The 68,144-nt window shown below is 47.0% G+C and overlaps 2 protein-coding genes across 7 annotated transcripts in view; one reads left to right on the top strand and one right to left on the bottom strand.

Annotated features, from left to right (window-relative positions):
• The window catches only part of MMP23B (matrix metallopeptidase 23B), a 22,596-nt gene extending 9,389 nt beyond the window's left edge, over positions 1 to 13,207 (top strand). The window contains exons 3-8 of the mRNA XM_063145534.1: positions 1 to 52; positions 2,265 to 2,432; positions 8,331 to 8,495; positions 10,043 to 10,153; positions 11,105 to 11,231; positions 12,155 to 13,207. The exon at positions 1 to 52 is cut by the window's left edge and continues 88 nt beyond it. Of these exons, the coding sequence (XP_063001604.1) occupies positions 1 to 52; positions 2,265 to 2,432; positions 8,331 to 8,495; positions 10,043 to 10,153; positions 11,105 to 11,231; positions 12,155 to 12,329 (798 nt within the window). The 3' untranslated portion in view covers positions 12,330 to 13,207. The remainder of the gene's footprint in view (positions 53 to 2,264; positions 2,433 to 8,330; positions 8,496 to 10,042; positions 10,154 to 11,104; positions 11,232 to 12,154) is intronic.
• A 6,499-nt stretch (positions 13,208 to 19,706) lies between these two features.
• On the bottom strand, positions 19,707 to 67,756 carry LOC134411538 (cyclin-dependent kinase 11B). Of its 6 annotated transcripts, none has more exons than XM_063145385.1 (20): positions 67,679 to 67,756; positions 64,099 to 64,226; positions 61,187 to 61,302; positions 59,970 to 60,094; positions 58,567 to 58,705; positions 55,660 to 55,796; positions 49,526 to 49,642; positions 48,180 to 48,275; positions 47,913 to 48,068; positions 45,085 to 45,150; positions 43,900 to 44,075; positions 41,658 to 41,748; positions 39,111 to 39,232; positions 35,189 to 35,294; positions 34,950 to 35,071; positions 32,107 to 32,214; positions 30,047 to 30,163; positions 25,873 to 26,021; positions 22,597 to 22,786; positions 19,708 to 20,181 (listed from the first exon to the last, which is right to left on the bottom strand). In XM_063145385.1, the coding sequence occupies exons 2-20, from the start codon at positions 64,207 to 64,209 to the stop codon at positions 20,089 to 20,091; spliced, it is 2,337 nt and encodes a 778-aa protein (XP_063001455.1). In that variant the 5' UTR covers positions 64,210 to 64,226; positions 67,679 to 67,756; the 3' UTR covers positions 19,708 to 20,088. The 6 variants fall into 6 exon arrangements, with proteins under 6 accessions (XP_063001459.1, XP_063001455.1, XP_063001458.1 ...); XM_063145387.1 differs by having other exon boundaries at positions 19,709 to 20,181; positions 43,900 to 44,069; XM_063145389.1 differs by lacking the exons at positions 58,567 to 58,705; positions 61,187 to 61,302 and having other exon boundaries at positions 19,707 to 20,181.
• Positions 67,757 to 68,144: the final 388 nt, after the last annotated feature.

Below are 68,144 nucleotides of genomic sequence, written 5' to 3'. Positions count from 1 at the left end.
CCCTTCAACTTTTGGGAGGTGCCACCGAGCGCACCCAGTGATCTGAAAATTGGTAGGGGTCCCTCTGGCACCAATTTCAGATGTTCATCATGTGGGGGGCCCCTACAGGGATTGGGAGAACTCCGAAACCTCCCAATGGGGGCTAAGTATGTTCAGTGGCAACAGAACATTCAGTGGTGAGGGGCAGGTTCAGGGATAAAACGGAATAGAGTATCCTGAAAGGGCATGGCTGGCTGGAACCTGGATGGGAGCACTCCATACTGCAACATTTTGTTGCAGGTCCCACTAAACATCTCTTTTAAGGGTCATACATTTCTCCGATGCATTCTGCCATTCCAGAAAGTTGAGTCTTTTTCCCTGCAGTTTTTTTTTAAAAAATTAAGAGAATTCTGCCCCAAATGTTATACTTGGTTTCCTCTCCCCTAAACCATATGCCTAACCACTCGCTGTAGCGAATATTGCAACCTCATTTGCAAGTTATGCAAAAGGGACAGTGTTGCAGTTAGTTAATGTATGGGAATTTAAAATCACAGTTAGCCTTAGGATCTCTATAGCTTACAGTGTGTTTTCCTGTGATTTGCTTCTCCCCTTCCTTCCCCCCCCCTCTCTGACCTCATTGTTGGGAGCAGTTGTGTTTGCTATCTTGCTCCTGCCGGTGTTACAGAATAAAGAAGTGGACTAAGCAAACTTTGTTTGAAACTATGTGCTGTACCTGCATTTTTATGCAAGAATTTTTTTACCTTTACTTCACTAAACAAAGGTTCATCGTCTTTTAACGTCTCCTCTTTTAACCTTGCGTGCATGGGGGACTGGTAAACGCTCGTTCCATTCTGTCTTTTGTTTTTTGCTTTCTCTGCTAATTGCCTTTCTAACAGGAGGCATAAATACTCAATAATTCCCATCAGCCATTCGGTCATCAACTGTACCCACAATCAACAGAGCAACGTTTTTTATGATTTCCCAACATTTCAGAGAGTTGCATTTGCTGGTTTTCTCTCTGGGGGAAAACGAAGAGGGATTAGTTTTCCATTGCTGTTACAATTCTTCTTCGAGCGAGGTTTCACCACATCTGGAGGACAGGGTTCATCCTTGACTCACTGTCTGGTGGTATTTACACATCCAGCCCGATCAACTCCGAGAAGCCGCTAATCCGTGACAGCCAAATTGCTTCACCTCTTCTTTGTTGGTGGATTGAAACCAGACTACAAAGGAGGAAAAATTGGTGAAACCTTTTGCGGGTGATGATGCAGAGATCGCAGCCCTGACGTGGTGGCCATTTTGGGTCTCCGGTCCGGCCATGTGGCGCTGACATTAGAAAGGCATTCTGGGTGCTCTAAGCACTGATTCTGAAAACCTTCCTGCTTCTTCCCATGTGGCGGAGCACCTCACAGTCAGCAGCGGGAAAGATTGGCGAATGAAAACTCCAACACCGCTCTTCTGCTTTCTCCTACCAAAACATTGAAACCGAAGTGAAGGTTTAAGGGAAGTGAAATGCTAAATCTGTTCCAAATGTGTGCTCTGTAATTTTCTCTGAGACGTTTGCCGGGGAACATAAGTGGGAGGGTACTGTCCTCCTTGCTGGTTTCCCACAGGCATCTGGTTGGCCTCTGTGGGAACAGAATACTAGACGAAATTGACCCCTGGACTGCTCCAGCATGGCTCTTCTTTCGTTCTTTCATTCTTGTGCTGTTCAATACACTGCTACCATCCAGGGGATAATTCTTAGACTCCGTGCTTGCATAATAGAACATAAGGAAAGGCAGAAAATGGAGGGGGGGAACCCGGGGGGAAACGCCCACATGTAATAGAGCCGCTTCCAATCCCGCAAAGAATCCGGAAGCAAGAAGCCTCGGTAAAGGTGCAAGTTAAAAGCCTCTTGTAGAAAACGGTGGTCTCCGTTGGTGCTGAAAACGGTGGGTTCAAAGATGTTTAGTGCGTCCCAAACTCAGCATTGTACTCAGTCTTTTGTGCAGGTTACTTGTGATTTTCCGCGACTCTCCTGGAAGCCATTTTGTGGTGGTGCCCAGGACAGTTTTTTCTAATTGCCATACCTGCCCATGGCCGAAAACGGTTGCCTTCCCCTGGGTTAAACAGTTGTGATTCAGAAAGTCTCATCTGTCTATTTCAGATTATCCAGAGAGATCTGCCTTTTTTGTACACACACAGAATATCAGTGTCTGCATCCCCGGTATATATATTTCCATATGTCCTTTCATGACCCCCCATTTCTCTCTTTCTCTCTTCTGCCTGAAATGTCTTCCTAGGCTTCTATCCCAGAAACCACACAGACTGCTTGGAGTCCCACATCCACCAGTGTTTCGATGGCACAACAGGAGAGCTAGCCCATGCCTTTTTCCCCCAGACCGGTGAAATCCACTTTGATGATGATGAATACTGGATTGTGGGCAACACTCGTTTCAGCTGGAAAAAGGGTAAGTGGTCTGGGTCAGAAGACCCTTGCGCAAAACATCCGGCGCAACTGACGTACCTTTCCTCACATTTCCCCAAGAAAGTCCACCATCAAGTTCCGTACACATGCAGTGATTCTGCAGGAATGCGAGAAAAAAGAGCAGAATGTAAAACCGAATTCCGTTTTCAGGGTTTCGTTTCTTAAACCACGTTTCTAGTCCTCATGGGTGCAAAAAAAATAATCATGCTCAAACGCGGTGAGTCATATCCGTTGCTGCATTAGAGATTCCTGATAGATCAGGCTGGTTGGTGTCTTTGCTCTTCCCTGTGACTAGCAAAACAATTTTTAAAAATATCTCACACTATTGCCCCGCTCGTGCTCTTCGCTCCTCTGATGCCATGTTTCTCGCCTGCCCAAGGGCCTCTACTTCCCTTGCTCGGCTCCGTCCATTTTCTTCTGCTGCCCCTTACGCCTGGAACGCTCTTCCAGAACATTTGAGAACTACAACTTCAATCGCAGCTTTTAAAGCTCAACTAAAAACTTTTCTTTTTCCTAAAGCTTTTAAAACTTGATGTTGTGCAGACTTTATACTGTTAGTTTTACCCTACCCTGTGCCTGTTTGCATTCTCTTCCCCTCCTTATTGTTTTACTATGATTTTATTAGATTGTAAGCCTATGCGGCAGAGTCTTGCTATTTACTGTTTTACTCTGTACAGCACCATGTACATTGATGGTGCTATATAAATAAATAAATAAATAAATAATAATAATAATAATAATAATAATAATAATAATAATTCTCGCGAATTTGCTTAACTTAGGGCGAAATTTTATTGGGATGGTTGGAAGCCTCCAAATTTGGAGGCTTAAGGCCATCCAATGCATAGTGGGGGGAGCAATGGGCTTTGCCTCTGTGCTCCTCTAGCTCTGCATTTTGGCTAGATGGGTTTTTTACCCATCTAGCTGGGGCTTTGAGGAGGCTGGAGTGAAGGAGGCTGGGGAGGACCATTGTAGTGCAAGACAATAAAGAGGTCAGCCAAGAAACCCACAAACTCCTGAAGAGAGTTTAAGCACTAGGAACTTTTCTCTAGGCTAAAACTTGGCTCATTAAGCGAGACAATTGTCCTTTCAACAAAAGGGAAGGTTTCCCCCCACCCCTAGTCCCTTAAATTCAGGGAGGATTCCTCTGAAGAAGCCTTTGGCAAGAAGCTAGCTGAGCTGATCGCCTCTCGCCTTCTTTTAGCTCCACCCGTTTGAATCTGCGACGGACTCTGGGATCTGTCAACTCTGAAGTCTCTTCCCTCTCTAAACATTGCTGAGTTCCCACAGACTCTGGGTTGTTCACATTTTCACTGATAAGGTCCTGTGAAGATTCATCCCTGGCTTGTGAAGAGTCTGAGAGAACCTCCTCCCCCGCTTCCTGTATAAGCTTGGACGTTTCTAGTCCTGTTGCTTCTGGTTCAGAATCTCATTCCGATTGATAGCCTGAAACTCCTTCCCCTACACTAAGGGGAACAGGCCTGCTTATGTCGGAGAATAGGAGGGGAGCTCAGATTCCTGGCTCCGAGGTCAGTGCACTGACTCCAACCTTAGATCCAGGAATCTGAACCTTCCTATGCCTCCCAACTCTGAACTTCTCTTCATGAGCAATTTAATGCACAGTCATGATTGGCCGCTCACGGAAGTTTGCAGGTCCTTTACATGATGTCGTCAACCTCCAGGACCTCTCCCACGCCTTCCCCCAGTAATCTCACTTTTAAAAAGATCAGAGATAATGCACTATTTAAATTTAGTGTGGGATACTGTAGGATATCCCCAACATGTAAAGCCGGTGTTGTGTTATAACACAGCCACTAGATGGCACTGTTTTATTGAACATTATGGAGCATTGCCGAGAGGGGAAGTTTTCAATTACAAATTGCGTGGTTGCCATTTAAAGGAGTCTGTAACAAACGCGGAAGGGCCCGAGAAAAAGAAAGCCTGGTATGGTTGCGCGGGTTTTCCTTAAGGTAGAGACGCCTAGGGGCCATAGGATCGCTCCCTCCAATATTACATGCAGATCACAGGATGCTTTCCTTTGCTTTGGTCGTTCTTTTCTTTTTGCACAAGAGTTCCATGATTTGTCAAGGCTGCAGATCCCAGTCATTTTTGTGTCCCTGTTAGTGGAAACCTGAGCGGCTCACGCTGGTTGTTTGGGGTGGAAAAACGTACAAATAACAAAAACAGCTTGGCATGGCTTCAGAGTTGTTAGCTTGCTTTAAACCAGCCCTCCCCGACCTGGTGCCCTCCTGACATGTTGGCCTGCAAGTCCCATGAGTCATTGTCTGTGCTGGCTGGGACTGATAGGCATTGTAGTCAAACATTAGACTGAAACAACTGGGCCTGTTTAGCCTGGAGAAGAGAAGATTGAGGGGAGACATGATAGCACTCTAGAAAGGTTGTCACACAGAGGAGGGCCAGGATCTCTTCTCGATCCCCCCAGAGTGCAGGACATGGAATCACGGGCTCAAGTTAAAGGATGCCAGATTCCAGCTGGACATCAGGAAAAACTTCCTGACTGTTAGAGCAGTGCGACAATGGAACCAGTTACCTAGGGAGGTTGTGGGCTCTCCCACACTAGAGGCCTTCAAGAGGCAGCTGGACAAGCATCTGTCGGGGATGCTTTAGGGTGGATTCCTGCATTGAGCAGGGGGTTGGACTGGATGGCCTTGTAGGCCCCTTCCAACTCTGCTATTCTATGATTCTACGATTAGAGAGTCAGGCACACCCGATCTCCATCCCTGAAGAGTTTCCCTCCGTTCCTTGGGGATGAATTAAATCCGCCAGCATTTTCGGTTCCCTCTTCTCTTCTGCCAGACGACGGGGTGGGGTGAGAATGCCTGCAACGTGAACTGCCGGCCGAGTTCTGTTCGTGGAATGTCCCAGATTCCGGGGTAACGTCCAGCACTGGTTTGGGAGGCCCTTCCCCAGCAGGGACGTGCAACGGCCTTGTATAACCCTCTGGCTTTGACCCAGTTGTGTTATCAGCAGGGGAGGCTGTGCTGGGTTGTTCACTCCAATTCTTCTTCTTCTTCCTCCTTTTTTAAAAGGCGGCTGTTTACATTCTTGCTACCTTCTGTCACCAGCTTGTCGGCAGACATGGCCATTTTGTGGGAAGCGTAGGGCGCCTGGCTTCTGGATGGGCTGGTTCTTTTCAAAGGCTCCTGTTACGTGATGTACTCTCATCTGACCCGTGTACAAACTTGCACACATTCTAATGAGACTTACACCCGCTTATAAGGAATCTTTTGACATTGTCGATAGAGCGTCTGCGGCTAAGTAAGGCGATTCTTACTCAAGAAACTTACAGCACTGAAGGGGATAACGCCACAATGGCACATTTATTGAGGTTGAAACAAATACAAAGGCAGCTGCCTCTTGAAAGCCTCGAGTGTGGGAGAGAGCCCACAACCTCCCTAGGTCACTGGTTCCATTGTCGTACTGCTCTAACAGTCAGGAAGTTTTTCCTGCTGTCCAGCCAGAATGTGGCTTCCTGTAACTTGAGCCCGTTGTTCCGTTTTCTGCGCTCTGGGAGGATCGAGAAGAGATCCTGGCCCTCCTCTGTGTGACAACCTTTCAAGTCCTTGACAAGTACTATCATGTCTCCCCTCAATCTTCTCTTCTCCAGGCTAAACATGCCCAGTTCTTTCAGTCTCTCCTCATAGGGCTTTGTTTCTGAACCCTTGATTTAGGGTGCAATCCTCTTCGTGTGTAGACAGAAAAATGTCCTACAGCTCCCAGCATTTCCCATGGCTGGGGGATGCCGGAAGTTACGGGATTTTGGGGGGATCAGACATGCATAGGATTACACCTTTTGCACACCTTTGCCTTTCCTTTACAGATCAATCTTTCCTCATCTGCTGTGACAAAATTGATTGCTAACCCAAATCTCCTTCTCAGAGTTCTTCACAGCGAAAGAGACAAGAGTCCCCCGTAAAATTACATTTCAAATCCCTGCTGCAGCTGACAGTTTCCTAGCATTAGATGAGAGGCATTTTTTTTAGCAGACATTGTCGCTAAAACACACAGCAGTGCAACTGCTGAAGGAGCGTGCTGTTTAACTGGCCGAGATTTTCAAGAGGACGTTGTGAAATGTGGTGGTGAATTTCTGTTTCCCTTCTCTGACTGTCGATCATCATTTTGGCCTGATAGCCAGGACTTTCCGTGTGTCCCGTATCTGACAGCTTCACAAATACAACAGCTATTTCCTATTAAGGAAGAGAGAGAAAAGAGTTTTGGGGGGTTTTTTTTATTGTCCAGGAACCACAGATTTCACAACATGTCTGCTGCAGGCCGAGAAAACAAGATAATTTTCAGGGTGTGCTTTTTAAATTAAAATAAAAACAAACTTTCGGGAGCTCCTTTAGAGCTCTGACTGAAACCCGGAGCAGATTCACTGCCCCGTTAGCATCGGGCCACCAGCCTCCACTGGCTGGAAGAGCCATATTGAGCAGTAGCAGAACAACTGCTTTATTTATTTATTTATTTATTTATTGCATTTATATACCGCCCCATAGCCGAAGCTCTCTGGGCGGTTTACGAAAGTTAAAAACAGTAACCATTAAAACAAATATACAACGTTTAAAAACATAAAAAGCATAAAAACACAGTTTCCTTATAAAAACAGCAATTCTGGGGTCCATTAAAAACAAACTCAGCATATGTTGTTAAATGCTGTTAAATGCCTGGCGCCAAAAAGATAACAATGTTGGCGCCAGGCGAGCCTCGTCGGGGAGATCATTCCATAATTGCGGGGCCACCACTGAGAAGGCCCTCTCCCTTGTTGCCACCCTCTGAGCTTCCCTCGGAGTAGGCACTCGGAGGAGGACCTTAGATGTAGAGCTTTATCACACCAGCGTTATACTGTGCAATCACTGCGAATTGCGTGCAAAGGACTCCGAAGTTTTCCAGCTTATAATCTGCTTTTATTGTGAAGTACTCCCATGCATCCTGCTTTAATTTTGCTTCTTAACCAAAGGAAAAAAGGAAAGGAACCTCTCCTGCAAAGCACTTGAGTCATTGCTGACTCCTAGAGGGACGCCTGCTTTCGTTGACGTTTTCTTGGCAGACTTTGTAGCGGGGTGGTTTGCCATGGCCTTCCCCAGTCGCAGTTACCTTTCCCCCAGCTAGCTGGGTGCTCATTTTGCCGACCTCGGAAGGATGGAAGGCTGAGTCGACCTGTGCCGGCTGCCTGAGAAACAGCTTCCGCTGGGATCGAACTCAGGCCGTGGGGAGAGTTTCGGCTGCAGTAACTGCCGCTTACCACTCTGCGGCACACTTCTTTAACCAAAAGAAGTGCAATATTTTGCTACTAGTTTTTGAGCGTATCATTTGTTGTTTTCCGAGCGGCCACTGGGGCACAGGAGCAGGATTTGAAGAAAAATTAAACCAATGCTTACATCTGCGTAAGCTTTAAAGAGAAAGACATCAAAATTGGCACAGTGATAGATATTGAGGAGAGCTTTAAGCATACCAAATTTGAATCGGATTGGGTCATCCGTTGATTTTTTTATGATTTTTTTTTTTTACATTTCCCCCCTTAAACCCACCTCCTGGTATGCAAAGGATCTAGCCGCCCAGTAGCAGCAACAACAATGGGGACAGCTTAGCGCTGTAGGGGATAATTTGAGAGAAACAGGTACGCAGGATGAATCTCGTAGAACGCATGTCCGGAGAGGCGTTCCGTCTCTGGTTGCTTTGCAACCAGGAAGTCCCAGGTTCTATCCCCAACATACCTATTTAAAATAAGATCAGGTATCTGGTGATGGGGAAAAACACAGTTGCGTATGGTAGATTGCCAGCTTCCTTTATCCCATGCTGTCCCAGCCTGTGAGTTGGCTAAATAGTGGGGCGCTGACGAAACGTTCCTCTCTTTCTTCAGTTGTCTGGCTCACAGACCTGGTCCACATTGCGGCCCACGAAATCGGCCACGCCCTGGGCCTCATGCACTCCCTGGATCCGAACGCCTTGATGCACCTCAACGCTACGCTGACTGGGAAAAACACCATTACGCGGGACGAGATGTGGGGCATCTTCAGGCTTTACGGTGGGTGAGACTGTTTGGCGGAGGAAAGACGTGAGCTCTTGAACCGCTGTTAAGCATGGCATTCTTCCCCCCCCTCCCAACTTCGTAGAAGGGGCGTTGGTTGCTAGACACATGCAAATAGGTCTGAGTTGAGGTTGGTGTTACGGCTGCTGATTTTGCAACGGTGCTGGTGGTTCCCTGTAGCATGGCAGGAGGAGGATAAAAACCCTTTTCCCTGTCCCTTGGTTCATGCAGGTGAAATAGAACGAGGGCGTACACGATAATAGGAGTGAGGGTTGAACTGGGGGACCAGAGAAGAACTCCATGAGTACCTCCTGCCTTAGCTTTACACTAGCTTCTCTGTAGAAAGGCTTCTAAAGGTGCAATCCTATGCATGACTAGACAAAAAAAGTCCTACAACTTCTCCCTCTACTCTAGGCATGGGGAACCTCCCACCCGCTGGTGAATACAGCCTATGGCAGTTCCCCATGTGGGCTGCAGGCTTCTTCTCCAGGCCCCACTCCCTCTCCTGGCAAAGAAAAGCTCTTATCTCCAAAGACCCAATTGGAGATAAGAGTGTTTCTCTGCTAGTGAGATGGCCTGGGGAGGAAGCTGCTGAGTGATTCATTCCTGTTTGCTTCTGAGGCTTGTCCTGTAATGAGTGGATTGCACTGATTCCTTCTGCTTAGACATGCAGAGATGTTGCCCTCCTTACTTCTAGATAGACCTGCATTTGGGAAGCTATTTGGAAGTGCTGCTGAGTGATGCCGCCCTCCTTACTGCCAAGTAGGCTTTCAATGGCTAAGAATCACCTTTTGACCATGCCGACTCTGTCTCTGGCCCCATTCGCAGATGGAGCGCAAACCCCGAGAGATTTCCGAAATTGGAATCCTGCCCCTATCTGTGCAGCCAAACCAAATGTCTTCTGTAAGGGCGTTTGTTTGGATGTTCAGTGGCTTGAACTCCCCCAGATTTTCTGATTTGGGCCTCCTAAAACGGTAGAGAAAATTAGAGGCTTTCAATCCATCACTGAAATTCTGTGAAAGGATGTGTTATTTACAGCTGTCTTTTTTTCTGGGGACCAGGGAGGGGAGACGGCATGAAGAAGGCACCATAAGGCCTGTGGGGTGAAGAGAGCCGAAATCAACCCTGCGTTTCTGGAGTTTATCTTTGAAAATATTTGAATTGGCATCCCGATGGAGTGATTGATTTTTCTGCCAAACCATCACTCTGCACCTTCCCAGGAAAGAGTGTGGGAGGACTTTAGGTGGGGCTGAACCTTTCTAAAGTGGGCCAACCAAAGTCGTGGATTGCTTTTTTCCCCTTCCCCTTAGAATCATAGAATCATAGAATAGCAGAGTTGGAAGGGGCCTACAAGGCCATCAAGTCCAACCCCCTGCTCAATGCAGGAATCCACCCTGAAGCATCCCTGACAGATGCTTGTCCAGCTGCCTCTTGAAGGCCTCTAGTGTGGGAGAGACCACAACCTCCCTAGGTAATTGGTTCCATTGTCGTACTGCTTTGTTGCTGTTGTTTTATTTTGTTTTACAACATGTCTCCTGTTTTAGGCTGTAAAGATAGAGTTTTCGTGTGTCCAACATGGACTCGGAAAGGTTTCTGCAGGACACGCCCTAAGTTCATGAAAAAGCATTGTCCGTACAGCTGTGATTTCTGCGTGGGTAAGGAATATCCCTTGCTTTATATGTGTGTGTGTGTGTGTGCATGTGAGTTATCTAGCACACCAGACTACCAGCTACTAGATGCGTGGTAATATATATATCCTAACTGATGCTTTTGTTAGGCTATGGCTTAGCACTGCAAAGGACAGGTGATGTTCTCCTGATAGCTGGGAATTTCTCTCTACAGCCACTTTGGGATGCAATGTTATTATTATTTACTTCATTTCTATACCACTCCATAGTCAACGTTCTCTGGGCGGTTTACAACAGCACATAACAACACAAAATGCAACTTTATAAAAATAGTCTAAAATGTTTAACACAGACAAATTGCAGCCATGTAAACCATAGAATCATAGAATAGTAGAGTTGGAAGGGGCCTATAAGGCCATCGAGTCCAACCCCCTGCTCAATGCAGGAATCCACCCTAAAGCATCCCTGACAGAGGGTTGTCCAGCTGCCTCTTGAAGGCCTCTAGTGTGGGAGAGCCCACAACCTCCCTAGGTAACTGATTCCACCGTCTCACTGCTCTAACAGTCAGGAAGTTTTTCCTGATGCCCAGCCGGAATCTGGCTTCCTTTAACTTGAGCCCGTTATTCCGTGTCCTGCACTCTGGGAGGATCAAGAAGAGATCCTGGCCCTCCTCTGTGTGACAACCTTTTAAGTATTTGAAGAGAGCTCTCATGTCTCCCCTCAATCTTCTCTTCTCCAGGCTAAACATGCCCAGTTCTTTCAGTCTCTCCTCATAGGGCTTTGTTTCTAGACCCCTGATCATCCTGGTTGCCCTCTTCTGAACATGCTCCAGCTTGTCCAGCCAGAATCTGGCTTCCTTTAACTTGAGCCTCGGATCTCAATTCTAGAACGAAATCGAAAGTGGATTAACCGCCTCATGCAGAAAAAGTTCAATATGCTTTTCGTTTTGGTTCATAACCTTCCTTGTTGTGATGGCAGATTTCCCTTTCCCAACGGTGGCCCCAACTCCTCCTCCCCCAAGGATGAAAACAAGAATCATCCCAGAAGGCAGGAACATCACCTTCCGATGTGGCCGGAAGATCATGCACCAAAAGGGCAAAGTTTAGTAAGTATCTTACTTCGGTCCCGAGCCAAACGCATTAAATTTTGGTGGAAAGAATGTGTCTGTATGTACATTTTCTGAACAGTTCCCCCCCCCCGGGGGGGGCAGGCGCTTACTTTTAGCCAGCATTGGCATGACTGGACACCTACTAAAGCCCATACTCTCCACCCAACCCCGCATCCATGCAGTGTTTTCCTTCAGAATGATGCTACGTACTGATGTCATGTCATTCCAGGAGCATTCTGAAAATTGGGCAAGGTTGGCAGATAATAACTAGGGCTGTGCTCCGCCTCGAACCGAGGCCCCGAATCTGAGCCGAGGTGGGCTGATTCCGAGGCGGTTCTGGCAAAGCCCGAAGCAGCCCAAAGCCGAAGCCAATTGATTCCGAAGCTTCGGGACACCTCGGCACTTTAGCCAGCCCTCGGTGGGTCCCTTACCTGCTGCTGTCCACTGTCCCCGCCTTGATTCTGGCGGCTTCCGGTGCCGCCACTAGTACCTCTATGGCCACCATAGTTTGTGGCCATGGAGGTACTAAAGAGAAGGGGCCACCACACTAAAGGCTCTTCTCCTGGTGGACTCGAATCGGGCCGAAGGTCTTTGTGGAACCACCAGCATGCCCTCCGATGACCTCAGTGACCAGGCAGGTTGGTAAGGGAGAAGGCACTCTCTCGCGTATCCTTGTCCCGTCCCATCTCTCTCCTTTCTCAAGTTGCCCAAAACCTGAACTTTTTTGAACTTTCAAATTTTTCCACACGTCCGCACTGCTCAAGCTTCCGTCTGGAACAAAAATGCGCAAAATCGGTCTGTTAGAGCTCAAGTAATAAGCCTTACCCTACCGTATTTGTATATAAAATAACTGTATACCTTGTCCTAGAGATCAAACCAACTGATTTCTCTCCCACCTTGCTTTTTTTTTTATCATTTAGCTGGTATAAAGACAAGGAGTTACTGGAATATTCCTATCCTGGCTACGTCTTTCTTGACAATGACCACATGAGCATCATTGCCAATGCAATTAACGAAGGGACCTACACTTGCATTGTGAAGAAAAAGTCGAAGGTCCTGACCACCTATTCCTGGAGAGTTAAACTGAAACATTAGCTGAGGCCCTTTGCAAAGACTACAGAAACCGGGATGGTTCTGCCCCATGTCGGACTTCTCCTCCTCTCTGCCGTCTGTATATCTTACTTTCAGCGACGCGTCTCAACCTACAAAAGCAACAATCCCACCACCCACTCTGGGCACTTGTGCAAGGACACTGGGACTTCCTCTACCAGAGATGATCACTTCCAGAGAAGACGAGTGCAAACCGTGTTAGAAGGTCTGTGTGCTCTATTTCAACAGCTCCGCCTTTCTCAACTGTGGTGCCCCGATGCCAGGGCCGGCCCGCCCTACCATTAAGAAGAGTGATGCCGTAGCCTCAGGCGGCACGTGCTGGGAGGTGGCAGCATGCTGTAGGAGGAGAGGGCTGGGTCTGCACCCCCTAAGTTAGCCTGCTGCCTCCCAGCAAGAAGGAGGGTTTGTTGCCAATGTCAAAGAAAATTCAACCATCAGCCCAGGTGTTTTTTGTACATACAATGGGAAGGCGTGCCATCTTGTCCTCAGTCTGCAAACTTTCTTGGGCCAGACCTGCCAGATGCTGTGAGTCTAGAATTCCCACCCTGCCTGCCCTTTGGGCACACTAGCTGGGGATGATAGGAACTGTGGTGCAACATAATCTCGGGACGTTAGCTTGGGAAAGGCTGCCTAAATCAGGGGTGGGTAGATTCATTGGTAGATCTCTGAGTGATTAATACTAGTAGATCAGCAATTCCCAATCATTGCACAAGTGCAACAACCAAAAAGCGTTTTTTTTCCTCCTGAATTAGGTTGCTGGAAAGGAATGATGAAGGGAAAACCAGGAGTGGAGTTTTGGGTGGAAGGGCTGAAGAGCCTGCTGCTGGTCCTAGTCACAAATATCTAGGCTAGGAGCCCAGAGAGGCATCCTGTTCCGTAAGCATCATTGATGGTGCTATATAAAATAATAATAATAATAATAATAATAATAATAATAATAATAATAATAATAATAGTAGTAGTAGTAGTAGTAGTAGTAGTAGTAGTAATTCTTAGTGCATGGCCGTCCATCTGAGCCACTCTGTTTCAGCTGGCTCCAGCTGGTGGAACTCAAGTCTCTGAGTAAAAAAGAAGTTAGATTCCCACAAGCCTGAATTGTACCCACCCAGGCAACGGAGACTGAGCTAGAAGAGCAGTAGATTATTTTTTTTTAACCATGCTACTGTTACTTAATGACCCTGTTCAGACGACATTCTAAGCCCCGGTGGTTAAGCGTTTTGAGCTAAACATTATGCCTTAGCGTGCCGTGTGACCCATTCCTAACCATGCTGGCTCCATAACCATGGTTTAAAGATGCTCACTAACCATTTGCTGCAAAAGGGATAGCGGCCTAACCATGGTTTAGCGTGTTGCGTGAACAGGCCCAATGATAAATTTGCAGCTACCCCTAAACTAAGCATGACTCCCTCCCACTTTCACACACAGAGACTGGATATGGGGTCTGCAGGAAGCTTCTATACACATACAATTGGATGTGAGTGCAATTAGGAACCAATCACACAAAAGCTCCTACTCACGTTCAAGGCCCCTGCAGCCGTCCCGTTCCACAGGAGCAGGGTGCAGTCTTAAGGTCAGCTCTGGCACACACACAACCCTATCCATCTTACACGTGTTGCTTTGACTGCATTCAACCGTGAGAGCTGAATAGGGCCCTGCACACATGACACTTGTGTGTATTTACTAGGGATGTATGTGGAATTCAGTTCGGTTCGTTTTCAATCAGGATTCGCCCAGTTCGCGCCTTCCGGAACCAACACGGATTCAGACAATCGCAGTCCGTACATTTTGGAGCTTGCGTTGCGATTCACGGACACACACACACACACACGCCAAATGTGTTCGACAGCAAGAGTACATTTGAAAGGCACGCATAAAAAAAGGCGAACTTTTGCAAAAGGTGCGCAAATCCACGTGAATCAGCAGGAGTGTGTACATTTCAAAGATGCGCGCAATGCATGTGTACATTTAACATGTGGCTTTTTGTGCAAAAAGAAAGAAAGCAAAACTAGAAATCCAATACGGAATTGAGTCGGAACAAACTTCATAGAATCATAGAATAGTAGAGTTGGAAGGGGCCTATAATGCCATCGAGTCCAACCCCCTGCTCAATGCAGGAATCCACCCTAAAGCATCCCTGACAGAGGGTTGTCCAGCTGCCTCTAGCGTGGGGGAGCCCACAACCCCCCTAGCTCATTGGTTCCATTGTCATGCCGCTCTAACAGTCAGGAAGTTTTTCCTGATGTCCAGCCAGAATCTGAGCTGTGAACTTTGACAAAGCTCACTTTTCGTTGATTTGCACATCCCTGGTATATACACATGTATGTGTATGTAGACATATCTAGAAATATGTATGCTACACCTTTAGATGTCTGGGTCTTGATGCTTCCAAGTCTGTGGGTGACAAAGATTTTGGAAGTGGGTCTGTTTAGGCATCATGCACTAACGAAGGGACTGAGCCGTAAGTGGCAGACACGCTACCATCTCAATTGCTGCAGCTCCAATAGCATTACAGAGAATACGGACTTTCCTTACAAGATGGTCAACAGAATAGATGTGAAACATTTTTTGGACGCTACATGGCTTTGAGGTTGTAGCGGCACCGTAAAGGTGTCATATTCCCAGAGACCCTGTTCAGACGACACGCTAAGCATTTTGAGCGAAACATGTTGTCTGTACCGTGACTTAGCATGTCGTGTGAACCATTCCTACCCATGATGGCGGCATAACCACAGTCTGAACGCGCTCATTTGCTGCAAAAGAGTGAGCCGCCTAACCATGGCTTAGCGTGTTGTCTGAACAGGCCCAGAGTAACCAGAGCCCAACAGGCGGCCTCTCTTTTGCTTTCCGCCATTCGTTTTTCTGTGACAACAGAGGCAACCCTAAAACGTCTGTTTCTACGTTAATTACTTCCTTGCATGTGCTAGGCACTTATTTATCATCCATCGTTGGAGAACTCTCCCAACCTTTGACTGTCTGTAGCTTCTGGAAAGAGACAGGACAGTTTATCCTCTCGGAATTTCACCCGTAAATTACTGCTTGTTCTTCTGTTTGAATAAAGTGCTTCCCACCCTTCTCTGCCCGGCCTCGTGCTAGAACGTCGTTGGTTTCGTTTTTCTTACTGAATGACATAGAATTATGGTATCCACAACGCCTTCTTAAAGGAAACCAGGCAGACCGAATAAAGGCCCACGGATGCAATTAGATTGAGGGCGTGATAAGACAGCTCCACGTTTGTGTTAACATCCCTCCGGACCTATAATTACCCCACCCTCTTGGTTCTTTGGAATCAGATCTGAGTATTGATCCGATTGGCAGTACACAAACACCAGTGGTAGCTGGAGAACATGTCTTGCATGAAGGAAGTTCTGGGTTCAAGCCCTGATAATCTTCCAGGAGAAGGGAACAGATGCTTTTGAAGACTTCAGCGTTGGCGCAGGGATTTTTTATTTCATTACATTTATATCCTTTTTTCTTCTTCCAAGGAATCCAAGGCGGTGTCCATAATCCTCCTCCTCTCCATTTTATCCTCACAACTCTGTGATGTAGGTTGGGGCTGTATGTGACTGGCTCAAAGTCACCCGGTGGGTTTCCATGGCTGAGTGGGGACTAGAACCCGGATCTCCCGACTCCCAGTCCAACACTTTGGCCGCTACGCCACATTGGGATGAAGCTGTGATCCTCGTGCTGTTGGAATCCAACTTGCACATCAGTCCTGGGCAGCCTTGCCAATGGTCAGGGAAGATGCAGTCCAATAATCATAGAATCATAGAATAGCAGAGTTGGAAGGGGCCTACAAGGCCATCGAGTCCAACTCCCTGCTCAATGCAGGAATCCACCTTAAAGCATCCCCGACAGATGCTTGTCCTACCTCTTGAAGGCCTCTAGTGTGGGAGAGCCCACAACCTCCCTAGGTAACTGATTCCATTGTCGTACTGCTCTAACAGTCAGGAAGTTTTTCCTGATGTCCAGCTGGAATCTGGCTTCCTTTAACTTGGTCTTGCAAAGGCTGGTGCACCTAACATTTCTATTCTAACATCTGGTGGGCTACAGAAAGAGACGATATCTACTCTGACCCGTCCAGAGTAGACACTAATGCACTAGATGATCAGGTAGAGGGCCACGTCTTGCGTTTCTTCCCTTGTAGTTCATAGAGACTTTCCCCAACTGGTTCCATGCCCTGACGCTTGCATTCATTAAGATTTTGAAGAAAAGCTTGCATATCGTTTTGTTAAAAACAAACAAACTATGAGATGAACAGCCACCAATTGCTTGATATTCTCTTCCTTCGAAGTGGCCGTTCCTTTTCTTTTTTTAAAAAAAAAAATGGGCGGAAACTCACATTGCTTTTGCCAAAAGCCAACTGTTCAGAGCCGAGCGTCAACAAATGACTAAAGAACCTGATGACAGTGAAGGAATAAGGAAAGCCACACTGTGTACAATTTAGGGCAAGTTAGGAGAAATAGGTTTTCATTTCAACCCAGTCCACAGTGAAAAGGTCCGCTATGTTTTGATATATAGCCTAGCTCTGTGTATCTACAAACGTTAACGCCCAACAGGTAGACACGTATAAAATCTCTATGCCGCCCCCAGCAGTATAGCAGAACATAGCATAACTGGGTTGCCACGTAGTTCTTCTGAAATTCACAACTGTGCAAAAAGACACAAGCTGGTTTCTCTCCAGCAAAGCACTTTGGAAGACGTTGAAGCCATCATCCTCACCCTCAAATAATAATAACTTGATAGGCGAGTTATAGGCGAACCCCTCCATACCAGCCCCCAAAGGAGAAATTTGAGGTTGGTTTACATTGTGTTTGAGCCTCGTGTGGCACAGAGCGGTAAAGCAGCAGTTTCTGCAGCTGAAACTCTCCCCACGGCCTGAGTTCGATCCCAGCGGAAGCTGGTTTCAGGCAGCCGGCTCGGGTCGACTCAGCCTTCCATCCTCCCGAGGTCGGTAAAATGAGTACCCAGCTAGCTGGGGGAAAGGGAATCACGGCCGGGGAAGGCAACGGCAAACCACCCCGCTCTAAGGCCTGCCAAGAAAACGTCAGCGAAAGCTGGCGTCCCTCCAAGAGTCAGTCATGACTCAGTGCTGGCACGAGAGGTTCCTTTCCTTTCCTTTTTACATTGTGGATGGGATTTTTCTGACACCTGAGAATGTATGCCTCTTTCCATTACATCCATTGCTAGGGAACGGAAGGGGGACTCATCTCTACCACCATAATCCCACCACTGTTGGCGTTCTCACCCCATACACACCGATTGACAATTGCAAACAAGAAGGCGTCATAGTTCCGGAGCAGAGTCCAAGGCTACGTGCTTCAAGCAGAGCCAGGGTTAAGAACAGAAGGAGCAACGTCACGCTCAGGAGTGCAAACAGAGGGCTGGAGTTGGTGGTTCGACTCCTACAACACAAAAGCACTTCTTTCAACCCACATTTCTCTGCTCGAGTAGCATCCCGTTCCGCCAAGGAAAGGCCAACTGAGATAAGCAACTTCAAAACCGTAAGAAGAGCCACGCTGGATCAGACCAATGGTCCATCTAGTCTAGCACGTTCTTCACACAGTGCCCAACCAGCTGTCAACCAGGAACCCACTAGCAGGCCACAGGCCATCAGAACTATTAGCGGTCGATAGCCTTCTCCTGCAGGAATTGATCCAACCCCCTTTTAAAGCCAACCAAATTGTTCGCCATGGCCAAGAACTCCAGAGTTTAACTGCGCACTTTGCAACGAAGTACTTCCTTTTGTGAGTGCAGAGCAGAAGGGTGGGGCGGTGGGTGCAGCATTTGTGGTCATGGTTAAATTAATATGATGAAGTCGGGTCAGTCCATCAGAAATCACCTGAGGTGCGAGAATGGGTGGGTAAGTCAGTGTAGATCAGTCTACTCTCTTTAAGGCAGGGGTGGGCAACTTGTGGCCCTCCAGATGTTTCAGCCTACAGTTCCTACCAACCATAGGCAGCCTAGTCAAAGGTGAGGATTGATCAGAGTTGTAGGCCAAACATCTGGAGTTGTAGGCCAAACATCTGCTTTCAAAGGTGGTATTTAAAACGGATCAAATCCAGTTCTCTTCAGAACTTGGAAGGCAATAGAATGTCTTAGAAACCAAACAGGTCTCAAACCGGGGGTGTGGTTAAGCGAAAATCACCGGCTTGGGCCAATCACACTTCCAAATAATGAGGCAACATAAATGAACGCTCAAACGATTACTGGAGAAAATTTGACAGAAACCAAAAACGACAGGCAACAGTAATTTGGGGGCAGGGACTCCTGGATCACAAGCTCGCTTTTCTCTGCTTAAACACCCACCGTGGGTGGGGGAAGCGGTGGGATAATTTCAACTAAGTTACGGCCCTTAATTCCTTGGTAGAATTACTAACATTCTTAGATTTAGAAACTGCAATGCTTAAAAGCATCGGTGATACATCAACACACTCCCCCACCCCCAAGCCGGGGTGGTTTAGCAACCAAAAAATGGCTGCACGGGCTGGTTGTTCCCCAAACACATTTTGGGGCAGGGTCAAGAAATATTGCTTTTCAAGAAAAATTAAGCTGTGGTTGTACTAATAGCTCAGGAAACCGTTCATGTTACAGCTCACAAAAACTACCAAGCTACACAGCTGTCTTTTTGTGTATCCCACACAAGGCTGTAGCTCAGCGGTTCTCAACCTGTGGGTCGGGACCCCTTTGGGGGTCGAATGACCCTTTCACAGGGGTCGCCTAAGACCATCGGAAAACACATATTTCCGATAGTCTTAGGAAACTGTATTGACTGAACTATGTCATGTATCATCTTTTGTATTATTAAAGCTATTGTTACGTATTATTTTCATTAGCAAACCATCCCATGACAATGGATTGTGTAGAGAAGAACGAAAATAATTTTATGGTTGGGGGTCACCACAACATGAGGAACTGTATTAAAGGGTCGCGGCATTAGGAAGGTTGAGAACCACTGCTGTAGCTGATCCCATCTTTTTTGGAGTTTAGAAAAACCCCTGGACTACACCCCCACACACCCCCACACACACACCCAGAAGTTCACCATCAATGAATGGATTCTACACATTTCCCCAAACACTCAATTTCATTTTCCCAAGAGATATTTTTTTTAAAAAAAAGTTTAGCCAGCTGAGTATTCCTTTTCTCTGTCGATAACATATTTCACCAAGGAAACCGAGGAAGACCACCACAGTGTGGAAAAAGCAGCAGCAAAAAAGCAGCTCTATGAAGAACGGGGCAGGAAGGGGAGACGTCTGGGTGTCTTCGCGCACGTAACTTTCCATTCCCAAGTCTGGTGCAAGTGAAGAAAAGAGAATCTCCTTTACACCTGGGTAAACAATTAAAAATCGTTTTCTTTTTTTATTCTACAAATGTACAAGCAAAAAAAAAAAACCAAAACCAACCCCGACCAGAAGAAAAGATTTAAATACAAACAAGAAGGGGAGAGGGGGAAAAAATAATAGACCGGTTCCAAAATTGTACTTCTGGTTTGCTGGGATTGATCTGTTTAGTTTTTGTATTTTTGCAGAGGAGTCCTTGGCTTTTCAGATTAATTCCAAATGGAATGCAAAAACGCCAGGCCCAGGAAGACTTTCTGCTGGAAAATTAAAGGAACAGCTTTAATTCCCGGGGCGAAAGACCACGACACGAGCAACCGACGACGGCCCGTCTGTAGAGCCAAGTGTTCGTTTCCTTTTTGCTTCCGCCCCGCCCCACCCTCTTCCTGCGCTGCTTTGCCTGACGTTTAAAACTTTAAACTGAAGCCGGGTCCGGCGGCTGACGCCCCTTGGTTTGTGGTAGTGAGGTGGAAGCCTGTGTCTTTCAGGTCGTCGTCACCCTAGAATGACAAGAACAAATAGGTCAACTTACAGTATTTATTTATCACATTTATATTCCCCGTAGTAACCTATGGCTGCGAGAGCTGGACCATAAGGAAGGCTGAGTGAAGGAAGATAGATGCTTTTGAACTGTGGTTTTGGAGGGAAATGCTGAGAGTGCCTTGGACTGCAAGAAGATCCAACCAGTCCATACTCCAGGAAATAAAGCCAGACTGCTCACTTGAAGGAATGGTATTAAAGGCAAAACTGGAGTACTTTGGCCACATAATGAGAAGACAGGATACCCTGGAGAAGAGGCTGATGCTAGGGAAAGTGGAAGGCAAAAGGAAGAGCGGTGTATAAACACCACCTGCGAATGGATACTTATTTGGTCTGCTTTTATTAAAGTTTATGTATAATTCTTAGAAAGCTGTATTTTCATCCTCCCAAAACACACACACACACACACACACACACTTATACGCGTGCATTGAAACTGATATATTTAAATTCATCTGGCTAGACCTTTTCTTTTACTCTTTTAGTTTAGCTTTTGATTGTTGAAATTTAATACTTGATTGATTGCCTTTCTATACCGCCGAATAGCCGAAGCTAATAAAAAAAGCAAAGTGCTTCCTGAGCCAGCACATCATTAACTTATGGAACTTGTTGTACGCTGCTTTGGGAGGGCTTCTGCCCTGAAGGGCAGCCAAGAAATGGTTTAAATAAATAAATAAATAAAATTAAATAAAGGTGTGACGACGGCCATTCGCGTACATGGCTTTTAAAGGAGACGAAACACATTCACAGAGAAGGAGAAGGTGTTTCCATGGCCGATATTCATTTTGGACGAAGCTGATGATACAGAATTCCGAGGTTCAGAGGCTACCAGATCCCAGTTGCTGGAGAAGAACAGCGGTGGTGAGCCGTTGCGCCTTTAAGTCCTGCTTGCGGACTTCCCAGAGGGATCCGGCTGGCCCCCGCTGGAAAGGAATCCCGCCCTGGACAGACCTTTGATCTGACCCAGCATGGCTCTTCTCCTAGCCTAAAAAACCTTCAACAAAGCAATTACACCACCTGCTGGCCGTTAAATCGGGTCCGCGCCCAACAAGGATGGCCCCACGTGGATTCAATATGCCTCTTGTTTTTGCTGTCTGCCTGGGAACATGGGTTTTTAAAAAAAGGGGGTTGTCACGCCCCTGGCGGGCCACAAGATGGTGCCTGGGGATCTGCATTCGTGGGCCGTGAATTGTGCTGGAGTATAGCAAATAAAGCCCTTGTGGATCTCTTCTTAGGGCACTGCGTTATAGCGAGACAGACCCTTCGTCCATCTAGCCCAGTACGGTCTACACGGACTGGCAGCAGCTTCCCTGGGTCTCCCCATCACCGGCTGTCTCTCTTTAACGGGAGAACCTGGGACCTCCCGCATGCACGTCACACTGAGCTACAGCCCTCTCCGTCCATCGCCGTTCTTGCGGAAAGGTCCAAGAAGCACTGAACGGCTGATGCCTGAGTCGGAGGAAGGAAGGAGAAGGATGCGGCGGCACCCTGCCAGGACCAAGCGCCCCCAAGGTGCGGCCTGCATCGTTCCGTAGAAAGGGAAGTGCCAGATAACGAGAGCGGGGGCAGCTGGTTCAAGGAGGGCCGGACGCGGGAGGAGCCTTACAAAACATTTTCCCCTCCACTTGGGGGGATGAAACGATACAGGGCGGAATTCCACAACCTCACACTGCTGTTCGCGCCCTTCCAGGTGAGACCAGAGATCCCAGGCAGGAGAGGCTGGGGCTTCCTTGGAACAACTTCCTCCACTTTTTAAAAAAGGGGAAAAAAAGTGGGCTCAGAGGCCCGGGCACGCCCAGCGCGTCCTCATCCCATCAGAATGAGGGCAGGACGGTTCCCTAATGGCCGTCTCCCTGTCCCCACCCGACCCTCTCACTCCACCACTGATGGTTTGGTGGTTCCCAGCTTCCGTACGGTTTCTCGCTCCGTTCTAGAAGGTTGAACCACCTCTGGCGTTTCGTTACCGGCAGCAAGAGCTTTAAGCGGAAGCAGGCTGGCGTTTCTGTGATCTTGACCCAAGACTCTTCGCCTCTGGCCCCGCCCACCAGAGGAAAGCACCACCCCTTCCCCCCCGCCCCCGAGAGCTTCTTCGAAACCTTTTTAGGCTGAAAACGTTCCTCCGCCCCCCGCGTTAAGAGGACGTCACTATCGCTCTGCCTCTATATGATGCACGGCTATTAACGGTTGTTAGAATCTTGTTGGTTTTTCTACTAAATCGTACCATCATCTGCCTTTAGGTTTTTCTCCCTCTTCTCATCAAATAGAGATAAAAAGAAATCCTCTTTCCCGTGTGACCGAAGTCTAGAAAATCTGGTTTCTCTTTTGAAACGGAAAGCAAGACAGTGAAATGGTTCTGCGACGGTGAGAGAACGTACCAGCTGGCTGTAGCCTAAGCCGCCCTCTGGAGGCCGCGGGCTCGTCCCACGTTTGACCCGTTGCTGTTCGCTTTTTGCCGGCCACGTAGGGAACATGGACGGGTCGATGGGCAGCGGAGTCTCTCGGAAATACTCGTGCTTTAAGCCGTCTTCGGCGGTGATCCGTCGGCCCGGATAGTACGTCAGGAATCTGGAAAACAGAGTAAGAGCTTAAGGGCTAAGGAAAGGAAAGGAACCTCTCGTGCAAGCACTGAGTCATTACTGACTCTTGGAGGGACGCCAGCTTTCGCTGACCTTTTCTTGGCAGGCCTTATAGCGGGGTGGTTTGCCGTTGCCTTCCCCGGCCGTGATTACCTTCCCCCCAGCTAACTGGGCACTCATTTTACCGACCTCGGGAGGATGGAAGGCTGAGTCGACCCGAGCCGGCTGCCTGAAACCAGCTTCCGCTGGGATCGAACTCAGGCCGTGGGGAGAGTTTCGGCTGCAGAAACTGCGGCTTTACCGCTCTGCAGCACACGAGGCTCTTAATGTATTTATTATTTATTTATTTATTACATTTCTATACCGCCCAATAGCTGGAGCTCTCTGGGCGGTTCACAAAAATTAAAACCATTCAAAGTATAAAACAACAGTATAAAACCATAATATATAAAATACAGAATAATAGCTCAACCAGATAAAAACAGCAGCAATGCAAAATTAAGGGATAAACGGGGGCCAAAAAGCACCTTAAAAGATTTGAATTGGGGGTGAAACAGCCTCCTCTGCTCCCAGTTTCTCTCTCTCATAGAATCATAGAATAGTAGAGTTGGAAGGGGCCTACAAGGCCATCTAGTCCAACCCCCTGCTTAAGGCAGGAATCCACCCTAAAGCATCCCTGACAGAGGGTTGCCCAGCTGCCTCTTGAATGGATTAATAGAATGAGAGGACAATCCTACAGTCATAGAATCATAGAATCGCAGAGTTGGAAGGGGCCTACAAGGCCATCTAGTCCAACCCCCTGCTCAATGCAGGAATCCACCCTAAAGCATCCCTGACAGAGGGTTGCCCAGCTGCCTCTTGAATGGATTAATAGAATGAGAGGACAATCCTACAGTCATAGAATCATAGAATCGCAGAGTTGGAAGGGGCCTACAAGGCCATCTAGTCCAACCCCCTGCTCAATGCAGGAATCCACCCTAAAGCATCCCTGACAGAGGGTTGCCCAGCTGCCTCTTGAATGGATTAATAGAATGAGAGGACAATCCTACAGTCATAGAATCATAGAATCGCAGAGTTGGAAGGGGCCTACAAGGCCATCTAGTCCAACCCCCTGCTCAATGCAGGAATCCACCCTAAAGCATCCCTGACAGAGGGTTGCCCAGCTGCCTCTTGAATGGATTAATAGAATGAGAGGACAATCCTACAGTCATAGAATCATAGAATCGCAGAGTTGGAAGGGGCCTACAAGGCCATCTAGTCCAACCCCCTGCTCAATGCAGGAATCCACCCTAAAGCATCCCTGACAGACGGTTGTCCAGCTGCCTCCGTAAACGCCATCTCTCCGTTTACTAACTGCCCCAGGAAGGAAGCCTTCCCAAAATGACTTTTCTTTTTTTTTACTAGGGCTCTAAACGATGCCCTTTTTGTCTGCAAATTCTCCTGTTTGAAGATTTGTCTGCTGTACTGGAAAAAAGCAGCAAGGCCGCTCGGGGGGAAGGGGGTAGAAAAGGCCGGGCGAGCGTGAAGTGAGATGCCGCCTAAGAAGATTTGCAAAACGTTCGCTTAGCATGATTTCATAGGCCGCTTCACAGCCTGGCGGAACAGTTCCTCTCGCAAGCGGGGTGAAGCGATTGCCAAGCGATTAAACCGGGGCGGAAAAGCCCTCCTGGGTCTGACAAGGGGTGTCTCTCCCCCACCAGCACAATTATTCTCAAGAGCAGCCCCAACGACACCAATGATGCTACTCACAAAGGTGTAATAATGACTATAGAGAATCACGAATGGCACCACGTCTGTTGCCAGATGCAAACTCCCTGGGGGCTAAGTGTAACCAGGGCTGTGCATCCGATACATTTTAGAATTCTGCACCACTCAGCCTGAATTCCGAGCCCTTTATATTTTTATTTATTTACTGTCCACATTTATATACTGATCCACATTTAGAAAGATGTGGATCTTTCTTTAGGAGGAGGGCCTTCTCCGCTGTGGCACCCCGGTTGTGGAATGAGCTCCCCAGAGAGGTCCGCCTGGCGCCTACACTGTACTCCTTTCGTCGCCAGCTGAAGACGTTTTTATTCTCTCAGTATTTTAACACTTAATTTTAACTTAAATTTAAATTTTACTGTTTTAACTCTGTATTTTAATTTTATATCAATTTTGCTGCTTGGTTTTTATCCTGGTTGTGCTTTTTATACTGTATTTTGTATTTGTGCTTTTAACCTCTTGGTTGTTTTATTATGGTTTTAATTTTTGTGAACCGCCCAGAGAGCTTCGGCTATTGGGCGTTATAAAAATGTAATAAATAAATAAATAAAACAGTATGAAAACATGATATAAAATACAATACATTATTGCCAAAACCACGTGCTCTACCATCCTACTGAGATGGTTACATTTCATGAGAAATTTGATAGCCTGTGTCTTTTCTGTTCTAGTTTCTGAGCCTGAACGGGCATTCACAGGAGCCTGCAGTCATGAGATCTAGCAGCTTACTTTTAGTGAAAAGCTAAAACGAAATAAATGTAATTATATTACCCAGGTACAGTCATCATTGCATTATCTACTATCCAAAAATAAATCAAACCATCACATTAAATCTTTACAAGGAAAAATAATCTTAGACTACAATGGGTTCCCCAACTTTTAGATGCGTGGGACTACAAAACCTCCCAGCCAGCATGGTCAACAGCCATACTAGGTAGGAATGATGGGACTGGTAGTCCAACGCATCCAGAGGGCGCCAGGTTGGGGGCAGACTGAAACACGGGTTTCAGGTAATTCTTTAAAGGTAAAAGCCTACCTGTGGCTGGCTTTAAGAGCTGACACATCAGATGGAGAGGCTGTGCACCTAACGCAGGCGTGGGCAACATCTGTGGCCCTCCAGATGTTGGATTCAAACACCCATCTGCCCCAGCCAGCATGATAATGCGAACTCCAGGAAAATCATGCCACTTAGGTAAGGATCTGGCCCTAACCCATCCAATTCCCATCATTGGCCCTGATGACTGGGGTTGAGAAGATGTCTAGAAAGCCATGCATTCCTTGCCATGTTGACTGCATTTGCCCGCCACTCACTTATTCATGAGATCGAACCCCTGGTCTGAAAGGAGCGCCCCAAACCGCTTGCGGAGATTGTTGTAAGGGTATTCTGTGAACGTCATCTTCTTGACTGCCGGCAGCTCGTTGTAACCGGGCCAGATTTTTTCGCTGGGGGTTCCCAGGTCCTTCGGAAAAGAAAAGAACACGGTAAGGAGGTTGGCTTAAAAAGGGGTCATGTGTTCCATCACCCCACCTCCCGCCCTTCAGGAACTTACTAAGATTATTAATAATTGGGGGGGGGAGGAGGAGAGAGAACTGAAAGAGTTTGGGATAAAGAAAGACGCAGACAAGCTGGAGCGTGTTCAGAGGAGGGCCACCAGGATGATCAGGGGTCTGGAAACAAAGCCCTATGAAGAGAGACTGAAAGAACCGGGCCTGTTTAGCCTGGAGAAGAGAAGATTGAGGGGAGACATGATAGCACTCTTCAAAGACTTGAAAGGTTGTCACACAGAGGAGGGCCAGGATCTCTTCTCGATCCTCCCAGAGTTCAGGACATGGAATAACGGGCTCAAGTTAAAGGAAGCCAGATTCCAGCTGGACATCAGGAAAAACGTCCTGACTGTTAGAGCAGTACGACAATGGAATCAGTTGCTTGGTGAGGTCATGGGCTCTCCCCCACTAGAGGCCTTCAAGAGGCAGCTGGACAACCCTCTGTCAGGGATGCTTTAGGGTGGATTCCTGCATTGAGCAGGGGGTTGGACTCGATGGCCTTGTAGGCCCCTTCCAACTCTACTATTCTATGATTCTATGAAAACAGAGACATTGTTCCCTTTTGGTGATTAAAAAAATAAACTGAGAACCGAAGACGCTTCTAATAAAGACGTCCCTGTGGTCGCAAGGCTTGTGCTTATGGGAAACTACTGAAAACCCACTCTGGTTTTCGGTTAAATAAATAGAAAGGGAAGGAAGCAAACATGGGGGGTGGGGGTGGGATGGGAGGATGAGCTTGGACGTGGCAGCTGGGCAAAGAACTAGTTCATCAGACCAAGTCTGATTTGGGTCAAACTCTTTTTAAATCAAAGCACTCCAGAAAGGCATCTCATACGCTGTTAAATTTGTGTGAGGCCTTCCTTGCTTACCGGCACTCACGATGCCAATTCTGGGAGTTTTGCTACCCAAGAGGAGGGCAATCCGTGGCTCTCCAGGTGTTGTTGGAGTTCAACTCCCACTTTTCCTGACTCTTGGCCATGCTGGCTGGAGCTGATGGGATCTGGAGTCCATCAACATCTGGAGGGCCAGAAGCTGTCCACCCCTGCACTATCCAGGCATCAATATCAGATGGGCAGTGAAATTCCCAGTGTCTTATTGACTGATGAACCCCATTGGATCTAAGGTGGATGCTGTGTTCAGGACCCACTGTGCTGGAATGTAACCAAGTACCAGGTGATCAAAGGAGAATTCGCACCCCGTGCTTAGCGTGGCGTTGATGATTCGTTTCATTACCGCAAGTCATACATTTCTCGAGGAAGGATGCGGCGGCACTGGCTGTTAAGTTTAAGAAAGTAAAAGGCTTGCGTAGTCATTAAAATTGTGTGTGTGGCTATCTCAAGGCTAAACAGAGGAAGACTATCTGTGAGCAATGACCTTGAGATAGAAGCTGTACTGGGAACCTTGCCAGGATTCTCTAAGATATCATGGTGTTAATGATATGAATATACCAAAGATCCTTGAGGCTGGGTTAGCCTAATCACAGCTGTATGTAATATAGATAAGAACTGTGTATATATGTATATGTGTATAGCTTTTGTCACTCTGCACAATGACACGGAACTGTAAAGAAGTCTGAAGCTAATAAACTTACTCTGCTAAGTAAGACCTGCATTGTGAGCTGTGTTTCTGAGCACAAACAGAATTACCTTGTTTCCCCGAAAGTAAGACATCCCCCGAAAATAAGACCTACTTCCAGTTTTGCCTCTCGCCGTAATATAAGGCATCCCCCCGAAAATAAGACCTTTTTTTTTGTTCAACAATAAATGTGTACCGTATTCTTCTTCATGGAAAAATAAGACATCCCCTGAAAATAAGACCTAGCGCATCTTTGGGAGCAAAAATTAATATAAGACACTGTCTTATTTTCGGGGAAACAGGGTACCAAGGAAAAGTTCTGGGCCCAACACCGGCCTCACACCGAAGGCCTTGCCTGGCACACCTTTCTCAAGCCAAGCGCCACCTCTTGAAAAGCCTGAGGAAAGGGTGAAACCAACCCAACCTTTCCCCTATATGTGAGGGAATAGGTTCTGTTGTTGAGGTATTGAAGTGCAGGTGTATCGGTAGATGTTTTTCACACTGTGTAATATAGCAGGTAATAAATCCGACCTGACGCGTGGTTTGTGGTAACAGAACACCAAGTAAAGTTTATCGAAATTTAACCGATCTTTGGTATTTCAATTTGGATCAAACCTGCTTATTTTTATACCCAAAACAACCATCCCAAGTCCCTTAAAATCCCATCTCTTCTCACTCCTCACACACCAAACGCTCTCACGAAGCACAAGCCAGACTAAAACTCCCAGACTAAAACCAAACCTCAAACTAACCCTCACAATCCCCTCAGCCAACCTATTTATGGCTCCTCCCTCCCGCTCTCTCGCCGCATCACTAGCCACACCCACTCAGTCAAACATTCCGCACTCGCTCGAATATACAAACCCGGACATACCTAAGGGACAGAAAGGCAGGTATCGCCACAAGGGCCTTCAAGGCCCTACGTCCACACGATGGGGGGAGAGGAGCCCCCACCCCACAGCACCACGTGGAAACGAACAGTGAGTAGAAAAAGAATGAAAGAGAAGAGGAGGCAACTCAGCTATCATTCTAACAAGTCAGAGAGGGAACGTGCCTTCACAACATTGCCGTTGCAGCGGCTGAAGAGCACCTGGGTGGGAGACACGCCCCTTGCGCATGCACGGGAAGGGAAGGGAATACAGGTCCCAGGGCCTGGTCTGAAGGCGTCTTGCTGAAGCTAAGCAGGTCTGGGGCTGGTCAGTGCTTGGAGGGGAGACCACCTGGGAACCGCATATAGCTACCTTGAGTTCCACGATGGAAGAAAGGGGTGGGGGATATAAATGTCATAGAATCATAGAATGGCAGAGTTGGAAGGGGCCTACAAGGCCATCGAGTCCCAACCCCCTGCTCAATGCAGGAATCCACCCTAAAGCATCCCTGACAGAGGGTTGTCCAGCTGCCTCTTGAAGGCCTCTAGTGTGGGAGAGACCACAACCTCCCTAGGTAACTGGTTCCATTGTCGTACTGCTCTAACAGTCAGGAAGTTTTTCCTTATGTCCAGCTGGAATCTGGCTTCCTTTAACTTGAACCCGTTATTCCATGTCCTGCACTCTGGGAGGATCGAGAAAAGATCCTGGCCCTCCTCTGTGTGACAACCTTTCAAGTATTTGAAGAGGGCTCTCATGTCTCCCCTCCATCTTCTCTTCTCCAGGCTAAACATGCCCAGTCATCTGCACACACATTATCATAGAATCATAGAACAGCAGAGTTGGAAGGGGCCTACAAGGCCATCGAGTCCAACCCCCTGCTCAATGCAGGAATCCGCCCTAAAGCATCCCCGACAGATGCTTGTCCAGCTGCCTCTTGAAGGCCTCTAGTGTGGGAGAGGCTACAACCTCACCAGGCAACTGATTCCATTGTCGCACTGCTCTAACAGTCAAGAAGTTTTTCCTGATGTCCAGCTGGAATCTGGCTTCCTTTAATTTGAGCCCTTATAAATAATAAGGAGCGGTCTCCCTTCGAAAGCTCAGCTGTCGAACGTTGAGATGGGGGCTCTATGCATTGGGCAGAACTCGTATGTGTGAGTCTCACAGGGTCTACGAAAAACCACCTACACGGTACCTTACGGGGCCAAAGCCCGTGTGTAGGTGTAGCTTCTACGTCTGATACTTCCCAAAAAGCAGAGCTGTCAAAATAATGCAGATTGACCCGCAGGGAAGGGAACCCAAAGAACTCACAGAAACTTTCTTTGCTGTAGCAGTCCAAGCTTGCATGGAGGAAAATGGCTCTCCCCCGCACGCCCGGTTAACCTTGTGATTGTAAGTTCTTCGGGGCTGGGACTGTCCTTTTCTTTGCTTACGTTGCAAAGTGCCACAGACGCTGCATGAACGAACAACGATTGTAGGGGCAGCCCGGAACGGCTTACCTTGAAAACTTTGTTGATTTGGTCGATTTCCGACTTCCCCGGAAACAGGGGCTTCTGGGTTAACAGCTCCCCGAATATACAACCCACAGACCACATGTCGATGGCCGTGGAATATTCCTGGAAGGGAAAAGAAGAGGGGCGGGAAGTTCACTTCGCTACTGTTTGTGGACCAACAGCCCCGAGCCCAATTCAAGGTGCTGGTTTTGACCTATAAAGCCTTACACGGCTTGGGACCACAACACCTGATGGAACGTCTCTCCTGACGTGAATATACCCGGTCACTACGTTCAACACCTCCTCCGGGTGCCTACTCCAAGAGAGGCTCGGAGTGTGGCAACGAGGGACAGGGCCTTTTCGGTGGTGGCCCCCAGACTGTGGAATGATCTCCCTGACCAGGTTAAGACTTTCCTCTTTGCCCAGGCATATGGCGGCACATCCTAATTACCCACATGTTTAGTTTTTAATCAGTTTTTAATGCTCTTTGTGTGTATGTTCTGTGTTTTAGAGTTTTAAATTTTGTATACTTGTTTTTACCTCAATTTTAGAATTTCTGTAAACCGCCCAGAGAGCCCTGGCTATGGGAGCGGTATATAAGTGTAATAAATAAATAAATATAAATATAGATCAGGCCTTGCAGGGCAGGTCAAACTGTGTGAAAACTGTGTGAAAACAAGGGATAGGGCCTTTTTGGTGGTGGCCTCCAGACTGTGGAATGATCTCCCTGACGAGGCTCGCCTGGCGCCAACGCTGCTATCTTTCTGGCGCCAGGTTAAGACTTTCCTCTTTGCCCGGGCATATGGCGGCACATCCTAATTACCCACATGTTTAGTTTTTAATTGGTTTTTTAATGCTTTATGTGTGTACGTTCTGTGTTTTAGAGTTTTAAATTTTGTATACTTGTTTTTACCTCAATTTTAGAATTTCTGTAAACCGCCCAGAGAGCCCTGGCTATGGGAGCGGTATATCCATCCCTGCTGGACTGGGGTGAGGAAAAAGCCTCCAGGGAATCCTAGACGGCGTGCCGCGAGAGGGGGTGGAAAAAAGTTGTGCCACCGTGTGGGATGGCAGCCACTACTATGCTAGAGCAGCACTGATTTTTGGCCCCCTCTGGCCCTATACATATGAGGCAGGGATGCCATTCGGGAGGATGCAGCTGCAGTCCATGCTACAGCTGACATACACGAGGGTACCCACACGCAGTTCTGGGGAATCCCAAAGGGCCAGATTGAGGGGCTTGAGGTTTTACATGCCTGTGCCAAAATCAGCAGGTGAGCGTTTACGGCCAAGTAGGACCTTGGTTTTGGGTCTGTCAACGGTCCCTCATTCTTATTAGAAGGAGGAATAACGGGCTCAAGTTACAGGAAGTCATAGAATCATAGAATAGCAGAGTTGGAAGGGGCCTACAAGGCCACTGAGTCCAACCCCCTGCTCAATGCAGGAATCCACCTTAAAGCATCCCTGACAGATGCTTGTCCAGCTGCCTCTTGAAGGCCTCTAGTAACTGATTCCACCGTCGCACTGCTCTAACAGTCAGGAAGTTTTTCCTGATGTCCAGCCGGAATCTGGCTTCCTTTAACTTGAGCCCGTTATTCCGTGTCCTGCACTCTGGGAGGATCGAGAAGAGATCCTGGCCCTCCTCTGTGTGACAACCTTTTAAGTATTTGAAGAGTGCTGTCATGTCTCCCCTCAGTCTTCTCTTCCCCAGGCTAAACCTGCCCAGTTCTTTCAGTCTCTCTTCACAGGGCTTTGTCTCCAGACCCCTGACCATCCCCGTTGCCCTCCTCTGATTCCATCCACAGCTTCTGAAAGCTGAAATTGAACATTTCATAGAATCATAGAATAGCAGAGTTGGAAGGGGCCTACAAGGCCATCTAGTCCAACCCCCTGCTCAATGCAGGAATCCACCCTAAAGCATCCCTGCCTCTTGAAGGCCTCTAGTGTGGGAGAGCCCACCACCTCCCTAGGTAACTAGGGAGGTTGTAGCCCAGTAATGGCAAAATAAGAATAATTATAATGGAAAATAATGGCCTTTTTAAACTACACGACTAGGAGTCACCTACCTTGGCTCCGAGTAACAGCTCAGGTGCCCTGTACCACAAAGTCACGACGACAGGCGTGTACGGCTTCAGAGGCGATCCGTATTCCCGAGCCAGTCCGAAGTCTCCAACCTGAAGCAAGAGGAACGCAAAAACAGGGTCTTTTCTGTGGTGGCCCCCCAGATGTAGAATGAGTATCCCAGAGGTTTGCCTGGCGCCCACATTGTGCACGTTTCAGCGCCTGGTTTTCATTCTCCCAGGCATTTCAGTTTGTGTTTTATCTAGCGCTAGATTTTAAATTTCTTGCTGCTAGCTTCTGTTTGATTATTTCATTTTTAGACTGTCGTTTTAAACTTTTATGTTGTATTTGTGGCGCAGAGCAGTAAAGCAGCAGTTTCTGCAGCCGAAACTCTCCCCACGGCCTGAGTTCGATCCCAGCGGAAGCTGGTTTCAGGCAGCCAGCTCGGGTCGACTCAGCCTTCCATCCTCCCGAGGTCGGTAAATGAGTACCCAGCTAGCTGGGGGAAAGGTAATAACGGCCGGGGAAGGCAACAGCAAACCACCCCGCTCTAAGGCCTGCCAAGAAAACGTCAGCGAAAGCTGGCGTCCCTCCAAGAGTCAGTAATGACTCATTGCTTGCACGAGAGGTTCCTTTCCTTTCCTTCCTTTATCTATATTGGATTGTTTCGTATTTTAGAGTTTTAATTGCTGTGAACCGTCCAGAGAGCTTCAGCTATCGGGCGATATAAAAACGTAATAAATAAACAGAGAAGAATGTAAGGTCAGCAGAGTTGGATCAGACCAAAGGGCCCAGCTAGTCCGGTGTCTTGCTTCCAACCGCTGCTGGCGTGATGCCCCTGGAAGGAGGTGGCACGAACATTTTGCACCAACTTCACTGAGTGCTGCCGGAGTCTCCAGACATAATTTAAAGCGTTGGTTCGGACTGCTGGAGATCCAAATCAGCCTCTCTCGACCTGAACGGCATTCACAGCCTGGACGCCAGATATAAAGACAAATGTGATGGAAGGGAAGCATGATGATCAGTGCCTTCTACCAACTCCGGCTGGTGGCCCAGCTACGCCCCTTATCTAGACAGGGATAACCTGGCTTCAGTTGTCCATGCTCTGGTAACCTCTAAGTTAGATTACTGCAATGCGCTCTACATAGGGCTGCCTTTGAAGACGGTTCGGAAGCTGCAGCTCGTGCAAAATGCAGCGGCCAGATTGATTTCGGGAACCAGAAGGTTCGACCATATAACACCTGCTCTGGTCCGCTTGCACTGGCTGCCTGTATGTTTCTGAGCCCAATTCAAGGTGCTGGTTTTGACCTATAAAGCCTTACACGGCTTGGGACCACAATACCTGACGGAACGCCTCTCCCGACGTGAATATACCCGGTCACTACGTTCAACATCTAAGGTCCTCCTCCGGGTGCCTACTCCGAGAGAGGCTCGGAGTGCGGCAACGAGGGACAGGGCCTTTTCGGTGGTGGCCCCCAGACTGTGGAATTATTATTATTATTATTTATTTATATAGCACCATCAATGTACATGGTGCTGTACAGAGTAAATGATCTCCCTGACGAGGCTCGCCTGGCGCCAACGCTGCTATCTTTCCGGCGCCAGGTTAAGACTTTCCTCTTTGCCCAGGCGTATGGCGGCACATCTCAATCACCCACATGTTTAGCTTTTTAACGGTTTTTAATGCTTTATGTGTGTATGTTCTGTGTTTTAGAGTTTTAAATTTTGTATACTCGTTTTTATCTCAAATTTTAGAATTTCTGTAAACCGCCCAGAGAGCCCTGGCTATGGGAGCGGTATATAAGTGCAATAAATAAATAAATAAATCAGCCATATCGAAGGATGAAGGCAGACTCCTCAGGATAGGACACTGGCGTTGGTGGGGTTCTCTCGCAGCACTGGATAGCTGCCTTGAATAATTTACAGAAAAACGGGGCTCTTATGATGGTAAACAAAAAAGTTCTGGTGCGAGTTGTACGTCAAGGACAAAACTGACCACACAGAGCAGAGCTGACACCAGGGCTGGTTCACGCAACGCACTAACCCACACTCAGTGGTTGAGCGTGGGGTGATGTTGAATCAGGGGTTGTTGGTGAACAGCGGGTTATCGTGGTGTCTGAACGCAGCGGACTCTCTGCAGGGTGGCTTGTTAGCCGCTCTAAACAATCCAAGAACAAACCACATGGGTTCTCAAGGCAGCCTGTTGAAGAAAAACAGGTACTGCGTTCAGACAACACGATAACCCCTGGTTCAACAAGAACTCTGTTTCCGGGCACAATTCAAAGTGCTGGTTATGACCTATAAAGCTCTAAATGGTTCGGGTCCAGGTTATTTGAAAGAACCTATTCTCCCTTATGAGCCTGCCCGTGCTTTAAGATCTTCTGGAGAAGCCCTTCTTTCAGTCCCGCCATCTTCACAGGCGCGCTTGGTGGGAACATGGGACAGGGCCTTCTCGGTGGCTGCTCCGGTGCTTTGGAACTCTCTTCCCAGGGAAGCTGGGCTGGCTCCCTCCGTGATGGGCTTTCGGAAGCAGGCTAAAACTAGTTTGTTTCCAGCAGGCCTTTGGAGAATAATCCGGCCCTCCATCTATGTTAATGTCTTATAATTTTTTTTAATTGTTTATGGTTTTGTTTCCCTCCCCCCCCATGTATATTTTAAACTTTGTAAGGCCGCCTTGAGGCCCAGCATTGGGCAAAAGGCGGGATAATAATAATAATAATAATAATAATAATAATAATAATAATAATAATAATAATAATAATAATAGCGGGTAGTGCAAACCCAGCCCATGAAACAATTCCCTGCGCGCACCCTCGGCCTACCTCCGGAAAGCTGATGGAGCACTTACTTTTAAAATGCCAGCATGGCTTAACAGCAGGTTAGAGGTTTTCAAGTCCCGGTGAAGGATCCAGTTATCATGAAGGTGCTTGACCCCTCGCAACAGCTGAATCATCAACGTCTTCACTTCGCCTGGAATAAAAAGCAGCAACGCTGTCATGAGGGTGGGAAGGAATCGAGGCCCACCTGCCTCTTCCCAGTCCCGTAGGCGAAAATTTTCACACGTCTGGAATTTGAGAGAGCCCGTACCCGGCAAGAACGGCTGCTTCATCGTTTCCATAAGGCTCTTGAGGTCATGTTCGACGTAATTCATTACGATGTAGATCTTGTCCATGTTGCTGCCAACCACGATCTCCTGGGAACAAAAGCAAGAGATGGCAGCGATTGTGAAGATGCCCCAGCGACGGACCGATCCCATTTGTTGCATCACAGAGAGGAAATCAAGGGGGCCTTCCGGACCGGACCGCCCATGTGCCATGCACCATCAGCACGTCAGAGGTACGTGCTCAGTGGCAACAGGGCAGCCCGTTTATTAACAGGGACTGGCCGGCGAGATCACATCACGCCAGTCCTTTTACAACTTCACTGGCTGCCAGTCCAGGTCCGGGCCCGATTCAAAGTGCTGGTATTGACATTCAAAGCCCTAAACGGTTTGGGGCCAGGTTATTTGAAGGAACGCCTCCTCCCATATGTACCTACCCGGATCTTAAGATCATCTACAGGGGCCCTTCTCCGTGAGCCCCTGCCAAAGGAAGTGAGGCAGGTGGCTACTAGAAGGAGGGCCTTCTCTGCTGTGGCACCCCGGCTGTGGAATGAGCTCCCCAGAGAGGTCCGCCTGGCGCCTACACTGTACTGCTTTCATCGCCAGCTGAAGACCTTTTGATTCTCTCAGTATTTTAACACTTAATTTTAACTTAAATTTAAATTTATTGTTTTAACTCTGTATTTTAATCTTATATCCATTTTCCTGCGTGGTTTTTATCCTGGTTGTGCTTTTTATACTGTATTTTGTATTTGTGCTTTTAACCTCTTGGTTGTCTTATTATGGTTTTAATTTTTGTGAACCGCTATTGGGCGGTATAAAAACGTAATAAAGAAACAAACAAATAAACTGTGGGGCTCCCCACAGCGAGAGGCACCGTCAAGCCTTAAGAGGGCCCTGCTTCCCCGGAACAACTGCAAAAAGCTATCCTCTGCAGGCAGGTCGAGATCAAAGAGCTCTGGGCTAACTTTCAACGGGGTGTTTTGGGGTTACCTTCAACTCAGAGCCATCTGCGAATGAATGGGTACGTGGGGAGAAAGACCAGACAGGAACTGACCTATCTACGGTGGCTGTGAGCAGGGATGCCACGGCTGCTGTGTGGCCAATCAGCAATGGCTTGCAGGAGTGAATGCGTTGACAGGAAGCATAAGCCCCACACTGGCTTTTACACCTCACACAACTACTATCGTGGGGGGGTGGGCGGGGAAAGAGTGGGGATAGCATAAGCCCCACACTGGCTTTTACACCTCACACAACTACCATCGTGGGGGGGGGGGGCGGGGAAAGAGTGGGGATAGTTCTTGCTGGCCACCGGCCCACGCAACCACGTTCTTGGAAGGTGGAAAGCCTCCTCTACGACTGAAAGCTTCCCACGGGATTAAGGGCCAAAGCAAACATTGCTTTAAAGACGTAGCCATTTTTTACTCTAGAGCAGGGGTGTTGAACCTGAAGGCCATATCTGGCCCTCCGGGGCTGTCCATGCCCCCCCCCCCCCGATTTCCATCCCTTGCTCCCCCCCCCTCCCACCGCCTCCCAGGTGGTGCCCCGGCTTCTGCTTCAAAAACAATTGAAATGCCTCCTCCTAAGGTTCAGATAACGGCCGTAAAAGTGCTAGGCTAAAACAGGCTGGCTATTTTTGCTTTGCCTTTTGGCCTTCGCCTCCTTTTTGCTTTCAGTTCCTCCCACCATTGAAATGTGCCCCCACCCCCGGGAGCTTTGCTGAAATTGAATTTGGACACCCCCCAGGCTGAAAAGACATTCCATGGCCCTGCTCGGAAGTCTGGATTCGAACTCGGGGTGTGTGTGTGTTAAGGGGCGTTAACCCATCCCCTTGCTGTGGTCTTGATCTGGACCAGTTCCATCCTCCCCGAACACACCTGCGGGTTATATCAGAAAGGAGTCACTAGGATCTAGCTGATCTACACACGAGAACTACAAGATAGTCTTAAAATCTCTTCACTGGCTGCCAATTAGTTTCCGGGCGAAGTATAAAGTTTTGGTTATCACCTTTAAAGCCCTACATGGTTTGGGTCCAGGTTACTTGTGGGATCGCCTTCTCCCGTACAATCCGCCCCGCACGCTCTGGTCCTCTGGGAAGAATCTACTCCAGCCCACAAAAACAAGGCTGATAACTAGTACCCAGAGGACCTTTTCCTCTGCGGCTCCCAGTTTATGGAATGGCTTGCCGGGAGAGATTCGTCAACTCAACAGTCTTCCAGAATTTAAGAAAGCCATAAAGACTGATCTCTTCCGGCAGGCCTCCCCAGTGGAATTTTAAGATGCCTTTTTTAATGGTGTGCTGCTTTTAAGGATGCACTGGCTTTAAACGTTTGAATTAGTTTTATGTATTTTATGTTGTTTTTATTTGTGTTGTACTCCGCCTCGATCCAGAGGGAGAGGTGGGTAACAAATAAATAAAATTATTATTATTATTATTGTGTCGTTGGGAGGGCTTCACCCCAAACATACAGCCACGTCTCCTTCCATGAATAAGTGTCCAGCTGATGAAGTTATTTCGAAACAGGCACTGTACCGGACACCTGTCTACTTTTTACTTAAACGCTTAGAACACTGAATTTGTCGGGTGGTACAATATTGTACTTTAAAAATAAATAAATCACATGCTGTTCTGCGAAACGCTGTTATTGTTATTTCATTGCTGATACATTGTATATTACTCTTGTTTGAACTTTTTTTATTATTTACTTACACATTGGAGGCTTCGGCCCTGTTGGATTTATTTTTATGTGTAAAAGGTTGGGTAGCGACAAGACGAGCGTGTCTTTTCGTATGCCTGATTATGAACATTATATACCGTATTTTTTCGATTGTAAGACGCCATCGATTGTAAGACGCACACTAATTTCAGTACCACCAACAGAAAAAAAAACCTAAGACACACCCGCGATTCTAAGACGCACCCCGTTTTTAGAGATGTTTAGATGGGGGAAAAAGTGTGTCTCAGAATTGAAGAAATAGGGTAATAGTATTCTCAGACAGCATATGTAGGATTGATGTAAATATGACTCACTCACAGTAGAAATATATAAAAACTAGCTGTACTCGGCGTAACATACGTTGTAGCATATCTTAAAGTTTATTAATTAAATATCATCGTGGGGGCACGGGGTGGTTGGAGGCTGTCGATACAGCGCTGTCTGGCAGACCTGGGGGGGGGGGGGCAGGGAGGTCGGGGGGAGGGGGAGCAGGTGTCCCCCTCTCCCCGGGGTTCTTGTCAGCCTTGGGCCGCCCGCCCAGCTCGCATGAGATTAGGCCGGGGCCTGGGCTCAAACCCGGCGAGCGGCCTCCCACCCAGCCACCAAGGGCCCCGGCCGTGCCTCGCTCATGCTCCGGACCGTGGCGCTGCCCCCTTCGCTGGGGGTGGGGAGCGAGGAGGCAGAAAGGGAGGTAGGATTACCTTGGAAAGCCCGGAGGAGTCGGGTGAGGGGCTTAGCAACCTGTATCAGCTGACGTTACACGTTACTGTTGCTTAGCAACCTGTATCAGCTGAAACCTTTACGGAAACATACCTAAGCGTTTTATATATATATATATATATATATATATATATATATATATAGTCCGTTTATCTTTCACTTCAAATGTGAGTTTTTGTGGTTGAGTGCTAAGCACCCCAATTGTGTTCAGCTACCTCTTTGAAGCCATGTCTGCTTTGGGTCTTAGAACCTTGAGCGATCAGGGGTTCTAGATCACGCGGGAGCCTAGACAGGTAGGTAGAAGAGGCTCCTTGCTTCAGCAAGACTGAGCAAATGAGGACTGTGATCAGCAAGCAGGGTTCTGCTCCCCCCCACTCCATGCGATTGTAATCACGGCGGTGGGGAAAGAGAACGCCCAGGCAGGGCTCTCGCTGGACACAAAACCAGAAGATCAAGTGTTGGGAGGCCTTACCCTCACAGTAACGATGTTCGGGTGCTGAGCTTTCAAAATGGTGTTGATTTCCCGTAACGAAGTAATGGGGAAGCCTTCTTTCTCTTTCTCCATTTTCAACCGCTTGAGCGCCACGATCTCATCTGGAAAAAATCCGCAGTGTTATTTCCGACGACATACATCCTGGGGGTGGTCCTCTCGACGTGGATCGCTACTTCTCCCCTTTTACAGATGGGTCTCGGACAGAGTTATGTCTCACAAGGCTGGCCTAGAAGTCCCACGGCTAATGATGTTAACAAGATCTCTTCTCGATCCTCCCAGAGTGCAGGACACGGAATAACGTTAAAGGAAGCCAGTTTCCAGCTGGACATCAGGAAAAACTTCCTGACTGTTAGAGCAGTATGACAATGGAATCAGTTCCCTAGGGAGGTTGTGGGCTCTCCCACACTAGAGGCCTTCAAGAGGCAGCTGGACAACCCTCTGTCAGGGATGCTTTAGGGTGGATTCCTGCATTGAGAAGGGGGCTGGACTCAATGGCCTTGTAGGCCCCTTCCAGCTCTGCTATTCTATGATTCTATGATAAGAAGCAACATACGGAGACCCAAAGCTGGGAACAGCCGACTGATAGCGGGTTCAAAGAACAACACACGTACATCAATCTGTCTTTTTAAGTGGGAGTTCCATGGACTGAGCCTGGGACCTTCTGCTTGCAAAGCAAGTGGGTTTACTAAACTATGGAGCAAGTGGACCTCAAAATAATTAAAGACATGTGGGCACCACACTTTAAGAGGGACGCAGACAAGCTGGAGGGGGTTCAGAGGAGGGCAGCGCAGATGATCAGGGGTCTGGAAACAAAGCCCTATGAGGAGCGGCTGAAAGAACTGGGCATGTTTAGCCTGGAGAAGAGAAGATTGAGGGGAGACATGAGAGCACTCTTCAAATACTTGAAAGGTTGTCACACAGAGGAGGGCCAGGATCTCTTCTCAGTCGTCCCAGAGCACAGTTGCTCAAGTTACAGGAAGCCAATTCCGGCTGAACAGCAGGAAAAACTTCCTGACTGTTAGAGCAGTATGACAATGGAACCAGTTACCTAGGGAGGTGGTGGGCTCTCCCACACTCGAGGCCTTCAAGAGGCAGCTGGACAGCAGTCTGTCAGGGATGCTTTAAGGTGGATTCCTGCATTGAACAGGTGTTTGGACTTGATGGCCTCATAGGCCCCTTCCAACTCTACTATTTTATGATTCTATGAAAGTGCAGAGATAGAAACGCAAGATCTTCAAAGCTCGCCATAGACAAAAAACAGCAGGACAGGGTGGGGCGGACGGGCGGACGACGACAATAGGCAGTGTGCAAAGGAAATGGAAGTTCTCAACTTTTTTCCAGGAGGAAAATAGGGAGGAAACTAAGCAGCCACCCACAAGGAAGTATTGGGGCTGCAACAAAAAAGGCCCTGTTCTTTGGGGAGGCCACCCTGAACTCCGCAGAAGATGGGACTTTAAGCCAGGGAAAATGTCCTATGGGGAGAGACACTCCATAAGATGAAGGCGACTCAGGCCGTGCAAATGCCAGAGGACATTCATTGCCTGCTACTTTCAACAGGAAGCAGATGATGGGAAAGAAACTTCTCTGCCTTGGACCTTGAAGAGCGGCTGCCAATCAAAGCAGGGAATCTTGGCCTGGTCTGACCTTGTAAAAAGCAACCTCCTATGCTCCCCAAATCCTAACAGGGCACTGCTGTAGAAGGAAGAGGAGGCTATCAACGGCTCTATGGTGCCTCCTACTAGGCCTGATGGCTCTATGCTACCTCCAGCACCCGAGGCAGTACCGTATTTCTTCGATTCTAAGACGCACTTTTCCTCCTAAATAAACAGCTCTAAAAATGGAGTGCGTCTTCGAATCGATGGCGAATTGAAGCAATACGGTAAGCAATACTCCTGCAGCAGGCGCGAGCCATGCGAGCGAGGAGGAGCTGGGAGGGTAAGCGCCTGGTTTTTTGTTAGTCACATTTATTCGTAAGTCCCATCGATTTCCATGGGACTTACTCGCGTGTCGCACAGACAAGTAAAGAGCGGGACTGAAGAGTTAAGCGTTTTAGCTCCTTAATTGCATCTTCTCCTCTCTCTCCCCGCCCGAAAATATTGTTTACTCTTTGTTTCAACACACACACACCCTTTCTTCCTGCGCAAACGGCGGTTTCTTCTCTCACAGAGGGAAAAAAGAAAAGGACATAACCATTAGAAGAAAACGCGGTGAGGGGGGGGGGGAGGTTGGCTGGGCATTGAGGGAAGTATTTCTTCGATTCTAAGACGCCCTTTTCCCCCAAATAAACATCTCTAAAAATGGGGTGCGTCTTAGAATCGATGGCGTCTTAGAATCGAAGAAATACGGTATGTCTATGTACATCAGTTGCTGGGGAACATGGGCTGAAGGGTGCTGCTGCATTCATGTCCTGCTTGTGGGTTTTCTCATGGGCAGCTGGTCGGCCAATGTGCGAACAGAAGGCTGGAGTAAGTAGACCCTGGGTCTGATCTAGTATCAGGGCTCTTCTGATGTCCTTAAAATACCAACCTGTTTTTTTGTCTTTGGCTCTGTACACCACTCCGTACGTTCCCTCCTCGATCCGGTTCAGACACTGAAATTCCTCCACGCTACGACAGCCCTAGAGATGGAGACAGCATAAACGTACACGTTTTCTCCGAGTCCGCATTAATTTATCCTGCTTCTAGGAGCCCTGCGGAAGGGCACGGAGTTCCACGCGGCAATTCAAGCGGCCCTTTCTCACTCCCAGGAATGAACCACACAGCTGCCATTGTATTTTTCACTGCCACAGGGACTAGAAGCTTGATTTGTTAAGTTATTTATTTTAAAAGGGAGCCAGGGTGCTTTATTCCAGGCACACGTAAGAGCCACTGGGCTAAGAGGAGGTGAGGCAGAGGAATACCCAGTTGAATTTTAAGATGCCTTTTAATAATGTGCTGTTTTTAAAGAATGTATTCGTTTTATATGTTTTAATCAATTATATGTGTTTTATGGTGTTTTGCATTTGTGTTGTACCCCGTCTCAATCCAGAGGGAGAGACAGGTAACAAATAAATATTATTATTATTATTATTATTAATTATCATCATCTCTTTCTCGCTCATGGTGGTTTTTCTAGACGGACATGATGGGCTGAGCCAAGTCATGCTGTGTTTTACAGATTCAGGAATTTCCTGACAATTGAGCATATTTTAACTATGACTGCTTTCTGGTTGTTGTGGATGTATTTGGGTAGGCCCAGTTTCTAAAGGCTTTCTGTATAGTTTTTTGATGTGATGCCAGTGACTCATGTGAGTAATGGAATAATTGTGACCTTTTCCTGTTGCCATAGTTCTTTGACTTCCATGGCCAGTGGTGTATATGTCTCTCTCGTTTCCTCTTCCTTTTCAACAACAATTTTGTCACTCGGTATTGCTATGTCGATGAGGTATGTGTGTTTTTCTTTTTTGTCTACGGCCGTTACGTCTGGTCGGTTGCAAGGTATTGTTTTGTCAGTATGAATTGTTCTGTCCCAGTATATTTTATGATCTGCATTTTCCAAGGTTGTTTCGGGTGAGTATGCATTGTATGGTGTAGCTCGTTTGATGAGGTTGAATTTGATGGCCAGTTCTTGGTGAATTATTTTTGCAGCTGTATTGTGCCTGACCGTATAGTTCATTCCTGCCAGAATTTTACACCCTCCCGTTACATGGTTTATTGTTTCTTGGAATCGATGGCATTTCCTGCATAGCTCTGTTGTTAACATTGTTATCTTTTATGATGTATTTTTGGTAGTTCTTGGTTGCTATAACTTGATTCTGAAAGAAAACCCAATCACATACACTCCTGTTATTCCTCATGGTTTGAGGAATGGAAATGGATGGCTTAGCCTAAGCATCCTGGCTGGAGAGGTCCTGCCCCACAGGTCTAGGAAGGCGACTGTCCCCCATCCACCACCCAGGAGCGTAACACATTTATCTGATCCAGCCTCCCAGCTAGAGGAGGGAGGAGAAAACCCAGTGCCCTCCAGACAGGGCCAGCCTTATGGGTGGTGAGCTGGGCGGGGGCAGCAGCCAAGCTGAACTGAGGGGGGCACCAAGCTGAGCCCAATGGCTGTGAGCTCGGATGGCAAAAAGCAAGTGTCGGCAATCTTTCTTTCAAAGTTCTACAGGTTGCCTGGGTAATAACTAAAATCCCCCACTTCAGTTAGCTGCAAAATGTGTTTCTTTTTCAGTTTCCGCTTCGATGCCGTTTGAGCTAGATAAAAATCAGAAGAACACCGCTTTACTTCGAGGCAACTTTACCAAATACGTGCAACAATCCGCGCACGAGGTCCCCAGCTTTGTGCACCTATGCCTGAGTCCTTATAGGGGGCAGTCGCAGGGCCCCCCAACATCACACGGGGCCCATAATTCCTCTGCAAAGCTGGCCATGGAGGGGGGGGAGGGCACCAAAGGTACCCCTCGCCCAGGGTGGGATTTATCCTAAGGCCGGCCCTGCCTCCAGACACTTTGGACGACAACTCCCATACATGCCGCCCAGCACGGTCAACGGTCAGGGAACATGGGAGCTGTGGTCCGAAACACCTGGAAGGCACCTGCGTAGCAGCTCATTCCCACCACGGCAGCCGTTTTCTGAATGGGCAAGCCCCTCTGCTGAACGCGCCCGCTGACCTCAAAGGGTGGAGAGCCCTGATGTACACAGAGCCCCAGCCTTTTGGGAGAAGAGCACGCGGCACCGCGGGCAAGGTCAAGGGGCGGGCGTTTAAATTGGCTCTACGGCCTTTTCCTCACCTGAAGGGCAGGCAGGTACTTCGGCAGCTCTTGCTTCAGCTCCACCGGCGGCGACACGGGCGAGTCGGGGAGGTAATCTCCCTCCGTCATGGCGTTGGACTGTGGGCTGGCCTCCCCGGCCTCCTCTTCCTCGCCTTCGCTTCCTGCGGAATCCCGGTCAAACCTCGACTCTGTAACTTTAAACGTCAGAATCAAATCGCGGAAGCAAGCGGCCGTTTCGGGCTGCTCTCCCGAAGCTCAAACGCAAGGCATGAGGACCGTTCGGAGGTAGACTGCCTCTGACCGTGGAGGCTCTATTGGAATGACGTGGTTATTAGTTCCTCTAACTCCCGCGAATCTGTCCAATCCGGGTTTTTTTTTTAAAAGCCACCTATGCCAGTGACCGCTGCCACATCTTGTGACAGTGAATTCTGAAAGTTAAATACAGCTTGGGTTGAAGCAGCATTTCTCCTTTTGCCGCTCCAGTACATAATGCCAATCAGAGCAATATCTGTGCTCATCAGCTGCTAATATTTTTATTTGGGGAGCAGGGAGAAAGCCCTTCCTGAGAGGTTCTTGCTCAATAATAACAATAATTCACAATGCTAAACAATAATTCACAATTCAATTTTAAAAATATTTTTGACTGTTTTTATGTTTTAACTGTTTATATGTTTTTCACTGTTGTTCCCCTCACCCCACCCCCAATGGGCATGGCGGTCCTGAGGAGTAACGTACCCGGTCCCCGGCTCCTCGCGGTTACTCATGAGAAGCCGAGACGAAACTGGGATGGCGGCCCACACCTCCCACGGAGACTGCAGGGAAAACCGGGATAGAAGTGTAGGGCTATATCCCGGGGAGGGGTCATCCCTGCCTGCTCCTGGGACCCCCTGCGCGTCATGTGGATACACAGGGATGATCCTGGGGCGACCCCCGGGAGAGTGCCCCATCTAGCCACGCCCTAGCACTGTGGGCTTTACTCTTCTGTAATCGCTTGCAGGCCCGCACCACTGCCAAACTTTCTCCTGCTCACATATCTCTGGATCCAACCCGTGAACGTGAGAATCAGTTGGAAAAAATGTGGGAAAATCTGGATTGTTCACACCCACACCCCCTTCACAAAAGCAACCGTTTGAGGATTAATATGGTCACGGAAAATGAGGGAGGAGGGTTATACAAAGCCAAGTTGAGCACTTGTTATCTTACCAACAGGAATGTGGTCTCCGTTTTCCCTTTCCTCCTCTTCACTCATTTCGTCTTCGCTCACCTCTTCTGTAATACACCGGGGGGGGGGGGGGGAGATGGAAAGAATGAGCATCAAAAAATCCATCTTAGAAATAAAACTAAAAGCTATTCTACCTCCAACACAGACAGAAATAATGAAATTCTGAACTATACCACTGCAGACGGTGATGTTTTTGAATGCTCATATTTAAAAAAAAAAACTCACTAAACCTTCCTGTATGTAGTAATCTAGCTTAGCAGGGGGAGGGATGTGCTAGTTTTCAACATGCAGGGACTGCACTAATTTTCTACATTTACATAGTTCCAAATACAGGGAACGTATCTGAAGTCGTACTTTGCCAAGAATTCTACCACTTTACGTTGCGCTCCTATGTTTACTTACCCGGGATTAACCCGTGCTGAATATAATGGGATTTACTTCTGAGTAAGCATGCCTAGGGTTGCAGGTTTTGTGTGACGTGTATGAATACCTCTAAAGAATAAGAGACGTTCTTTTGCGGAAGTAGCGGAGATTCTTTTTTAAAAAAAACTTCGCCCAGTTTCTTCCTCTACTGTCCTTGCCTCTGCTGTATCCCCCCCCACGTCCGTCTTAAATGATATCGTAAACTCCACAGAGCAAAAGCGTGCTCATTTGGCACAGAATGTTGACTTTGGGGCAGCGAGGGAGGGGTTAGAAAACTGGGGCAGGGACGATGGGAAGGGAGTGTTTAGAATCCTGAACAGGGCACCGTCCACACTGGAATATTTTGTTACTGGTTCCACCTGTCGTAATACGACAGGTGGGACCCTAATAAAAGCAATGAGTGAGGGAGGAAGCAGCAGCCAGGCACCTCTCCAACGTGCCTGGGTCCAGCTCCAGCTGAGAGCCCCCTCCCTCCTGCTGTCAACTGTAACTGCTGAACTTTGCAACTAAGATTGTAGTGCCTGAATTTGCTTTCCTTTCCCCCCTCCTCCTCCTCCTCCTCCCAATCCCCTTTCCTTTTGTGTCATGTCTTTTAGATTGTAAGCCTGTGGGCAGGGACTGTCAAGAAATACTTTTGTAAGCCGCCGTGAGAGCCTTTTTTGGCTGAATGGCGGCATAAAAATCCTTAAATAAATTAAATAAATAAATAAATGTTTTAGTATTGCTTTTATTATGCTTGCTACAACCGTTGGTTGAAACAATAAAGCTTTACTACTACTACAGCTCAGGTCCTGGTTATCTGAAAGACCGTCTTCTCCAAAAGGAGCCTGCCTGTGCTCTGAGGTCTTCTGGGGAATCCCTTCTTTCAGTCCCACTGCCATCCCAGGCGCACCTGATGGGTACACACAGGAGAGGGCCTTCTCGGTGGCTGCTCCAAGGCTCTGCAACTCCCTTCCCAGGGAGGCTAGGCTGGCTCCCTCTGTGCTAAAGTTTCAGAGGCAGGCAGAAACTCTGCAGAGGCCACTAGTGAGGGAGGAAGCAGCAGCCAGGCACCTCTCCACCGTGCCTGGGTCCAGCTCCAGCTGAGAGCCCCCTCCCTCCTGCTAGCAACTGTCAACTGTCACTGCTGAACTTTCCAACTAAGATTGTAGTGCCTGAATTTGCTTTCCTTTCCCCCCTCCTCCTCCTCCCTCCCAATCCCCTTTCCTTTTGTGTCATGTCTTTTAGATTGTAAGCCTGTGGGCAGGGACCGTCCAGAAATACTTTTGTAAGCCGCCGTGAGAACCTTTTATTGGCTGAATGGCGGGATAAAAAAAAATGCTTAAGTAAATAAATAAATAAAAAACGTCACCAGGCTTTTGGAACTATACTGGACCTGTGTTAATGCATTGGATCCCCCCTCCCCGCTTTTTAACCTGTTGCAGTTTTTTTAAAATTTTTAACATGTTTTTAATTTTACTGCAGGGACTGTCAAGAAATACTTTTGTAAGCCGCCGTGAGGGCCTTTTATTGGCTGAACGGCGGCATAAAAATCCTTAAATAAATAAATAAAATAAATAAATTCTATTTTAACTTTTGTAATTTATATTTACATGTTTTAATCGTACATGTTTTAATCTTGTAAACCTGTATAAAGCACCAAAAAGGCACACAACTACTCCAAACACCAATAAAAGGTGATAATGATCAAATAACCCATTTATTTACAATTTATAAGGATATATAAAACCAACTGATGTGTCTCAAAGTGGTTAACAATCACAATGTTGGGTACTATAATAACCAATAATATATATCATACATGCAAGAATACAAATCTAATACAGTCCAACAATATTACAGACTTTTAAAAGCATGTATGATTTTGTATCTACTGTTGTTTTTATACTGTTTTTATGTTTTTAAATAATTTTTGTATACTTTTAATGTTTACTATTTTTAATTGTTGTAAACCGCCCAGAGAGCTTCGGCTGTGGGGCGGTATATAAATGCAATAAAATAAATAAATAAATAAATAAATAAATGATATATATTATCGGTTATTATAGTATCCAACATTGTGATTGTTAACCACTTTGAGACACATCAGTTGGTTTTATACATCCTTATAAATTGTAAATAAATGGGTTATTTGATAATTACCACCTTTTATTGGTGTTTGGAGTAGTTGTGTGCCTTTGGGGCACTTTATATAGTACTAGTTAATAACTACTGCCTTCCATTACTTGTGTTAATCTTGTAAACCGCATTGAGTCCCAGTACTGGAAAAAGGGCAGGATATAAATAATAATAATAGTTATAATAATAATTATTATAATAATAATGGCAATGCTAGAGTACATAGTAGAAACATGCGATTTGGGAAGAGTTACTTTCTGCCACTTACCAGCAGACTGCTCGGACACTTCTTCAGAGTTGCTTCCCGTTTCCTCTTCCTCCTCCTCCTCTTCTTCCTCCTCCTCCTCCGATTCCTCACTACTGGACTCCTCCTCCTCCTCCTCTTCCTCCTCCTCCTCCTCTTCTGAACCAGATCCCGATTCCCCTACAGAAAACACCAGACATAGAAAGCAGCCCCAAACACCCAAGCTGATAAAACAGAGCTGACGCTAGCTCAGGAACCCGGCCAATTCCTGACTTCCCAGGGGCGGGCTACCTGACGACGTTTCTGCTGAGCTGGTTTTTCTTTCGCTGTCGCTAATATCCTGTAGATCTGAAAGAGGGTCCCTCTCCTCCGGCTTTTCCTCTTTCACTGTAAAAAAAAATAATAAATAGGGAGGGGGAGAGAAATCCCACTTCTCAAATGTACCAAGGAATGACAGCTTTATTGCTGACTGCCTAATATTGTTGCACGGTAATTGCTAAATTAAAAATCTAAAGGGCATAAGGCTAACCTGTGCTCCAGAGTGAGGTCAACCAACACGGGATGATTAAGGGATGCACAGCAATCCCCCCACCCCACCCGCATTCAAATATTTTAGCATCCTTTTAAAAGTTGGCTGCATTCAGACAACGCAATAGTCAATGGTGGGTTAATAGTCAACTCCAGGGTTGATTATCGAGGGGATACTCCCCACACGTCAGGATTATAATCAACCGTGGTGTGGATTAAGGTCAGCGTCAAGTCGGCTATTAATCAACGGTGTGTTTGATTGACACATCCCCTCCCTCTCTCCTCCCCGCCTCATCAAAGTCCTCCCACTGGTATCCCATCAGCCATTGCAAGTTCTGCTGGATGGACTAGAAGGGCAGCTGCTGCTTTGGTCGCTCTTGCCAGAAGACTCTGTAGTTGCTGAAAATAACCAACCGTGGGCAATGAAATAGTCAATGGTGCCCGACATTATTACAATTTCTGTGCACCAAGGACAAGCAAGTCCTAGGTTGCAAACGGAGACTACAACTCTCAAATGCAAGAGCAAGATGCATTTCTGCCTCTAGGGGGCAGCACTGCCACTGAAGCAGAGACTGAAACTAATAGTGATCGCTATAGGTCAGAAAATGAGTCTGATTAAATTTCATGCATATTCATTGAATCTTGGTTCCCCCTTTTTTCTCAGTTCTTTTTATGGGAATGGGGGCTTTATGTCTTGACACTGGAGGACTAGCGGAGACGTAAATAAATTTCTTTCTTCAGTTGTTGTTTTTTAAAATTGTTTTTTGCCTGCTCCTCATAAACTGGCAGAACCAAAGAGGTCCCTTACAGTTAAAAAGTAAATTAAATTCGTAATAATTGTTTGAATACACTGTACTTTTAATATACCAAATGTAATAATTTTATGCCAAACCAACTTGGACATAATTACATTTTATGTTACTAAAGTAACAAAGTGACTTTCAATCTGTAAAAAGTGCTAATACGGCATTATTTCAATTTTTCCGAAAATTTCTGTTTCCCCCCCAAAAAAACCCAGAAAAAAAATGGGTTTTTTTCCCATGGCTTCAAAATTTCCAGAAATTTTACATCTCTACCCGCAACCCGGTGCATTCAGATTCAGAGGGTACCTGGCTTTCTGATCTCGCCTTGTTCAAGTTTTTCTCTCTGCTGCCGCAGAGGGCTACGGCTCCAAATCCTTACTTTCTCCCCGTATTCTTCTCGCACCGTTCTATGATGTGCTGAAACTGGTAGACACAAGAGAGTACACTTTGTGAGCATTGACCTGAAAACATCTCTCCTGTCCTGCGATCTTGCGTTCCACACTAACTTCACGGCACTACTGAGACGAGAACCTCTCTCTCTCTCTCTGCCCGCCGACGCGGCCCAATACGGAGCCACGTGAAGCGGACGGATTTTTAAACCCTCTTCTCCTTTGAAAATTCGCTTTGGCAACGGGACAAGTGGGGCCTGCAACGGAAAGTCTCCATGTGAATGCGGAGTGCTGCTGTTTGGGATTCCAGGAGCGCCATCGCATTCCCTCTCCCACTGACACCAGTCTTCCCGTTTTGTTCTCATCAGTCAAACCAGGGTTCCACGGCCGCTACGTATGACAGTGTTTTGGGGGGGTTCTCAACAGTTTTGTCGTACTTCTGCAAACTTTAGGATTCCCCTGAGCCTACTGGTACCTTCCTCTTGTGCAGGGGTGCTGCGAACTGGCTACACGAGTAACAGCACTCAAGAGCCTGAGCGTTAGAAACAGAGGGAACAGTACTACGGTAATAGACCCTAAGTAATTTATAGCTCTAAAACAACAACGGGATGTATTCAACAATGACTCCAATATAATGCAAGACAAATGAAAATGTATTGAGAGTTAATTGTTGATGTAAGCAAGGGCATAACTCTATAGGAATGGTATCTGGAATCTTTGATGAGAGGAGGCCGCACGTACCAGTGATACCTTAGTCCCTTTACCTTCAAGCTCAGTGCGGCTGTCTGCACCACACCGGCAGCCCACCATGGGTGCTGAGGCTAGTGTGTATGCCCATCATTTTGAACATGCCATCGTCGTGTTATGCAAATCCAGCAAGCCTATGCGGCAGGGTCTTGCTATTTACTGTTTTACTCTGTACAGCACCATGTACATTGATGGTGCTATATAAATAAATAATAATAATAATAAGTGTGGATTATGCAAGGGTTAAACAACCCTTTCATAACCCACGGTCTGTCTTAACCCTCGCATAACCCATGATCGCCAGGTACACATGACACAGCACCCGCTGAGCGGAGGTTGGATGTGGGACGTGGCTGGTGTCCGCTTGCACCACGGCTCATGGTGAAATAAATAACCCACAAAAAGCCCCAGCGTGTTGTCCGAACCAGGTCATTTTCTCCCGGAGTTATGAAGAGAGAAAATACTGATTAGCTTAACACTTAACCGCTATGGTGCTGCTCCCACCTTGAACGTGCAGCATTTCAATTCTCTCATGCCCTTAAACTGAAACCCTAAAATTAAAAGCAACAAAAAACAATCCACACTGAAAGCTCACCAACAATCAACGCCTTAATTGGCCCAGGAAACGGCACAGCTAGTTCAATATATTTTTTCATAGCCATTTCTATACGGTTTGGTGTTGCTTTTTTAGAAAAACCGTAGTATTTTTAATACCCATTTGAATATGGATTTTTTAAAAGAACACCCCCCCCCACCATGCTTTAATTAATTTTAGCTAAATCATGCCCTGCACAGCCTTCTTTAAAAAAGGAAAATAAAGCAACTAGGGGGCAGATACAGAAGGTAAAGGGGCTCAACTACCTCTCTGTCACTCTGCAGTTGAAGCACAGCAAGAAAAAGTACGGTTTATCGTAACGCCATTATGCGACGGGGCAGCACGCTACACATGCCAAATCCGCTTCGGGTTCAGGCTTTTTACGGCACTGCAGAGGTATTAGACTGTAGTTTATTTATTTTCAATGCATTTACTATATCCTGCCCTTCCTCCAAGGAACGGATTGATTCAAATCCCGTTTTATCCTGACAACAACCCTGTGAGGTCGGTTAGACTGAGAGACGGCGACTTCCCCCGTCCCCCAAGACCTCCGTGAGCTTTGTGGCCGGGCGGGAGTTTCAACATGGGACTGTCCAACGCTCTAACTATTACACCATAGTGGCCACAGTCGGACATCACAACAACGTGAGCGCAAAAGAGGCAAGCTCTGGTGCTTAGAGAATTCGGATATTATTTTTTTATTATTTGTACCCAAATGAGCACCTTTGGATAAAAATTTTTAAAAAAATTATATGGAGCACCTTTGGATAGAAATAATAAAAAAAATTATACGGAGCACTTTTGGATACAAATTTTTAAAAATTTATACAGAGCACCTTTGGATACACATAATACCCTGTTTCCCCGAAAGTAAGACATCCCCCGAAAATAAGACCTACTTCCAGTTTTGCCTCTCGCTGTAATATAAGGCATCCCCCCGAAAATAAGACCTTTTTTTTTGTTCAACAATAAATGTGTACCGTATTCTTCTTCATGGAAAAATAAGACATCCCCTGAAAATAAGACCTAGCGCATCTTTGGGAGCAAAAATTAATATAAGACACGGTCTTATTTTCGGGGAAACAGGGTAATAAAAATTCTACGGAGCACCTTTACAAATATTTATATATATATATATATATATATATATATATATATACACAGAACACCTTTGGATACAAATAAAAAAAAATTATACAGAGCACCTTTGGATACAAATGATAAAAAAATAAAATACGAATTCTCTAAGCACCAGAGTTTGTCTCTTTTGCACTCACGTTATTTAGTGCATTTTCCCCCTCACAGACACACCCAGACGTCACAACAACCCAGGTTATTTTTTAAAAACCTTGGGTTGTCGTGAACAAGCGAGAGCAAGCAAGCGTGCTAGCTCTCAGCGGTTTGATCGCTCCTGCAGTAGCAAAGCAACCGAGATATGCTCCAGCTACGGGATGTTTATCATGACATCTGAACCTAGAACCCTGGGTTGTTGGAGGAGAGACAACCCAGAGTTGGAACTCCCGCAACAATCCGTAAGGAAAAAAGGAGAGAAATTGAAAAGATAAGGGGGGGAAAGAAGAAGAGAAATTGAACTCCAAGGAGGAAAAAAGAAAATAATATATATGCAGCATTCTCATGAAGGGAAAAACAAAATTCTAACGAGAGAGAAGCTTCCAGTGATGGTCAAAAGAGAACTGAGGCGGGCGGTTGCGTAGTGAGACGGTGGGGGAGAGGTTCCTGCCAAAAACAGCGTGCCTCAGCTTCAGAAGCTCCCCGAATTGTAATTCCACGCAGGCGCAGAGCCCACGTGTGTGAATTCACAGATGATGACAAATAACCCAGAGTTAGAAACCCGCAACAATCCAGAGTTCTGGGTTTTGGACGTCATGATAAATAGCCCTGGATTTTTTAGCTTCTCCTGCTGGGACCCGGCATGGTTGCTCCCCATCATTCACAATAACCCAGTTTGTAAACCGCCCAGAGAGCTTCGGCTAAGGGGCGGTGTTTAAATATAATAAATAATAATAATAATAAAAAAACAGGTCTGGGGTGTCAGGATGCATGAAGGCAGTCACTGCCACACAGACCCTAGACGACTTCTGACCCTCTTGGGACAGGATATGAAGGTTAGCAGCTATCGTCTGCTCCTGGACATGAATTTGATCGGGTTGCATTCCTGACATCTCTAGGGGCGTTCATGGCTTCCTTAGCTGTCTGCTTCGGTCAAAATGGCTCAGCAATCTCTGGAACGTTTGCCCTTAAGTGTCCTCTCTTGGTTTGGTAGTTGACTCCTTGGGGGGAGGGGGGGGTTAAGAAGATGAGGGCAGTGAAATGGCCAGAGCGAGGGCAGAGTACACTGCATGGCAATTGTCGCCAACCGGGTGTCTTACGGGCATAGCCAATGGTCAGGAATGCTGGGACATGTAGTCAAAAACACTTGGTAGGGCACCAGACAAGGGAAGGCTGATGCAGGATCTACTCTGCGGTAGCAAAAGGAAATCGTACTCTTCTACCATCAACATGCCCCGCAAAATGTAGTGGCCAAGACCTCGGGACTCCACTGTGAAAGCAGATAAGAGCAGCTTGTATTTGTATGGACTTTCATAGAATAGTAGAGTTGGAAGGGGCCTACAAGGCCATCAAGTCCAACCCCCTGCTCAAGGCAGGAATCCACCTTAAAGCATCCCTGACAGACGGCTGTCCAGCTGCTTCTTAAAGGCCTCTAGGGTGGGAGAGCCCCCCACTTCCCTAGGTCATGGGTTCTACTGTCATACCGCTCTAGCAGTCAGGAAGTTTTTCCTGATCTCCAGTCGGAATTTGGCTTCCTTTAACTCGAGCCCGTTATCCCGCGTCCTGCACTCTGGGAGGATCGAGAAGAGATCCTGGCCCTCCTCTGTGGGACAACCTTTCAAGTATTTGAAGAGTGCTCTCATGTCTCCCCTCAATCTGCTCCTCTCCAGGCTAAACATGCCCAGTTCTGTCAGTCTTTCTTCATAGGGCTTTGTTTCCAGACCCCTGATCATCCTGGTTGCCCTCCTCTGAACCCCCTCCAGCTTGTCTGCATCCTTCTTGATGCAGGGTGATCCAAAGCACCTTGTGGTCAGGTGTTGATGGATTCTGTTCAGTTTCTGTAGCCTGAGGACTTTTGGGAGAGGTGAGGCTGACCATATCTGTGCGTGACCCACTGTCTAAGGGAGGCCTGTAAAGTCGGGAACCAGAGACAGACGCTTCTTTGCATGTGAAGGTACATTTCCATCAGCACTGAAGGCCACAGGAATGCTTTTACCGACAGAAACCTTCCCCGCATGCCAGTGATTTGGCAAATTATCTCAACGAGAAACCCGCCACTCAAGTGCCGAGTACAGCCTCCCAATCCTCACTGCCCGGGTGTAGAACGGTACAGGCTGTAGCATAATGGAACGCAGAAGGTTTCAGATCCAGTCTCCAGCATCTCCCGGTAAGACTGGGAAGAAGCCCTGTCTCAAACCCTGGACCGCAGTTGCCAGTCACTGCAGATAAATACTAAGCTAGATGCACCAAGGGTCTGACACAGTATCGCAGCTTCCTATGATCAACACTGGGAACGCTTGCCGCGGCATTAACCAGCCTTGTACTTGCCTGGTCGCCATAGGTGACCAGGATTTCCATGCAGGCGAGCACTCCGTCGCCACTCGCCCACGCCATTTCCTTCCTCCGTGGCCATCACAGAAACGTAGCGGGCTGGAGGAGGAGATACAAAGCAATCCTGCTGCTGCCAGTCTGGGTGGTAAAAGTCCTATTTATTTAATTTATAGCCTGCCTTTTTACCTCCAAGGAACCCAAGGCGGCGTACATAATCCTCCTCTTCTCCATTTTATCCTCACAATAACAACCCTGTGAGGTAGGTTGGGCTGAAAGTCTGTGACCGGCCTGAAGTCCCCCCAGTGGGTTTCCATACCCGAGTGGGGACTAGAACCCGGGTGTCCTGACTCCTAGTCCGACACTCTAACCACTTTAAACTAACCTAAGAGGATAGTACACAGTTGCCTGTTCCGTTGGACGATGGTTTCTTTTTAGAAAGGCTCTCTCATGACAAAAGAATAAATAAGTATGGTAAAAATCTAATAATGCTTGCCTACCTACATTCTCTGATAATTTTGAACGGTAGTGTAGTTGACGATTCTAACGGTCACTACACATACCTCTCTCATAGGGGGGGGGCAGTGTAGTAGACTATTTTATAATTTCCCCTGACCTGCTCCGCAACATCAAAAAATTTTCAGTGGAAGATAGGCCTGAAAGCGACCATTTCCCAATCAAATTAGCGATGCAAGCCTTGGATACGCGAACTAGCGTCAAAAAAACCTACTCCATCAAGCTGGGTCCCACAGGTAGCAGACGGATCAAATGGTCAGGATCCCTGAGTTCCAAAGTATTAAATTTGCTACACGGTCCAATCCTCATGGGTTTTAAAGAGCAGATTGAAAAGAGGATAGTAGGCTGAGTTTCCACACTGACGGGTGGAGGAGAGGGTTTCCCTCCTCTGCGTCCAGCATGGATTTGGAGAAAAGCCATTGGCGTTTTGGTGGGCTTATTTACAAGGCTGATACAAATGCAGTAAGAAAATAAACAAGCACGTCCCGTCACCCCCCGAGCGATCAAGTGTCATTCAAGCAAAGGAAGGCAGCCCTCAGCCCCATTTTACACCCCCCCCCCTCCAAGCTACTTACTCTCTCGTCTGGCTTCCCGTTCTTTACGCTTTTCCTCAGCACGCCTCTCCCGTTCTTTTATCTCCCGCTGCTCTTTCTGCTGTTCTCTCATTTTCCTCTCTCGTTCCCGCTTCCGCTCCAGCTGCTCCAGCCGGTCCCTAGGGAGGTTTCATGTGCCCGCGTTATTTTTACTCTTCCTTTGCTACTCATCACTTTGCTGTTCATCTCTTGGTGGATTTGGAGAGGTCTGGCGTTTTGTTTAGGGTTTCTCTCTCTCTCTCTCTCTCTCTAAGGCAGCCTTCCTCAACCTGGGGCGCTCCAGATATGTTGGACTACAACTCCCAGAATGCCCCAGCTGGCTGGGGCATTCTGGGAGATGCAGTCCAACACATCTGGAGCGCCCCAGGTTGAGGAAGGCTGCTCTAAGGGCATTCATGGCCTTAGCGATTTATATTTCAGGGCACAAAGGAGTCGCTTTAAATATCTGCACACACAGGCCACGTTTTCTCCCAGAGAGGCTTTCGTTATCCTCGCTGTCCCGAGATAGGGCAGGAACAGAGCAGTAAGAGCGTAAGAAATGACTTGGGACTCTCGCGCTGGGCTTGACTTTTCCTCTGCATGCTCCCCTAAGTTTCAAGAGTGACTTCACATGTAACATTTAGGGGCTACAGTTCAAGAAAAAACAAGCCCAACGAACGATTCAGGCGTACGGTTTTGGCAACAGTACTGTTAATGCCCACATTGAGACAACTGTATCTTGGGTTAATAATAAGCGGAGGCTTTTTGCCTGCAAATGCAGCCCCTTCGCTCCTGGTTCCATGGCATGAACAGACACACCATAAAGTCTTTAATTAACCACAGCGTCCCCGTTTTGTCCGAACAGGGGAGACCTCATGGATGGTATCAGGCTACCGCTTATCAATCTACGGTCATCCAAACTAGTACAATGTGCCCCAAACACACACACACACACACAGAACTAGAAATATATGTGCAGAGCCCATAAGTCAAGTACATAATCCTATTCACAGATTACACAGCGAGCCACAGAACATATCATACATCATTAAGGAATTTTAGCATTCGTACAATGGGAACATTTTTCGAGCCTGTCTTAGAACGCTAGTGAAATTTGATTTTCTAAATATTTCTATTGCTTTCTGTTTACAAATACAAGTAAAAGATTAGATGATGGGACTGTAAAGTAGAAATAACTAAGTATGCTGGGCTCATCCAGGATCATCCTGAATTACACCCTGTGTCTGAACCAGGAAATTATAGTAACCAGCTTCGGAACAAGCCAGGATATTAAACCGTAGTTTGATGTTGGTTTAATATACTCATTTTTCAGACGTTAGTAACCATAGTTTCCAGGTTCAGACAGAAAGGAAACTATGGTCAATCAGAGGGATTGCCCCTCTGACTATCAATTGGTGGGGACAAACCACAGGAGAAGGTTATCAGCTTCTTGCTTGGCTTGTTTACTTCTCCAAGGCATCGTGCTGGCAACTGCCAGAGACAAGTTGCTAGCCTTGATGTAAGCCGGGTCGTTCTGGGGTTCTGCTAGGACCCTATGCAAGCAATCTCATGACAACCTGTTTTTGCTAGATTTCTGCCTGAGGAGCAATCCTTACCCTGGCTCCATCCATGACTCAAAGCAGCGAAGTCTGCTCAGTTGCCCAAACCATGGCTACTGTTGCCCAACATTTTTTTAAAAAAACATAGCTAGAAAACATTAAGAAACACTGCCACCATTGTAAGAAGGAAATCTTTCTTATTTCCTGATATAGTAAAACAGAGTGGCAAAAGAGAGAGCCCCCCCCCAAAATAAAGGTGTGCATTTTATTCTGACTAACCAACAGAAGACGACTTGCAAAGTTGAGCGCTAAACCAGTTACAACTTGCAGTTTACAGTTTATTATTCTTAGACTCAGGCTTGTAAACACTCACTCATCTAATCACCCAGGGCAAGTGAGAATCGTCCTCAGGCAAGGATGCTTTTGTGGGGGGAACCCTGGCTCCTTCAAGCCATAAATGGCTATTATCATATCGGTGTGGACAGGCAGGCTTGGAAAACTGTTCTTTGCCAGTTCTGTTTCGGGACTTAGTAGCAGGCCACTTATATCCCAACGCTTCCTTTAAGGAAAACGCAAGAGCAGCTAACAGGGGGCTGCTCTGTTGAACAGGTTCATTAACTGCCCGGTTTCAACTGGCTCAGGACCATGTGAAGAGTGGGGCTGAGATGATGTCACCGAAATGAAACCGCACTGAAATTCCTTGCTGTATTGCACTCCGCTAATACCATTAAGGTATTCTGAGTCCATTCAAAAAATGCCACTCTCATTGATACCAGCTTCTGCTGAGCCAGGTAAGCAAAACTTGCCAAATGTTCATCTTATGCCTGCTTGGGTACTGTGAGAAATTGTCCAGAACCCGGAAGTCACCCGCCTGTGGGCCCTGCCAAGCCTTACTCCGTTACGCCTCCGGCTTTCGAAGTTTTACCAAGCATTGCCAATGTACTTTTCCAAGCATCTCTATGCATCCTAAGGACTAGAAACTTGCTCAGGGGAAAAAAATAAGTCGAGATTCTTAGGAAGCTGAACTACGTAAGTCAACAGCACTTTCTGTAGCTCTTCTGCAGAACTGCAGCCCACACAGTATGCGGGTGTTAAAAGTCCATACCTTTGTTTACATTGTTAAACTAGAAAAATGCTTGTTTATGTTGTTAAGCAATTATCACCTGTTCTGAAGATCATGTCCACTGCTTCCAGACAGCTATTTAGTGGCAGGTAATATAAGCACATAAACCAAGGGATCCAATGGACAATACAATTTCAAGAGAGCTGTTTCATTGATCAAGTAAAGCCCCTTGGAAGCAGATTATGGGGAGGAAATTTTGGCTGAGGCGGTGGGTGGGTGGGGATTTACCTCTCTCTCCGGGAATGCTCCCTAGCCAATTCCCTCCTTTTCTGCCTCTCCCATTCACGGCGGGCCTTATCCTGCTCTTCTCGGTGCCTTTTTCTACGTTCATGCTCACGGTCCTTCTCTTTCACCCTAGCATGCTTCCCTAATAATAAAGATACAAAGAAAAGGCCAAACCGTTACCCCCCTCCCAAAAGCCATTTGGTGCTGTAAAAAGCAAAGGAACAGGAGAAACATTGATTTCCTCGTGCCATGGCTAAGACTGGCCACTAGTTTAGGGGGCTTTAAGAAAATAGATCCATGATTGTGTCTCTAGAGGGCTCTTTGTCGTGACAGCTAAATAAAACCTCCGTGCAAGCGGGGTGGGGTGGGGGGGGGAGAGAAAATCTCTGGCCACAGCCTGGAGAATGGGCGTCGCTTTTGCACCGTTTGCGAGCGCCCGCCGGCTGTCCACTGTTGGAAACAGGACGCTAATCTAGACGGACCAATCCTTGGAGGTGCTCTTTTTGCCTTAGTGCAAGAACAGAATGCGATCTGAGCTGCTGTGGAAAGGCAGCAATGGACGGCCAACACTTCCACAGGCGGCTTTTGGACTTCCCGGAAGCATCCACCTGTGCTGTCCACTGCTGGAAACTGCATGCTGGGCTAAGATGGATCCTTGGGCTGACTGAGCAAGGTGAGTCTGAAGCGCTCTGTCAATCCACAGCCAGTAACTCCGTGATAGAACACAAGCTTTGTACGCACAAGGTTCAGACCTCGACAGTCAGAGTAAGCCATACTGAAGGATCGCCTCCTCCCATATGTACCTTCTCAGACCGTAAGATCATCTCCCGTGGTCCTTCTCTTGAAAGAGGTTCAACCTCCCTGCCGTATCGCATCCGGCTTGATGAAGAACTCTGCCGAATTCAAAAGCTGGCTTGCTTTTTTGAGACCTTGCGGCCAGCCGTTACAGCCAGTACCTTGAGTTTGCCCTCCGGCTCAAGAATGTAGGAGATTCCTTGCTGGGTCAGGCCACGATCCACCTGGTCTAGCATTGTCTGCATGAGTCCCAGTGATAAGCAGGTTCTAGGTGGCCCGACAGAAATTAGTCAGCGGTCCAGCGATGGACCTTCTGCCTACTTTTGCCCTAAGGTGTATTCTCAGCTCATGATCCATCTTTCTACATGAATTGAGCATAGGCCCTAGAACAGACTGGGGGTCCTCTGCAGACCCACTGACATGGAAAGGGTCACGTGAAGGTAGAACGCCTGGCACAGAATGGGCAATCCCTAACCGTACCCCTTGCTGTATGGAGACCGACCTGTACTTCTGCCCCCCCCAAAAAAAACACCCCACAAAATCCACTAGTTGCCATAGACGGAACACAAGCAGCTACAAGACACCGAAGGCGAAGTAAGGAGCCCGAGCACCTTCTGCCGAGTGACTGCGATGCCGACGCTTCTCTTTCCTCTTCTCGTCCTTCCGGTGGTGGGCCTTCTCCTTCCGCGACATTTGCTGGGGGGGTTTGATAGCCAGGGAGTCGTCCTCCTCTCCCCTGCGGAGCGCAAGAATAGGCGGGGAGGGAAAAACAGGGAGGAATCATGACCGGGGTGAGCCGCCATTTACTCGTCGAGCCAGAGTGAAGCGCGTTGCAAACCTCACCCTCAACAGGGTCAAAACCGACAGGGGCTGAAGTTGGCTGGGCGGTGCCCCAAGTCTGTGCTCTCCCTTCAGGAAGCTCAGGGCAGTGACACGAGGCCATTTAGACACTCCCCTGATCAGGCACCAAATAGGCCAATTTTAAAAATTTTTTTAGGTTTAACAATATAACAGATTCAAAAAAGCGAGTAATCCCAAACAGGCACACAAAGTTGTACTGCCCCGCCTGGGTCCTACACTGAGAGCTTGAAAGCAAAAACAGGATCTCATTTAATGGGCAAAGAACATCATGCTGAAGCAAAGGGCTAAAATAATGAACGTTGGTCATTATAAGAACCATGTAACTTTAAGAACTGGTGCCTCAATTGTTTTCTTCTTCCTTCCCCATCCTTTTTTCCTCTTGTGCCGTGTCTTTTAGAGTGGAAAGCTGCAGGCAGGGACTGCCTTGCTTTTAATCGATGGGGAGCGCTTAGTAAATTTGGGGCCCTTATAACTTAATTTGTTTAATGCATTTTTACTCTGCCCTTCGCCCGACAAAGCTCTCAGGGCAGCTAACAGATCCAGGCTATACAGCAGAGGGAGTGAAAGGAAACACGGGCATCATTAGCGGTGCTGAAAAGCCACCTCCATCCGGCCTCTGCTTCCTTCCATCAACTGTCACTTGATAGCAGCCATTCCATCAGAGGGAAAGGGAAGTCCATTAGCTCTGCTGAGAGACCAGCAACTTTTGACCCCTCCTCTCTCTGAACTATTCCCACGTTTTTTAAGAACTTTCAAAACAAAGAACAGGTGCTTGGGTTTTGCTTTTTCCTCTTCCCTCCCAATCCCTTTTCCTTTTATGTTGTGTTTTTTTTTTAGAGGGCAGGGGCTGTCTTATTATTGATCTGTGTGAGCTGCTGGCAGGGGCCTGTTTTGGCTGAAGATCTTGCTAGTTATTAAAAACCAGAGCAAAATTATAATCCTTCCTCCCCATTAGCGGCTTTCTTACCGGTCTTCCATAGAATCTTCCCTCCGGTAAGGTGAATTCCTGATAGTAATCTCCATGCGGTGATCTCTCAGCTCTCCCTCTTCAAGGGAATCACGCTTTGAGTCCCGATCATCAGACTATGATGGGTTAGGAAAACACACATTCATTTTGGCTTTGCAGGAACGGCACTGCTCTTTTAACTTAATCAGAGACAGTGAAAAATAGTAGCTCGGCATATCTATATATTTTTTCACTGACACCGTCAGAGAAAGAACGTGCGTGAGATGTAAGCGACGCAGACCTAATCTGTTACTGCATTAAATTATTACAGAAGAAAACAAACAAGAAAACTGGGCTACTTGAGGGCGAGATTCCTTTGAAGCAGGGGTCGGAAACCTGGGACTCACTGGGTATTTGGGACTACAGGTATCATCACCCCAATACCCGGGGATGGTGAGAGTTGTAGTCCAAAACATCCAGAGGGCATCAGTTTGCCCACCCTGGTTTTAAACGAACAGCGCTGTGTGCAAATAGGTTGGGGCAGTCCAGGCAAGTGGGTAGAGTCAGGGGACAAGATCTCCCTTCTAGCTGTGGCTGCACGTCACCCTAAACCATGGTTCAGTGTGATGTGAATGAGCAAGAATGAGCAGGTCTTGGGCTCCTATGTTTCCCCGCTCCTCCATAGCAGGGAGGAGTACATCTGGAAGTCTTTACCGCGGTTACTCCAGTCCTCAGTCTAGAAAAACTGTGGTGAACGCTAATCATGGTTAATTTCGAACAAGCAAACTTCGAATCATAGTTCAGGGTACCCTGCCTTGAGCTTCTTGGAGGGAAGGCAAGATTTAAGCGCAACAAACAAACAGGCGTGCATCTGAACAACATTCAACATGTGGGCATGCACACACAACCTCCACCGTGGGTAGGGCTTCCGTACTTTGAACCTTTCCCACTCTGGTCCATGTAGCACAATCCTATACATGTCTACTCAGAAGTAAAATGCATTGGATTAAATGGGGCTTATTTCCAGCTAAGTGGGTACAGCAGCCCTCCCCAAACTGGTGCCCTTTTGGACTACAACTCCCATCAGGAATACTGGAATTGTAGTCCAAAACACCTGGAGTTCACCATGTCAGGAGAAGGCAGGTGTGTTGTAAATTACACCACAATAAAGTAATCACAGTAAATTATACCACAATAAAGAATACAATGGCAGCACGTTCCATTTATATCACCCTTGCTTATTCAGGTACATTTAAAATTATATTTTAATTGTCATTCACATGAATTAAGACAATTCTGGTATTCTGGACTCTTCACTTGACTGCTTTTTTAAAAAAACTATATACCCTCCTTTCCATCCTGGAGTTTGTTTACATTGTGCCACTGAAAAGCAGTTATGTCCCAGCAGTCTGGATAGATGTGCTGTTACACTGATAAAAATAAATTCAGATTTGGGGGATGTTCACTTCAGTGTAATTAAAAGAGTGTCCCAGGACATGGATAATATAAACCAGCCATCTTTGCAAAGAATGCTATCGGTAAAAATGTCAAGATTTCCCAACAGGTACAAACTGAACAAAGATAACCTGTAAGATGAGATCATGCTTGTTGGGTAGTATACAGAGTAGACCTGTTGAAGTGAGTGGGCCTACTCTAAGTAGGACTACCATTGGATACTGCCCATTCTCTCCCCACCCCACCCCACCTACTGCATCGACCAGTTTTACTTTGCAGTACATTTAGGCTCAAGGTGTCACCTCAAGGTGAGCTGCATAGATTAGTCAACACAGATATTCACCTCTACCGAAATCAAAGACCCTTTCCCTTTAATAGGGAGGAAACTGGGGTCCAGGCAGAATTTTAATATCAGCAACAGAGGTGGAGCTCACCTGCTAACATACGGAAGCATGAAAGGCCTTCTTTGGTTCTAATAATAATAATAATAATAATAGTAATAATAATAATAATAATAATAATATATTTATTTATTTGTTACCCGCCTATCCCTCTGGATCGAGGTGGGGTACAATACAAATAAAAACACCATAAAATACATACAACTAATTCAAACGTTTAAACCCAGTGCATCATTAAAAGCAGCACACCATTAAAAAAGGCATCTTAAAATTCAGCTGGGGAGGCCTGCCGGAAGAGATCAGTCTTTATGGCTTTCTTAAATTCTGGAAGACTGTTAAGTTGACGAATCTCTCCCGGCAAGCCATTCCACAAACTGGGAGTGGCAGAAGAAAAGGTCCTCTGGGTAATAGTTGTCAGCCTTGGTTTTGTGGGCTGGAGTAAATACTTCCCAGAGGACCTGAGTCTGCGGGGCGGATTGTACAGGAGAAGGCGATCCTGCAGGTAGCCTGGACCCAAACCACGTAGGGCTTTAACGGTGATAACCAACACTTTATACTTCGCCCGTAAAATTAATTGGCAGCCAGTGAAGAGATTTTAAGTCTGGTGTGATGTGGTCACCCCTAGGTGTACCGGTGACCAGCCTGGCTGCCATATTTTGAACTAGTTGGAAGTTTCCGGACTAGGCACAAAGGTAGCCCTATGTAGAGCGCATTGCAGAAGTCGAGCCTCGAAGTTACCAGCGCGTGCACGACCATCTTTAGGTCTTCAGGAAGCAAGCCTCAATAAGTTGAATGGGGCTTACTCCCAAGTTGATGTGCATTGGACTGGAGCCAGCCAGTCCCAGAAGAAATCTTGGGGCATGTTTATGCCATGCCTATATCCTAAGATCGTCCCAGGATCATCCCTGTGCATCGAAATGACTCACAGGGCACACCGGGAACAGGTAGGGATGATCCCTCCATTTGCCTGGGATAATCCTTAGGTGAAGAAAGGCCCTTGGTCTCATTACGCATGGGCGAATGAGGGGGGAAGAAATACAACATTTGTACCACTGACTTCAAAGTGGGCATGCTTACATTTTTGAGGCGCTTTATGTCTGCTTTCTCCTCTTGCTCCTTGCGGCGTTTCTTCTCCTGAAGAATTTCATCTAACGTTTTCACTTTCCAAGATTCCTTTTCATCACCCATTTGCGTTAAAAAAGGCACTACGAGAGAACACAACCGCCAGATAAGGCTGCTGCTATCCTATCATGGGCCAAATGCATTCATGCCCTAATTACACCCAGTGCAAAAGCAAGGAAAACCCCATGGGGGAGTAAAAAGCCTCCTGCTACCAACTGTCTCTGGAGAGGCCACCAGTGAGGGAGGAAGCAGCAACCAGGCACCTCTCCACCATGCCTGGGTCCAGCTGAGTGCCCCCTCTCTCCTGCTACCAACTGTCTCTGGAGAGGCCACCAGTGAGGGAGGAAGCAGCAGCCAGGCACCTCTCCACCGTGCCTGGGTCCAGCTCCAGCTGAGAGCCCCCTCCCTCCTGCTTTCAACTGTAACTGCTGAACTTTGCAACTAAGATTGTAGTGCCTGAATTTGCTTTCCTTTCCCCCCTCCTCCTCCTCCCTCCCAATCCCCTTTCCTTTTGTGTCATGTCTTTTAGATTGTAAGCCTGTGGGCAGGGACTGTCAAGAAATACTTTTGTAAGCCGCCGTGAGAGCCTTTTTTGGCTGAATGGCGGCATAAAAATCCTTAAATAAATAAAATAAAAAGAAAAGCCAAAGGCAAAGGTAGAACCAGGCAATCTTCAAAACGGAATGTTTACAAAAGTTTATTTACAGTGCCAAGGTCCCGCCTACGCGTTTCGAAGAGCGCAGTTGCGTTCGAAACGCGTAGGCGGTACCTTGGCTCTGTAAATAAACTTTTGTAAATATTCCGTTTTGAAGATTGCCTGGTTCTACCTTTGCCTTTTCTTTTTACTAATTACACCCAGACTGAGGCTGCTGTAAGGCGTTCTGTATGCGGGTCTATCTCTGAAAAGCATCTGAGAGCTACAGTCAGCTCAAAATGAAGCAGCCAGACAGTTAGAAGATCTGTGTCACACAAAGTACAAAATAGAACACCAGTGCTGTTTGCAGCACAATTTTTGTGAACCGCCCAGAGAGCTTCGGCTATTGGGCGGTATAAAAATGTAATAAATAAATAAATAAATAAATTGCTTATTATTAGGGGCAGAGGCAGCTGCCTTGGAGAAGGTGAGTTCACTGATTCAGCTATTGTTCATTTCACTGGCAGCCGATCTCCATTTATCTCCAACTGCTAGGATACCCACAAGTGGTTCACACCGGCAGCACCATCACACTTTTCTTAAGGTTGTTTTTCTATGTCAGAAAAAGTGAAAGCCACAAACACACCATTCCCTCGGAGGCAATCTCGCACAGACCACATGCTGGCACTGCTAAACCCTCCTTTCCTCTCGTTCTTTCTATCTGCCGGATTTTGTGAAATCCACCCCGCATGCATTTCGTGGATTGTTTAGTGCCGTTCGTTCTGGCATCAGTTCACAGACAGATTTGATTCCCACACACACACACACACACAACCCGTTATGTGGAAAAATATGCAAATCGTTCCGTAAGAAAGTTCGCAACCGTTTATGTCAGTAACATTTAGCCTATTCCATTCAACTTTACCCCACGCATATTTCCCAACATGGCATATGTCTCTGGAGAAATGTACGTATTTACCTGCGAATAATTTTGCATAAATTCAGGGAAAGTTAAAAATAAATAAATAAATGGGAAGTCCACAGACTGCATGCCCTGGGGAGGCTGGTCTGCAGCGGATTCTTAGAAATCCAAACCCATTTTTAGTCCGGCTTGAATTTCTCCCTCATATCTCCCTGCCTGCCCACACTTCCTCCCCTCCCAGCAGGATGTTAGAGAAGGAACAGATCGCTCTTGCCAGCTGTCTGAATGGTGGCCCACCCTGAAACACACAGATGCTAATAATAATGATGATGATAATAGAGCCTTTGAACTTTGCAGTCACAAAAAGCCAGTCTAACAGACTAAAGGTTTTTAATAATGATAATAATAATAATAATAATGCTTTGAACTTTGCAGTCACAAAAAGCCAGTCTAACAAACTAAAAGTTTTTAATAATAATAATAATAGAGCCTTTGAACTTTGCAGTCACAAAAAGCCGTCTAACAGACCAAAGGTTTTTGATGATAATGATAATAGAGCTTTTGAACTTTGCAGTCACAAAAAGCCAGTCTTATAGACTATAGGTTTTTAATGATGATGATAATAATAATAATAATAATAATAATAGAGCCTTTGAACTTTGCAGTCACAAAAAGCCGTCTAACAGACCAAAGGTTTTTGATGATGATAATAATGATAATAGAGCTTTTGAACTTTGCAGTCACAAAAAGCCAGTCTAACAGACTAAAGGTTTTTAATAATGATAATAATAATAATAATAATAATAGAGCCTTTGAACTTTGCAGTCACAAAAAGCCAGTCTAACAAACTAAAAGTTTTTAATAATAATAATAGAGCCTTTGAACTTTGCAGTCACAAAAAGCCGTCTAACAGACCAAAGGTTTTTGATGATAATGATAATAGAGCTTTTGAACTTTGCAGTCACAAAAAGCCAGTCTTATAGACTATAGGTTTTTAATGATGATGATAATAATAATAATAATAATAATAATAGAGCCTTTGAACTTTGCAGTTACAAAAAGCCGTCTAACAGACCAAAGGTTTTTGATGATGATAATAATGATAATAGAGCTTTTGAACTTTGCAGTCACAAAAAGCCAGTCTTATAGACTATAGGGTTTTAATGATGATGATGATAATAATAATAATAATAGAGCCTCTGAACTTTGCAGTCACAAAAAGCCAGCCTAACGGACTAAAGGTTTTTAATAATAATAATAATAATAATAATAACAGCCTTTGAACTTTGCAGTCACAAAAAGCCAGCCTAACGGACTATAGGTTTTTAATAATAATAATAACAGCCTTTGAAATTTGCAGTCACAAAAAGCCAGCCTAACGGACTAAAGGGGGTTGGACTCGATGGCCTTATAGGCCCCTTCCAACTCTGCTATTCTATGATCATGATGATGATGGATGATAATAATAATAATAATAATAATAATAATAATAATAGAGCCTTTGAACTTTGCAGTCACAAAAAGCCAGCCTAACGGACTAAAGGTTTTTAATGTATACGTTTTACATTTTGTGATGCCGCCTTGAGGCCCAGCATTGGGCAAAAGGCGGGAAATAATAATAACCATCCTAAGGATCAGCAGCCTGAGGAGACCCAGGTTGAAATCCTCACTCGACCTCCGGGCCCGCCCGCCTGCCTGCCTGCCTCTCCCTCACAGGGTTGTTGAGCGGATAAAGGCGTGGGAAGGGGATCACGAGCCCCCCAGGAGGGCGGGCGGGAGAAAGGGCCTTTAGAAGGAAAGAGCGGCCACGTGGTGAGCGGTCACCTCCAGCCCCACACGCCGCCCTTGCAAGGTAGGCCAGCCAGCTCGCCCGCCGCCTCCCGCAGGAAGCCCCCTTCCGCGCTTTCCCGCCCGGCCCGACGGCTGAGGGAGCGGAGGCCGCGGCCCTTCCGTCCCCGTCCCCGTCCCCTCACGCTCACCTTCCCTTCCGCCGCTGCCGCCGCCACTGCCGCCTCCACGACCCCACTTGCCGGAGATGGAGTGCCCGGAAGCCCGGCGCCTGGCGGACGCGCGGCTTCCGGCGCGGGCCGGTGACGTCACGGGAGGGGGCTTTCCCGCCGCCGACGCAGAAGGTCATTCGTGCTAGAGAGGCGATCGAAAACCCATAGAGTACATAGTATAGACTCACACATCCTGCTTCACTTCCGGGACCGCTAGGATTTCTCTCTCTCTTCCGAGGCGGAAGTAAGAGATATCAAAGGAGAGTTGCCCTAGACTTACTTCATTTAGACGTACAGAGCCTGCCAAACTTCCGGGTTCCTTAGACCTATTTCTCACCCCCATAGAATTAAAGTACGAGCTGCCCATAGAAATCAATAGGGAAACCCAAGATTCCTGCGTAGGTGCGACTGAGCAAGCAGGAAAGCGTCCCTTACAAAAAAATAA

The sequence above is a fragment of the Elgaria multicarinata genome, chromosome 20 (genome assembly GCF_023053635.1).
Source record: "Elgaria multicarinata webbii isolate HBS135686 ecotype San Diego chromosome 20, rElgMul1.1.pri, whole genome shotgun sequence".
Lineage (NCBI taxonomy): Eukaryota > Metazoa > Chordata > Lepidosauria > Squamata > Anguidae > Elgaria > Elgaria multicarinata.
The sequence above is the reverse complement of the archived record's forward strand: the minus strand, read 5'-3'. Positions and strand labels throughout refer to the sequence as shown.

Coding starts and splice junctions, on each gene's coding strand:
- LOC134411538 (XM_063145385.1), bottom strand. CDS start 64,209: ATGGGTGATGAAAAGGAATCTTGGAAAGTGAAAACGTTAGATGAAATT. Junction 60,095..61,186: donor GAAGATTCTATGGAAGACCG/GTAAGAAAGCCG, acceptor TGCGCTCCGCAG/GGGAGAGGAGGACGACTCCC. Junction 35,072..35,188: donor GAAGCAGCCGTTCTTGCCGG/GTACGGGCTCTC, acceptor TTTTTATTCCAG/GCGAAGTGAAGACGTTGATG.